Raw genomic sequence first — 71,159 nt, 5'->3', positions numbered from 1 at the left:
CTTTTTTTATCACTCTCTGTCCCTGTCTCTCTCTCTTTCTTAGTCCTCTCTCTCTCTCTCTCTCTCTCTCTCTCTCTCTCTCTCCTGTCCCTCCATCAATCTTAAACTATCTCTCCCACTCTATAGCATACAGCTGAAGTCGGAAGTTTACATACACTTAGGTTGGAGTCATTAAAACTCATTTTTCAACCACTCCACAAATTTATTTTTAAGAAACTATAGTTTTGCCATCTACTTTGTGCATGACACAAGTAATTTTTCCAACAATTGTTTACTGACAGATTATTTGACTTATAATTCACTGTATCACAATTCCAGTGGGTCAGAAGTTTACATACACTAAGTTGACTGTGCCTTTAAACAGCTTGGAAAATTCCAGAAAATTATGTCATGGCTTTAGAAGCTTCTGATAGGCTAATTGACATCATTTGAGTCAATTGGAGGTGTACCTGTGGATGTATTTCAAGGCCTACCTTCAAACTCAGTGCCTCTTTGCTTGACATCATGGGGAAATCAAAATAAATCAGCCAAGACCTGGTTCATTTTTGGGAGCAATTACCAAACACCTGAAGGTACCACGTTCATCTGTACAAACAATAGTACGCAAGTATAAACACCATGGGACCACGCAGCCGTCATACCGCTCAGGAAGGAGACGCATTCTGTCTCCTAGAGATGAACGTACTTTGGTGCGAAAGGTGCTAATCAATCCCAGAACAACAGCAAAGAACCTTGTAAAGATACTGGAGGAAACAGGTACAAAAGCATCTATATCCACAGTAAAACGAGTCCTATATTGACATAACCTGAAAGGCCGCTCAGCAAGGAGAAGCTATTGCTCCAAAATCGCCATAAAAAAGCCAGACTACGGTTTGCAACTGCACATGGGGGCAAAGATCGTACTTCTTTGAGAAATGTCCTCTGGTCTGATGAAACAAAAATAGAACTGTTTGGCCATAATAACCATTGTTATGTTTGGAGGAAAAAGGGGGAGGCTTGCAAGCTGAAGAACACCATCCCAACCAATAAAAGCTGAAATAAATCATTCTCTCTACTATTATTCTGACATTTCACATTCTTACAATAAAGTGGTGATCCTAACTGACCTAAGACAGGGATTTTTTACTAGGATTAAATGTCAGGAATTGTGAAAAACTGAGTTTAAATGTATTTGGCTAAGGTGTATGTAAACATCCCACTTCAACTGTATCCTACATTTGCTCTAAAACAGAGTGAATGAAGTTGTACTGTATCCATGTAGGCTGCCAGCCTTTAGTCTCTCCCTCCCCTCCTCCCCTCTCCTCTAGTACGTCACCTGTGCCTATAAAGAGCTTGTGTCGTTAGTGTTTGCGACCATCAGCAGAACTGCAATGGGCTATTTATTATAGCTGCGCTGTGCAGAAGAGGAGCAATCGCATATTTCAACATCATAACAAACCTCAGTAAGACTGTTAAGCCGTGACAGAAAGTAAATTAAGAAATGAAACATGGAAACACAGATATTAATAACTCCTTATTACTCATACATTTCACTAACAAAAGTGCGGTTACAGAAGAGAACACTTTTGTGAATACAAAAACACACAGTCCCTTGGCTCATCACCAAAAGCTAGCTTGATGTGGGGAAATGTGACAGGCTTGACTTGATATTACCATATTCATATATCTGGGAATAAATGGACTTATGGAGTCAGGGAGGGACATACTGATTTTAGCAAACTGGAAATGTTGCTGCATGCACACGCAGTATACATGCACACACGGATACTCTAACATTATCAGACGTGCTGGCGTTTTTGATTGACAGCTCGCCCTGAGGGAATGGAACAGGAGATGCCATTGGAGACTGCAGACATCACGCACACAGACTCTCAATCGATGAGGACTTTGTTGTAGTTACAGAGGAAGTGCTGATCTGATACAAGGGTTTGAGAAACCACTTGACTACAGAGAGGGAGAGACCGTCAAAGAGCGATGGCTCATCCAGATAGCTAGGAGGACTCTAACACAGGCAGGAGAAGAGCGCTGTGCTCATGTACTTACCGGTATGCAGACTGAATGTCTGCACTGTTACTCTACAGTAGGTTGCTGTAGGTTGAGGCTCAGAGACAGACTTGGATCGTGTCTGTTCTCCCATAAGAACAGCATGGCAGAATCACTTAGGGCCTGTGAGCTCTGACATCCATCACTGTAGGCTGTCTCTATGGAGAGACACATCTCTGATATCCTCTTCTACCTCTCCATCTCTTGCTCCTCCCATCATTACCACTACATAAGAGCTTCGCTCGCTCCTCAGATAGAAGAGGAGATAAAACGACAAGAAGTTAACTATCCAACGGGAAGGGGGAGACATGACAAGATTTTCTCTCTCTCTCTCTCTCTCTCTCTCTCTCTCTCTCTCTCTCTCTCTCTCTCTCTCTGTCACTCCGTTAATTATAGTTCTTGTTCTCCACCGAGAGAGATGGAGAGATGTTCTTTCACTTCATGAAGTTGTGCTCAGTGTGATCTAGGGCCTTTATTAGCCCTGCGAGGAGCAAAAGTGAAAATTCCACTTAACAAAGAGCTGGTGTTCACAGTGTCTCTCCCTCCCAGTCAGCTTTGATGTGATGTGGCATGACAATGGAGTAATGGAGATAAGACAAAGAAAAAGAGGGGGAGAAAAAAGATGATGGTGAGGAGGAGGGTGTCACTTTTTTCCCTCCGACTCGTTCATTATCAAGCATCAGTCGTTTGTTCAGTCACTCGCTCGGGCCTCTCAAACTAATTTGCGGAGAAGTGAAGTTGACATGTCGAGAGATAGAGAGGGAGGGAGATGGGAGACAGATGACATACAGACAGATACAGTAGAAAGACAGAGGGAACGTGCCTTGTTAAACTAGCTCAGTCCTGTCTCTCTGCTGTGTATAACTATAGCTCAGTCCTGTCTCTCTGCTGTGTATAACTATAGCTCAGTCCTGTCTCTCTGCTGTGTATAACTATAGCTCAGTCCTGTCTCTCTGCTGTGTATAACTATAGCTCAGTCCTGTCTCTCTGCTGTGTATAACTATAGCTCAGTCCTGTCTCTCTGCTGTGTATAACTATAGCTCAGTCCTGTCTCTCTGCTGTGTATAACTATAGCTCAGTCCTGTCTCTCTGCTGTGTATAACTATAGCTCAGTCCTGTCTCTCTGCTGTGTATAACTATAGCTCAGTCCTGTCTCTCTGCTATGTATAACTATAGCTCAGTCCTGTCTCTCTGCTGTGTATAACTATAGCTCAGTCCTGTCTCTCTGCTGTGTATAACTATAGCTCAGTCCTGTCTCTCTGCTGTGTATAACTATAGCTCAGTCCTGTCTCTCTGCTGTGTATAACTATAGCTCAGTCCTGTCTCTCTGCTGTGTATGGCTGTAGCTCAGTCCTGTCTCTCTGCTGTGTATGGCTGTAGCTCAGTCCTGTCTCTCTGCTGTGTATGGCTGTATCTCAGTCCTGTCTCTCTGCTGTGTATAACTATAGCTCAGTCCTGTCTCTCTGCTGTGTATAACTATAGCTCAGTCCTGTCTCTCTGCTGTGTATAACTATAGCTCAGTCCTGTCTCTCTGCTGTGTATAACTATAGCTCAGTCCTGTCTCTCTGCTGTGTATAACTATAGCTCAGTCCTGTCTCTCTGCTGTGTATGGCTGTAGCTCAGTCCTGTCTCTCTGCTGTGTATGGCTGTAGCTCAGTCCTGTCTCTCTGCTGTGTATGGGTCTAGCTCAGTCTTCGTCCAAGGTTCCTGAATACAAAGGAACCCCACCACAGCCTTCCAACTACTCTACTATAGAATGTAAACACACAGTACAGTACCTGTCCGTACCTGTGTTTAGGACAGGAACTCAGATAAAGACATAGAGTGCGTCTGAAATAGCACCCTATTTCCTATTGCGCACTAATTTTGGGCCCAGGGCCTTGACAAAAGTAGTGCGTTATGTAGGGATTATTATGCAGTTTTTAGATGCACAGTAGACTTCGACCATAACAGCAGTAGTAGTAATATCTCAGTGTTGCTGTTTCAGTGACTCATGACCATCAGTCTCTGATGACCTCTTAAAGGGAATGGGTTTTACTTAAAGGGTAATGGACTGTGACGTGAAACGGAACTATCATAACCCCACCGCATCTGCTCTCTGAGCTTTTTGTTTGACCATATTTCCCATCTCTGTGCTGTACTCCACATTATCTCTTCAATGGCTAATTGATCTTAACTGGCAGAACCTGTCTCACAGTTATATTTAGGTGTACAAAGCATGATTTGTTCACGTTTACTTAGATGCCATATACTGTATATGCGTGTCACTTGATAAATGGTTCATGGAGGGGTTCAAGCGCTAACACAAGGCTTTTAGTTTGGTTAAGTGCTGAGAGCATGGAGGTGGTCCCAGACAGGAGTTATTTTAGCAACCCTCCTCAAAGGCCTAGCCCTATTCTCTACTCTCTGGTATGGCATACAGCTGTGGCACTGACTGGCTGTCGTGCTGTGTGTGCACGTGCGTGTGTCTGAGAATGTGCAGCGACACAGGGCACGGTCTGATCGATTTAGAGTCCCCGGGGAAACAAGGGCATTCCCTGAAAGTGTTATTTAGGGTACAGAACAAAAACAATCACCAGCTCTAAGAAAACATTCCTGCTCTTTAGATCAAGAACAGCCCTCCGTCACTTCCTCCTCTCCCCTTTCCATTATTCCCTCCCTTCTTCCCCATCCTTCTTTCTGTACACTGAAATGTGTGGATCAAGTGAGCTACTGTTGAATGAAATGGGAACTATGCATATTGTATTAGTCAGCTCCCCATAGATCATCATTTGTATTCCAGAAGATTAATATATCTCCTTTTTTCTTCTTCTCTCTCTCTCTCTCTCTCTCTCGCTCCCCCAGTCGGAGTTCTCCAGTGCCGCCATCCTCCACCAGGGGAGGAGAGACCAGGTAGCAGAGTCATGTCGGGCCCAGAGTGCATCCAGCCGCAAGCGCCGGGTCCTGACCCCTGGTGACCTCAAACACCTGGTGGTGGATGAGGAGCATGAGCTCATCTACTGCTATGTCCCCAAGGTGGCCTGCACCAACTGGAAACGCGTCATGATGGTCCTCACGGGACGCGGAAAGTACAGGTCAGTAGCATAGGAAACTACTATTAAGATTTGAGATAACATGCAAGACACATTTTCTGAAAGGAACACAATAAATAAACGATTATTGATGTAAAAAGAAAAGCTGAATAGTGGATAATGTTTTATTTTATAATATTACTACTGATACGACTACGCTGTCACATAACATCCTAATATTGAGTTGCATCTCCCCCTTTTGCCCTCAGAACAGTTCATTGGGTCATGGACTCTACAAGGTGTCGAAAGTGTTCCACAGGGATTCTGGCCCATGTTGACTCTAATGTTTCCCACAGTTGTGTCAAGTTGGCTGAATGTCCTTCGGGTGGTGGACCATTCTTGATACACACGGGAAACTGTTGAGCGTGAAAAACCCAGCAGCGTTGCAGTTCTTGACACAAACTGGTGCTCCTGGCACGTACTATCATACCCTGTTCAAAGGCACTTAAATATTTTATCTTGCCCATTCACCCTCTGAATGACAAACAGACCCGATTCATGTCTCAATTGTCTTAAGGCTTAAAAATCCTTCTTTAACAAGTGACATCAATAAGGGATCATAGATTTCACCTGGATTCACCTGGTCAGTCTATGTCATGGAAAGAGCAGGTGTTCTTAATGTTTTGTATACTCAGTGTTTATAACTGCTGTTACTTTTACTACCACTCCTACTACTAGAATTGAGATACTTTTCATTGTTTGTGTTATTTTTATTCTGTTCCTCATGGTCTTTATTTCTCTCCATCCCAGTGACCCTATGGAGATCCCTTCCAACGAGGCCCACATCCCATCCAACCTGAAATATCTGAACCAGTACAGCATCGCTGAGATCAACCACCGCCTCAAGAGCTACCTCAAATTCCTGTTCGTCCGGGAGCCCTTCGAGAGGCTCGTCTCCGCTTACCGCAACAAGTTCACCCTCAAGTACAACTCCTCCTTCCACCGCCGCTTCGGCACCAAGATCGTCCGCCGCTACCGCAAGAACGCCACGCAGGAGGCGCTGCTCAACGGCGCCGACGTCAAGTTCCGGGAGTTCGCCGAGTATCTTGTCGACCCGGCCACGCAACGCGACGGCCCGCTCAACGAGCACTGGCAGACGGTGTACCAGCTGTGCCACCCCTGTCACATCCACTATGACCTGGTGGGCAAGTACGAAACCCTGGAGGAAGACGCCAACTACGTTCTGCGGCTGGCGGGGGTGGGCGAGTCGCTGCGCTTCCCGACCTACGCCAAGTCCACCCGCACCACAGACAGCATGACGGCCCAGTTCTTCAGCAACATCAGCTCCCAGCAGCACGGCCAGCTCTTCCAGCTGTATAAACTGGACTTCCTCATGTTCAACTACTCCACGCCAAACTATCTGCGACTGGACTAACGACTAGCGGACCAGGACATGACTAGCCAGCTGGGACTCTGGGCACGATCCACTTTTAATAAGAGAAGAAAAAAATAACTGAGAGAGAGGAGAATGGATATTTTTGCGAAAGCTTTATTCAAAAACTGTCGTCACTGTTTCTGGGGGTGAATAGGAAGGGCTGAGGTGAATGGGAGGGACAGAGATTGAGGAAAGGTGCTGGATCCGATTTGATGTGAAAGAATCTTTGTTATCCAATCAGCGTTGTCCTGAAGGTAATAAAGGAGGAAGTGGAGATCCTATACCATGAGAATGCAGGGTTCGGGTGGAGCTGATGTCAGAGGTTTTCTAAGAGGGGAAATAGAGGAGAGAAGCAGGACTCTTGGAGAGTGATCGATGTGTGTTCTGTATGTAAATGAGGTGGGACTCTTGACCAATTAGGCTGCTTTGGATTCTGCACAGCAAATGGTGGCCTCGCATGCACGCGCCCTGGCCCCAAAGCATCATGGGAGCTGAGCTTATTTTATAACGAACAATAACGAAACTCCGTCAAATTGTAAAACACATCCATGTCCTTCAGTGTGCTGTATCCTGGGTGTGTTTGATAGCACCCACCAATTATACGTTTGATAAGTATACTGGCTCTTGGCTCCACCTCAAGCCCTCCTCATTATAGCTGTCTATTGACTTTGCTCTAAAGACCTCTAGAACCATCAGGTGTAAACAGTGGAGCTACAATTTACAGCCAACTGCTCTAAAGTAGTAGCTATGCTGTCAAGATCGCCATCGCCATAGGTGAAAAGAAGGTTTGCCAGGTGAGGCCTCAGACTCCCACAGCAGGATCTGAAACGGCGGCCATTTTAGAAAGACGCTGAGCACCCTCAAGGCTTTAAGCCACAGGAAGTGGTCAGAAGGAGAAAGGAAGTGCCGTTATGAATGGGTGCACTGTATGTGATTGACAGGTGTTAGGGGCCTCCCACTGACCCAGAGAGGAACTGAAGAAGAGATGGCCGTGTGGCTGTGAAAGGGTTTAAGGGACAGGATCTTATAACCCTGCCCACGCCACGCCCTTAAACCAGGGAGGGCCATAACCCCGCCCGCGGGTCATAACCCCCCCCCCCCCCGCTTCGACGACCAATCATGTATTTTAGTAAATTAAGTCTATTTTTTTTTGTCTTGGTTTTATTGTCTTATGAAAACATTGCTGCGAGCAGCAATAAAAAAAATTGTATTTAAATTACTTTTACTGTCGGGGAGTGGGTGGGGGGGAGAGGAAGATTTTAATATTTGTTTTCTTGGCAGATGAACGTTTTAGTAGATTTTTAAAGATAAAATTGTTTTTATGAGTTTTGTTTTTCATGTTTTTTGTCCTGAGTTGCCTCCGGTACACTGTTAATGATAACATTTAAATTTTCTTCCTTTTTCCGAAGGGCGTACAATATAGTGAAGTCCGTGGCTTTGGTTTCTCTGTGCGTGAGAGCTGGGACATCCCATGGGATTTAGAGTTATTCCCTCTCTCCCCCTTAGTCAACTGAGTCTGGTGCCAAACGGTTGGAACACTGCCAATGACAGAAAGGGACAGAGTCAACTAAACTCTTATCAGTACTTTTCGGTACATTCAATTATTTACAAAACATTTACAATCCTGTGATTGAAAACATAAACTATTGCCTGAGAAAAGTATTCCACATACATATCTACATCGCAGGCTACTACTCAGAATCAGAAACAAGAGCAGTGGTTGCCTTGATAATGATCGATAATGGAACCGTCTGCCTTTGAGTCTGGCGGTGAAAGTCAGGTCTGTGTTCGCCCTCAGGTGAAAGTGCAGTGTCTAATCATTACTCTGTGTAGTCTATGGGATCACAGAGAGTCATATAGACAGTGCAGGAGTGGGCGACGGAGGGCGACGGAGGGAGAGAGAAGACAACTTATTTAGCCAAGCTGGGAGGGAGGGAGTCCTCTTTATTCTTTACACCCCTTTGTCATTCTTCCTCCATTCAGACTTCAAAGAGAGAGGGACGTTTATTGGGAAAGTTGTGTATTTTTATATTGCTAGGTCTGAGCAGAAGTAACAGCTGCACAGAAATGATTCACTTCTATATTCATCTGTCCCTCTGACTGTTAGTTTAGACAGGCGTGGTGACTAATAACAAGCTCACCTCATTCTGTCATAGCTTCTAAAATATTGGTGTCAGTTGTCTGTTTGCATGTGTGTGTCGTTATAATTAGCAACTGGTTTGGAGGAACAAGGCCCTCCACATCTGGCTCTGATAAAGAGGAAGGCTGCTGGTTTGGAGGAACAAGGCCCTCCACATCTGGCTCTGATAAAGAGGAAGGCTGCTGGTTTGGAGGAACAAGGCCCTCCACATCTGGCTCTGATAAAGAGGAAGGCTGCTGGTTTGGAGGAACAAGGCCCTCCACATCTGGCTCTGATAAAGAGGAAGGCTGCTGGTTTGGAGGAACAAGGCCCTCCACATCTGGCTCTGATAAAGAGGAAGGCTGCTGGTTTGGAGGAACAAGGCCCTCCACATCTGGCTCTGATAAAGAGGAAGGCTGCTGGTTTGGAGGAACAAGGCCCTCCACATCTGGCTCTGATAAAGAGGAAGGCTGCTGGTTTGGAGGAACAAGGCCCTCCACATCTGGCTCTGATAAAGAGGAAGGCTGCTGGTTTGGAGGAACAAGGCCCTCCACATCTGGCTCTGATAAAGAGGAAGGCTGCTGGTTTGGAGGAACAAGGCCCTCCACATCTGGCTCTGATAAAGAGGAAGGCTGCTGGTTTGGAGGAACAAGGCCCTCCACATCTGGCTCTGATAAAGAGGAAGGCTGCTGGTTTGGCCTACATCTCCGACCCCATCCACTTACAGAAACAATGGGAGCATTCTGAGCTCTCCCTCCTCACACACACACACACACACACACACACACACACACACACACACACACACACACACACACACACACACACACACACACACACACACACACACACACACACACACACACACACACACACACACACACACACACACACACACACACACACACACACACACACACACACACAGCCTCTTACTCAGCAGCTGTACTCTAGTGAGGGTTGGTAAGTGAGGTATGGGGGGGAGAGGGGGGTTTGGTTGGGTATGGACACATTTAAAACACCACACACTCAGCTTATCTCTAACTGCCTATTTAGCCTCCAAAATGAGACACTTTACCCAAAGGCTTCACAACTGCAAACAAACTGTTATGGAGTCCTCTCCTATGCTCTCCTCTTGACTCCAACCTCTCTCCCAAAACAGCCCCATATAAAAACAGAAGTGGGTTTTTGGACAGTGTCAGTGATCCCTACCCTCCCAACAGGAAAAGGGCTGGCTTATACAAACAGAGCTGTTAAAATCCCACAGAGGCCCAGCCTAACGATCCCTGTGGAAATACTGACCGGATTCAAACCTTTTTTATTCTCCATTCTTATTCCATATCCTAGCTCACTCTACCTATAAATCCACCGAATCCAATTCTGACATGTCCATTTAGTGTTCTTGTGCTGTAAGTATTTATTGACCAGTGTACGGGTATATTTATGTTGTTGGAGAACGACGTCTATTGTTGGACTGAATTACATATTTACTGTGTTGCTAAATGCAGAAGCACAGGAAGTGCACGCTCCTCTGCACATAGGTAAACATATCCACTCTGGGGCCGGGGGTTTCTAGCCAGAGATAAGCATGGATGGGGCAGTTATCTGTCAGTGTTTTTTTTGTGAATAGTTTATCTTTCTGTCTGAGATATTCTTATTCCATCAGTATCTGTGCAACAGTAAAAACATCCCCATAATGCCCATGGAACTCCCTTTGTGTTACACATAAAAGGGTCCCCATGATGTTTCCTGCTGTTACGAATTAGCCCTTTGGTACCAACTCTCAGACCATGAGGCTTTTCAGAAATGTTCAAAATATTGCCAACTGTTGAAATCACTGGAAGGTGTTTAGAGCAGATCTCCCACTCAACTGCACAGAAACCAAAGCCTGGAATGGTAATAGAGCTCGTTTATTTACCTTTTCCCTGTCTTAATTATGTCTTTCTATGTTGTTCTGTTGTATCCCTCTGTCAGCAACACTCCACAGCAGCTTCCACACTTTTCATTGACCTCATAGAAATATAACATATAGATAGAACACAGTTTATGATTATGTCCAATCCATTCTATGGTTGCCTCCTGCATAGCCTACAGTACATGACCACAGGGCACTTCAGTCACCACAGGCAGTACCTTTTATAGGGTCACCACATTTCAGTCAATGGGTGCTGAAATGATCTGTGCCTTTTCATTCCTCTCATTGGAGCACCTTACTGTCATCTGATTGTCAGTCCACACACACACACACACACTCTCTCTCCCTCTTCAACTGTCAGATTAAAGTTGTATTTCAAAACAGCATCCCACACACTAACACAGTCGGATCACCTGTAGAGAGACTCATGTGACCACATCAAGAGGCTTTGCAAACTCTGCTGTCAGATACCATGTCATCGGCCAGTGTGTGTGTCGGAGAGGTCACAATGTGCTGTACCAACGAGTGTGTATCTGAGCTGTGTGTGTGTGTGTGTATTGGAAAGGTCGCTCTGTACTGTACCTGCGCTGCCTTAGAGTAACTCATTCCAACAGGCTACGTTGTATTTATTCATTCATTCACCACCGACTACTCATAACATTCCTCCTGGTGGTCTCCATGGCAACACACCTGGACTTTTCTCACGGGACAGACTGTCGGTTCATCATCAAGGCCCTCTCACCAAAAACATGAATAATTGAATATATCGACTGCAGGTAGTGGGAGAAGAGTTGTGATTCCCCCAGCAGTGTTCCATGGTTCATTCTGTCTGATGTTTTCACAATAAAATGCCTCAGAAACTCAAACCCAGATGCCCCGGACTAATGTGTTTTTTCACTGTCTGCATACAAGCATGCGCATGCAAACAGACACAACAAACACACAACATTCTATATAGCAAACGCTAATCACGCATACATATTTGTCACATTATCACTCACTGCCCAGTGGTTCCATGGGTATTCTCTGGTTGGCATGGATATTGTCTCGTCAACCCATGGGCACCCCATGCCAGCTGATGATTCCAAGCTTGGCATTCCAAAACATGCCATCTGTTTTGTTTGTGAAAAGCCTGCACATGCCGGTCTGCCAAAACTATTTCCCGGGTTACCATGGTTACTGAGCCATTCTTGTGCTCCTTGATGGATGAATATTCATGTGGTATGTATAACGTACAAGCTATCATGTGTGGTCCACATTGGTAGCTGCTGCTATCTGCTAGCTGTGGTGGAACTGAAGTGGAGATGAACACAAAAGATCAATCTCCTGTACAGAGAATGAGCATACATGTGAAGCAGATGGTGGTCCAATGGTAAGTCCCTGACTCAAAACCAAGAGGTTGTGGGTTCAAACCTAATTTCTTGTATGTTTCTGCAACTCTCAATGTCAAATATACAAAGAGAACGGTAAGAAGTGTGAAGGAGTCGTGTCTCTCTGGCGTGAGGATTTTGAGCCATAAATCAATTCACATTTTATTTGTCACATGCACCAAATACAACAGATGTAGACCATACAGAGAAATGCTTACTTACAAGCCCGTAACCAACAATGCAGTGAAGAAGTTAAGAAAAAAAGTGTTAAGTAAAAAAATAGAAAATAAAAGTAACAAATAATTAAACAGCAGCAGTAAAATAACAATAGCGAGGCTACAGTATATACAGGGGGTACCGGTACAGAGTCAATGTGCGGGGGCACCGGTTAGTTGAGGTAATATGTACATGTAGGTGTAGTTAAAGTGACTATGCATAGATAATAAACAGAGAGTAGCAGCAGCGTAAAAGAGGGGTCTGGGTAGCCCTTTGATTAGCTGTTCAGGAGTCTTATGGCTTGGGGGTAGAAGCTGTTAAGCCTTTTGGACCTAAACTTGGCACTCCGGTACCGCTTGCTGTGCTGTAGCAGAGAAAACAGTCCATGACCAGGGTGGCTGGAGTCTGACAATTTTTAGGGCCTTCCTCTGACACCGCCTGGTATAGAGGTCCTGGATTGCTAGAAGCTTGGCCCCAGTGATGTACTGGGTCGTACGCACTACCCTCTGTAGTGCCTTGCGGACAGAGGTTGAGCAGTTGCCATGCCAGACAGTGATGCAACCAGTCAGGATGTTCTCGATGGTGCAGCTGTAGGATCTGAGGATCCATGCCAAATCTTTCAGTCTCCTGAGGGGGAATAGGATTTGTTGTGCCCTCTCCATCCACATCGACAGGATAGTTGTGGAGAAGGTGAAAAGTTTCAAGTTCCTTGGCATACACATCACGGACAAACTGAAATGGTCCACCCACACAAACAGCATGGTGAAGAAGGCGCAACAGTGCCTCTTCAACCTCAGGAGGCTGAAGAAATACGTCAACTGCAATGCCCTTAACTGCAAGGCTCTCCAGAGTGTGGTGCGGACTGCACAACGCATCACCGGGGGCAAACTACCTGCCCTCCAGGACACCTACAGCACCTGATGTCACAGGAAGGCCAAAAAGATCATCAAGGACAACAACCACCCCAGCCACTGCCTGTTCACCCTGCTATCATCCAGAAGGCGAGGTCAGTACAGGTGCATCAAAGCTGGGACCGAGAGACTGAAAAACAGCTTCTGTCTCAAGGCCATCAGACTGTTAAACAGCCATCATTAACATAGAGAGGCTGCTGCCAACATACTGACTCAAATCTCTGGCCACTTAAATAAATTGACTTAATAAAGGTATCACTAGTCACTTTAAATAACACCACTTTAATAATGTTTACATATCCTACATTACTCATATGTATATACTGTATTCTATACCATCTACTGCATCTTGCCTATGCCGCACGGCCATCGCTCATCCATATATTTATATGTACATATTCTTATTTATTCCTTTACATGTGTGAATAAGTTAGTTGTTGTGAATTTGTTAGATTCGTTTTTAGATATTACTGCATTGTTGGAACTAGAAGCACAAGCATTTCGCTACACTCGCATTAACATCTGCTAACCATGTGTATGTGACCAATAAAATTTGATTTGATTTACGAGTGCCTTAGTGTGTTTTGACCATGATAGTTTGTTGGTGATGTGGACACCAAGGAACTTGAAGCTCTCAACCTGTTCCACTACACCCCCGTCGATGAGAATGGGGGCGTGCTTGGTCCTCATCTCCTTTGTCTTGATGACGTTGAGGGAGAGGTTGTTGTCCTGGCACCACACGGCCAGCTCTCTGACCTCCCTATAGGCCGTCTCACCAATGTTGTTGTGTCATCGGCAAACTTGGCGTTGGAGTCGGAGTTGTAGGTTTAAACCCAGGTGCTGTGTGGTTGCCTTCTGAGGAGTTACGGCCACTTGAGGAAGTGGGTGATTTGAAGGCAGTATACATTCCTGGGGTGCAATTCCAGAACAGCAAAGAGCAACAGTCATGGATAAAATCTCCTGGAAAAAGTGGACAGTTCGTTTTTCCAGGAGATTTCATCCACGACTGCTGCTTTTTCCAGGAGAGGGAACCCCAGGTATTTACCCCATGATATCTACCAGCCTTCCCCCATTACTGAGTGACAACACAACTACACTCAGGAGCTGAGCCTGGGATTGAACCTACAGCCCTGTGTACTAGAGGAGCGATCGTTACCTGGAGAACCAGTGGCTCTTTCACAATCAGAACAACTATCTCTGTAAATTTGTCATGAAGAAATAGAAACTAGCTAGGGATCTAATGACAGACATTTGACGAACTGTGAAAGCACAGTTATAACTGGTGTAAAGTTGCTGCTATGCTGATGAATCAACCAAATGCTGAGTCACTGAGGCATCTGCTATTTATTGCACCCTGTAGTTCACATAGGGGACTTTCTCAATGTCAACAGCTTGGTTTGAATCCACCCCAATATGGCCACTTGTTCCAGTGCATGCATACAGCCTGCTCTCTGTGGAAATGTCCTGATCTCTCTCATTATACAGACATTGTGGTCAGCACAGTGGTTCCTTTCAAGTGGGCACCTTTGAAGAAATGGCCAGGGCCACGAAATCTATTTAAAAAAAACGAGTTGGAAGGTTCTCATCCCTCTCTCGCCATAGATCAGTCTTTCATTAATAAAAGCACAGTACTGTCTCCTACCACCTTTCTAAACTGCATATCAATCCCAAATATAAGCAGAAATAACCTACCCACCCAGAGAACTACAACGCAATACAACGTTATGCATGAAACTTACTGCCACTGTAAATTCCACCACATGCTTTTTCCAAGACATAGGAAATAAGTTAACATTCCCATTCTAAAACATCCAGCATCTCTCCACATACAGAGGCATTTCTCCACTCCTGTCAGAAATACATCCAGCATCTCTCCACATACAGAGGCATTTCTCCACTCCTGTCAGAAATACATCCAGCATCTCTCCACATACAGAGGCATTCCTCCACTCCTGTCAGAAATACATCCAGCATCTCTCCACATACAGAGGCATTCCTCCACTCCTGTCAGAAATACATCCAGCATCTCTCCACATACAGAGGCATTCCTCCACTCCTGCCAGAAATACATCCAGCATCTCTCCACATACAGAGGCATTCCTCTACTCCTGTCAGAAATACATCCAGCATCTCTCCACATACAGAGGCATTTCTCCACTCCTGTCAGAAATACAGCCTTCTCATTGGCTATAACCTCTGTCATTAGAGGGAGGCTGCTGACAGTGGCACATCAGAGGAGTGTGTGTGTTCACGTGTAGGGAAGGGAAGTTTACATTTACGTCATTTAGCAGACGCTCTTATCCAGAGCGACTTACAAATTGGTGCATTCACCTTATGATAAACAGTGGAACAACCACTTTAGAAGGATTACTTTATCCTATCCCAGGTATTCCTTAAAGAGGGGGGTTTCAGGTGTCTACGGAAGGTGGTGATTGACTCCGCTGTCTCCGCTGTTAACAGCTGCTGTGTCCATGTGAGCTGTGTCACTGTGGGTATCTGTGGTTTGGGGGAATGCATGTAATCAGTTGGGGCTTTATTTATGCTTAAAAGGCAAATACAACACCTGACAAAGCGTTGCATCACCGCAGGTCTCCAAAACAATTCTCTCTCTCTCTCGGTCTATTTATGCTGTTCTCTGTCACTCTGTGTATCTCATGGCTGTGTCCCCCTCAGGCTTTCATACGTTGCCACACACGCAGATGTGTGATTCCCACCTCAAATGAATGTTCACCACCCACCTGGCGGCTACCACTTTCTCCTTCTTTCTGGGTTTCTTGCCAAATGAGATCGGTTGGGGTCTAAGTAAAGAAGAATCGATTGGTGTTTCACTTCCTCAGTAGAGCGAATGTACTATGCTGAGGTATCGGGCCCTGCTCACAGCGTCATTGATTCCTCCCAGTCCCCCTCAGTGACATAGCCAGTATAAAACCTACTGTAGACCTAAGGTTCAGAGGTGATAAAGACACGGCTAGATTATGAACCAGGCCGACTGTAGACAAGAAATACCAGATCTGTTCTTATTTGAACTCTTGGCAACAGCACAGTTCAGGTCAGAAGGCTAACCCTGGCATCTGACGCCACTCCATCAGTCACCAAGGAATCTCACCCCTGGGTGGCAGGAATCTCTCAGTTTACTTCCCTTCCTCCATGTCTCCTTCCTACTAGTTATTTCCCCTCTCCAACCCCTCCCTCTCTCTCTCCAGTCATAGTAGTAAAACATAACAACGATGATTGTCATTTTAATAACCCTCATTAGGTTTACCCTGACAGTCATGATTATCTCTCACAGCAACACTGGGCCGATTTAGTTTCCATAGAGGCACACTCTGAACACCCCATCACTAGAGAAAATAATCATGGGGGAAAATGATCTGTTTCCTATTAGCTTCCAGTGTGAATCAGCTATTGTTATCCCTTCAGTTAGGGCAGTAAGCCCGGGGGCCACATAGGTCCGCTGGGACTACTGGAGGGGCCAAAGAGGACCCCTGGATTAGGTTTCAATTTCATGGTCCCCCTGGTGCAGACTGTACCCCTATCCCAAGCCATAGTCAAACCTGTCAACTCAACCCCCCCCCCGCACCCCTCTCTGTCCCCCTGCCCCAATGCAAGGTTCAGCACCCCTTGTTAACACCAGAGCGTCTAGACATCAACAGAGGCACATTGTTACATGCCCACAGAATACTGTACATACTACTCATAGAAACACAGAACAAACATACAGAGGCTGCTTACTTCTTACATTCTCAGACTGTAGTAAGAGTGATGCAGTCCTCTCTGATTCCTCTCTGTAGCCAGGCAGAGACATGGGCCAACATTGGAGACATGCCACCTCATAAAAACCACCTACTGTAATAAATGTCTAACATCTTAACTCAACAGTAACACAGTGGGAGTTCATTCTCTCAACCATCTGGTGTTCACTTTTTGCAACTCCTCATCTTTTCCTAATGCAGACATTTTGTTTTAACCCTATGCTGTCACAATAACATTATCTATGCTCAACAACTACAGTATCTACTGAATGGTAAGGAGGCAGAGAAAGCCCATAACACACTTTAAGAATGACATCATTTAATACCACACTCCCAAGTGTCTTTTCCCCCATGCCGTCAGTGATTTCGGAATTTCAGTAAGTATCTACTGAGGACAGTACAGTAAAAGAAAAAACAAGCAAGTCAGTAGTCTAGATAGATCACATCCTGATTCCCAACTCTCTCCTATACAGTATAGACAGGAGGTGAAGAGACAGCCAAGAGTAATTCAGTGTTCTGGTTATGGGGTCTCAGGAGGTCCCGCTCTGGTCGTTAAGCCACACGGTACTGACACTTCAGAGACTCTCCTCTACAACCATGAAAATCTGCTCTTTAACGGGGCAGACAGACAAGCACGCAACACAACCATGAAATACACAAGCAGCAAATCTGCTCTTTAACTACTTAGTCATGCCCTTCCGACTTCACTGAGAAGGAACAAAAACACAGAAAAATGAAGGCGTATTAAGGTACATGGGTTAACGTAGCATGGTATCAGTACTGTCAAATATGAAAAGATAATAGAAATCCATTGGATATACTTAGTCCTAGGGTGGCAAAGGGTCGGAAACCTTCTGGTAAATTTCCCAAAAATTGTGGGAAATTTTCCATGGGAAGGAAGTTAAACCCTGGAATTTGGGGAATTTTGCTTCAATTTATCAAAAAAGTTAGCTTATAACAGTGAACCTTTTTTGAGGGATACACATAAGGCAATTCTAGGTCTTGTGGCATATTTTGGTTAAACTATTCCCAATTCAATGGAATTGCAACACTCTGAATGCACAGTGCATTCTTCCATCACATGTACAGCTGATTCTCAAGATCTTGCACACTAATGAGATGCTATTGAGCCCACACTACTATACTGTCTGAGCCAAGGACTACATGCTTTCTGGTAGGTTTTGATTACCATACTGGGTGGGGTGAATATATTTTATATGACATACATGATTGTTTGTTAACTAGTAAATAGTAGCTTACAGGAAAGTGTGTTTAAATAATTTAGAACTTGTTAACAATTTCTGCTAGTTAGTTTTTGCTACCATGTGGGTTTTTAATTAACCCGTTTCCCATACGTTTCATTTAAAAAAATTATCTTACAAAGGAGTTGTTTAATCTAATTGTATATGCTGTTATATGCTGTTTTTTTTTTACAATTTATTTTCTAATATTTACAGGAAAATGCCATGGTGCACATAGCCAGTGTAAATATTAGAAAATAAATTGTAAAAAAAAGAATTTGCAAATACAATTCCATGTACAGATAAATAGTTAAGCAGTTAGATTAAACAACTCCTTTGTAAGATACTGCAGCTAATATAGAAGGAAAAGCTGTGTACATTTGCAAATACTGTGCCAAATCATATGTGAAGAATGCAACAAAGATACAGAATCATCTGGCCTAGTGCATAAAGTTCCCTCAGCGCTCACAACAAGCAACCTCTGACAAAAGTCCCTCTACTTCTATTCGAGGTGAAAATGATGAATCAGACAGCTTATCGATAGCAACAGCTCATGGTCCTCCTGCTGATGAATGTCTTGCTCGAGCTGTGTATGCAACTGGTTCACCTCTGATGCTCCGAGGCAATGTGTATTGGAAGAGATTTCTGAATGTTCTTCGCCCAGCATACACCCCTCCAACCAGACATGCTTTATCTACTCATTTGCTGGATGCAGAGTTCAACAGAGTTCAAGTGAAGGTCAAGCAAATCATAGAGAAAGCAGACTGTATTGCAATCATCTCTGATGGGTGGTCGAATGTTCATGGGCAAGGAATAATTAATTACATCTTCTCCACCCCTCAACCAGTATTCTACAAGAGCACAGACACATCGGTCTCTACATTGCAGATGAGCTGAAGGCAGTCATCAATGACCTTGGACCACAGAAGGTATTTGCACTGGTGACAAACAATGCTGCGAACATGAAGGCTGCTTGGTCTAAAGTGGAGGAGTCCTACCCTCACATCACACCCGTTGGCTGTGCTGCTCATGCATTGAATCTGCTCCTCAAGTACATCAAGGCACTGAAAACAATGGATACAGAGCCAAGGATAGGTATGTGAAGGGTCATCAAGTTACAGCAGCAATCTACTTCACCAAATAAAGTGAGAAGAATAAGAGCACCACATTGAAGCTGCCCAGCAATACCTGTTGGGGTGGTGTTGTCATCATGTTTGACAGTCTCATGGAGTGGACGGAGTCTCTCCATGAAATGGCCATATCACAGTCTGCCGATATGGACAGCCCCATCAAGAGGATCCTCCTGGATGATGCTTTTTGGGAGAGAGTGGTAAGCAGCCTGCAACCTTTAGTAGTAGCCATTGCACGGATTGAGGGAGACAATGCCATCCTGTCTGATGTTCAGACTCTGCTTGCAGATGTAAGAGAAGAAAAACGTACTGCCCTGCCCACTTCACTGTTGCTCCAAGCAGAGGAAACTGCAGTTCTGAAATACATCAAAAAGCGTGAAGACGTGTGCCTGAAGCCCATACACGCTGCAGTGTACATGTTGGACCCCCAAGTATGCTGGCAAGAGCATCCTGTCTGGTGCAGAGATCAACAAGGTCTATGGTGTCATCACTACCGTGTCTCGCCATCTTGGCCTGGATGAGGGCAAGGTTCTTGGCAGTCTGGCGAAGTACACTTCCAAGTAAGGGCCTTGGGATGGGGATGCAAAATGGCAGCCGTGCCAACATATCTCATCAGCCACTTGGAGGAAGTGACTTTGTGGATCTGAGGCTCTTTCCCCTGTTGCCTCCATCATCCTCCAAATCCCACCAACATCAGCTGCCTCAGAGCGCAACTGGTCCTTGTTTGGGAACACACACACCAAAGCACGCAACAGGCTGACCAATCAAGGGATGAAAAATTGGTGGCCATCTATGCAAATTTGAGTTTTTTTGAGCCTGACAACGAGCCATCCTCAACAAGGTTGGAAAGTGACAGTGAAGATGAGGCCTCAGAGTGATGTTCAAGAGGTGGACATTGAGGATGTCCAGGGAAAAGACATGGAAGCCTGAGAGGAAGACAACCAAAGCTTTAGTTTCTAGACTATCATTTTACAGATGTATGTTGAAAACGTTTTTGGGCGATACGATGGATCATTCAATATTCCCTTTTGTTGTTCAGTGAAATCATCCCATGTGAAGAGTCAACTCATTTAATTCAAGTTCAATTCGTAACTAAATTGTTTTTTTTTTTTACATTTCTATTGGAAGGATTTAATAATTTGCAATTGTGTACTTATGATAAGGTAAAATATTTATGTTTCTGTCTCCATATGATATATCCAATGCAAAAAACATCTACATTTAAATGGTATTAATATTTGTTTGCATATATTTCCGTTAATTCCCATAAAATCCCATTAATTCCCACGGAAAGTTTCCACCTCTGAATATTCCCCAAAATGTGCAACCGTACTTAGGCCTAGTTGGAACTAAAAGGTAGAGGTGGTTGGAACGCTTCTCACGATCAGATCTACTAAGTATTGGTCAGACAACAGACTGTGATGCATTCAGAAACAAGCATTAAAGGTTCATGTTCTGATCTTTCCCAGGAGAGGGTTAAGGAATACTGCTCAAGCTCATCTTTGATGTCCAGAACCAGATAATATATATTTATTTTGCCATGCGACTCCATTTGCAAGGCGTCAGAATGTAGAGAGATACTATAATGTATAAAACTATTTCACCACTATCGGACTGAGTCCATACTCTGTTATTCAAATGCTTTTCTCTTTCCAACTCTATGCCAAGTAAAACTTCAGCAATTACAGTAAACCCTTCTTCACACTTTGAATTAACAATAATCTTAATCTGACGCGACACCTTTCAAACTAAATCACCTAACATGTATAACGCCCTCACTGAGACAGATCGGCCTGTAGGTGACATAGCCAAGCTATCATAACCTCACACACCAGTTGATATGATATGGCATTTTTTATATTAGTGTCCACCCAAAGGAGCATGTAATGTCAACATGTCTCTGTGGGTGCTGTTCCCACCTCTCAGGTCTCACATCTGAAAGAGAAAGCTCTGAGAAATAAAGAATGGTTAGAGAGCGAGAGTAAGGGAATGAGAGAAGTAGTGAGGGAATGAGAAGACATAATGAGATGGAAGCAGTGACAGGAAGAGGGAAGAAAGACAGGAGCGCGTGTGTGTAGGCATGTTCATCGAGTGGAGGTCATGAAAGGTGAAATACCACACTGGTGTTACCATGGAGACTGGGGGAGATAGAGACAGTGATTGTCCAGTGATCTCCTGAAGGCATCCAAAGAGCACACAATACATTTCTACCACAGTGTGGTAGACTTCAATCATAACATTGCTTTACTGCAGAGAAGGGTCGGTATACACGGATTTGTCTCAATTGGAGCTGATCTTGTCCTTCCCTGTCTACAGGCATTTCCTCCTAAACCTCTTTAGACAAGAGCTTTGACTGAACAACCACTAATACTACAACATCCAATTAACCTCTCTGAGGGACCGGCAAATCTTCACTCAGTATAATCACACATTTGTAAGCAGCTTATTCATGCTGGACGTTTATTTATTTATTAAACGTTTAGATGAGTCACAAAAAGGTCATTCGTGGTCCGTTTCCGAGAACAGATTGCGAATATGAAAACAACAAACCCTTTTAACAGCACATTAATAGAGGTTAGAAAACAACAACAGATTCAACAGAAAACTAAAGGAATATGGCATCAGAAAGAATAACATCTCATCACCCTGTGAATCTCCGCAGGCACATTTCATTGGAATATTAACGGCAGAGAGCCACCGTAGTGAACATATACGTACATACGTGTAAACAGAGTGCGTGGCCAAAACCACATGATCGTGCGGGACCTGACTGTATAACGCCACAATAGTACCTACTCTGTGTGACTGGACCACCATTATTTATATATATATATATATATATATATATATATATAAAGAGAGAGAGAGACAGAGAGAGAGACAGAGAGAGAGAGAGAGAGAGAGAGAGAGAGAGAGAGAGAAAGAATCAAGTCCCTCGAGAGGTATAAAAATAGCAGGTATCCAATACATTTCTTTGAGTATCATTAACTGTCACGATCAGGCTGCTGTCCCCAATTCTATTTGTCCTTCCTTGTGATCATGCAAAACAAAACTAAAAAGGTACAGATGGCCACATGAAACCCCACACAGATAAACAACTGAGATTCAATCTGTGACTGACCTTAATGAGAGACTTTATGAAGTGTATCCACAGAGAGTGAGATGCATATCGTCTGGGCTGAGAGTAGACTCAGTGCTCTAGTATAGACTATATAAAGCTTTGGACCAGGGGAAGGCAATACTAGTCTGTAACAACAGCATAGTGTGCAGGCTTTTGTTCCATCCCAGCTCTAAAACAGCTGATCCAGCGACTAACCCTGCAAACCCTGGCCCTAGCTGTCCAGGGCCAGAGCTGTGTACCTCCTGTAACCTGGCCTTTCTCCACCCTGTCTGTCCATGTATCTCCCCTCTGTCAGGACTTAACACTGCAGCCCGTTGATCTCACTAACTGAAGGCTTCCAGCTAAATTTGCAGTGTCCATCGGATATAACTGACTTGTTGCAACGAAATAACGGTCAAATCTCTTAATAAATTGCACTGTAAGAAGCATATGATTTTTAGAATGCAGTGTCATTGGTTGAATGGAAAAAAGGAACCAGATGCAGAGAAATGTCTTTACAAATAATATCATTTTTTTCTTCCAAATGAACATCTGTAACTCCTCATTGGCTCAATCAGCATAGTGTTAAGTGCTACTCTGCCCAATAGGAGAGGCAGAGGAATGTTCCAGCGACCAATAGCTGAGTGAGGCAAACCGCCTAAATGGCAACAACCCCACAAGGCGTAAGAGGAGGAGAAGGGGTAGGGGTTCTGGGTCGGGGTAGAGGCACGGGTGTGACCCCTCCACCAGGGATCAGGGGTCATCTCAGTCACCCACGTCGCTGTCCTGGTCGCCGATGTACCACAGGAATTGGAAGCTGAGGGCCAGGAGAGCGGTGCCCAGGAGGTCGCCCAGGGCAGTCAGGTAGGGGATGGAGAAACTGTCTGGGTCTTTACCACTACGCCACATAGAGTACACCATCCAGTCTGCTATACACAGCAACAGGAACACCTGAGAGAGAGAGAGAGAGTTTAATATACAGAATGAGTTTACTGTACATAATGTAAATCTGTACAAGAGAAACAAGTGAGAGAGAGCTGTTAGCTTAAAGACCTATCACACAGCAACACAATTACCATCACGTGTAAATCAATGTTAGCTATTCCTAATTGCAAAACCCCAATTGTTTGCTATGCAAGACATCACACCCCCAATATAAACAGATGCACACATACGCACGTGATTCACAAAACACAGTGGTGTCCCACCGAGAAGTTGAAGCGAGGGAGAGAAATTCACAGATATTTTCTAAGAAACACAAAGAAAACTGAGCTGAGCGAGAGCGAGAGAGAGAGCGAGAGAAATGCGAGAGAGAGAGAAGCGAGGGCATGGAGATGAGCTCCGGGCCATTGTGTTTTAGAGAAAAGTAACTGTCTGCCAGGGGTTAGTGTTGTTCCTGTTTCACTGTCCAAAAAACAAAGAGCTTGAAACGCTGCCCACTGCAATTAGCCCGACCAGAGACAGAGAGGCAGTATGACAGCTATACTATAAGGAATAAAACTAAGCATTCGACTGATAACCATGTGTAAAGGAAAACAAGGAGAAATCTAATGTTACCGGCAGCAAACGGATCATTTCAAACACCAAAATCACAAGAAGCATATACCAACCATGTCTTGGGATAAAGAGGGAATTATTTGTAACTGTGTGTGTTTCATAGGTGTGTCTGAATTCCTCGGTCCATCTAGGATTCTAAGAATGATGGCTTTGAGATGTCTATCTCTATGCAGAACGCGTTAAGTATGGAAACCCCCAAGGGTCACGCGACAAAGTCTATTTGCCTCGTCACACATAGTGAGTAGCGTGCAAAGTAGGTAGCCTGAAATAACACTGACTTTACTCCTTGTGACAGAGCAGTGAATCAAACACTTCCTCTTTCTCTTAAGGCCCTCTCTCCTTGTCTCAGTCTATCAAGGGCAATCTTCTTTCCCCTCTGTCCTTTTATTGAGTGTCACTGTCCACCAAATACCCCTTCGACACACCCACTCACTCACGACAGACAATAAAACAGAATAGTTTAAAAACTCTCCCCAAATCCAAATCGCGTTGTCTAAACGTTTTAAGAGACAAATCAACAGACAGACACAACCAGAGAACGACGTCAAACCTCCACTCCCCAGTATTAACTAGAGCTGTCTAATCAATGCAGAGAAGAGAGCGAAGGAGAAGACTCTCCAGAATGGAACCAGACACTGTTTGATGTCCTGCGGCTGGATGGGAGCCTGCATCAGCCCTTTGTCTCCATCTTTCTAATTAGAAAGATTTACACAGGAAACGCTTTGAATGTGTTTGGTCTAAAGTTAGTGTCTTTAAATGAGTTTGTTTTCAAGTGTGTGCTTTGAATACATTTGCTTTGAAAACTGATGTGAAATGCCAGAAGAATGAATAAGCAACAACAGAAACATACCTATCTAATACCTCTTTCTCCCTGCCATCCCTTTTCACACGAGCCAATTGTGGCTAGACAGTACTTTGTCCTTCCCGGAGCACATAAGTTGCAGGCTAAGGTTACATCTAGGTTTTCTGTATCGTAGTCGCTCCCCCTTCACCCCATCTGACAAACTAACCTTGATTCAGATGAGCATCCTACCCATGCTAGATTACGGCGACGTAATATACAGATCGGCCAGTAACGGTGCTCGAGTGGCTAGGTGTTTTTTACCATTCGACCATCAGATTTGCCACAAATGCTCCTTACAGGACACATCACTGTGATATACACTCCACTGTTAACTGGCCATCTCTTCACACTCAATGCAAGATCCACTGGTTGATGCTCATTTATAAAAACCCCTCAGGCCTCACTCCCACTGTCTGAGATACCCTTTATCCTCTGCATACAACACCTTGTTTTCCAGTCACATTCTGTTAAAGGTCCCCAAAGCTAACACATCCCTGGGTCGCTCCTCTTTCCAGTTCGCTGCAGCTAGCGACTGGAACGAGCTGCAAAACACTTAAACTGGATAGTTTTGGGACACTCTTTGGACACTAGTTTTGGACAGTCACTGAGATTTGTAGCCGTTTTGTGTGATGTGCATTGTCTTTGCCTTTTCTGTACTTCGTGCTGTTGTCTGCCCTTAAGGTTTGTGGCAGGTTGTGTTGTTGCCATAGGTCTCTCTTCAAGTGTCTTCCATCTGTGTTCACGTCTTGTCTTACTTTCTTTTTTTTGTTTTATCCAGGCCCCTGCCCCACAGGAGGCCTCTTATCGGGCTGTCATTGTAAATAAGAATTTGTTCTTAATGAACCGGCCTGGTAGAATTAGCAGCACTTCTGGTACAGAACTTTGACCAGATTAGGACATGGCAAGAAATTAGGAGATGGGTCGACAGATATACAGTAGATTCTGACTCAAATGTATTTATTTATTTGACAGGGACAGTGTGCATGAATCAAGATTTCATGGTCAACATCAATTTAAAAGTACCAGAGTTAGCAACAAAGCCTATTTCCAACTGTAGTACTCCCTCAATATCAGCATGATCAAATTCAGGCCAATAAGAGGGCCTACCACAACAGGTCTCTCAGAATGACAATGGTGAAGGTCAAGATGCAACTCTGTCCCATCTCAATTACACACTAACATTTCAAATTCTGTGTTTAGCTAGTGTCGTGGAAATTACCAACAGGGACACCTGAAGTCAATCTTAGATGAATCATGCTTTATTAATCAGCAAGCTGAAGAGGTTCCAACAAACTTAACGCACCAAGTAGTACTTGGTCTGTCAGGAGCTCCGCCGGGGCAGTCCAGTTAGTTCTCTTATATACTGCTTACACAGACAAGTTACAGTGCATTTGGAAAGTATTCCCTAGAAAGTATACCCTTTTTAAATTACAGCCTTATTCCAAAATGTATTTCATTTTTTTGCCTATAAAATCTATACACAATACCCCATAAATGACAAAGCAAACACAGGTTGACATTTTCGCAAATTTATTACAAAAAAAAGAAATACCTTATTTACATAAGTATTCAGACCCTTTGCAATGAGACTCAATTGAGCTCAGGTTCATCCTGTTTCCATTGATCATCCTTGAGATGTTTCTGCAACTTGGAGTACACCTGTGGTAAATTCAATTGATTGGATGTGATTTGGAAAGGCACACACCTGTCTATATAAAAAGGTCCCACAGTTGACAGTGCATGTCAGGGCAAAAACCAAGCCATGAGGTCAAAGTAATTGTCCGTAGAGCTTCGAGACAGAATTATGTCAAGGCACAGTTCTGGGGAAGGCTATCAAATAATGTCTGCAGCATTGAAGGCCCCCAAGTACACAGTGCCGTCCATCATTCTTAAATCAATGAAGTTTTGGAACCACCAAGACTCTTACTAGAGTTGGCCGCCCACTCAAACTGAGCTATCGGGGGAGAAGGGGCATGGTCAGGGAGGCGACCAAGAACACGATGGTCACTGACATAGCTCTAGAGTTCCTCTGTGGAGATGGGAGAGTGGCCAGACCACCAATCAGGCCTTTATGGTAGTGGCCAGATGGAAGCCACTCCTCAGTAAAAGGCACGACAGCTAGCATGACGGCAGCATCATGCTGTGGGGATGGTTTTTTATGTTTTTTAATTTTTAATACATTTGCAAACATTTCTAAAAACCTGTTTTTGCTTTGTTATTATGGGATATTGTGTGTAGATTGATGAGGAAAAAGTCAAGGGGTCTGAATACTTGAATGGACTGTATATTTGCATGATTTAGCTTATTAGTTATTCATAATTAACGTTTGGTTCCTGCATGTGTCTGGCAACGTCTCCCATCTTAACTTATAGAACATATTCTGGGTGTTCTGCCAAAAGGTCTGAGGAGGGGGTCATGACCGTCTCCCCCTCATATCTCTACCCAGCACCTAGAGGAACCAATGATTGTATGAGACAAGATGCACAATTCAAGGCCATCTGTTCAGAAAACAAAATGTTCCTTCACTCTAGCGATCTACTTTGATCTAACAAATTGTGGAAGACATTGATGATCCTGGATGGGCCTCTCTGTACTGTTCGTGTCAGGCTTGAAAGGTGGGAAAGGCACAGCCGGAATTGCATGATGCCATCTCTGAAACCACTGAAGCCCCATTCAAAGAATCCTACCAAGGAAAGTGTGGGAAAGCAAGGGGAGTTCTCTAAAGTAGAGGGAGACAGGGATTGAGGTTGAATTCTCAGAGAGAACACACAGTTCTTAGTAGAGGGCAGAGTCGAGTGCAGCAGCTGAGGGTGTGAGTGTGTACTGGGGTTAGAGAGCGCGAGTGAGAGAGAGGTTGCTGACTGGGAGATAACACCCTGAGCAAACACAGCAGGGGGAACTTTCCACTCCTCAGAGAGAACAGCCTGAACAGGCACTGTACACTGGGACTGCTCACAAGCATAGGGCAACACGTCTATTTACATGGCCACAGAAACATTTATGCGATTTAGGACCAGCAGTTTAGTCGAAAGATTCCACCGTCCTCTCTGTTAGTGGGAGTGCAGAGATACATGTTCAGACAAACAGGGTATTTTTTTTTTACTTAATAGCAGGCATGGAGGGGGGGATAACTGCATCACATGTAAATAAAATAAATCCTACTTTATTTAAGATGAATTGAAACAACCTTTTCATGTGACAGAGAGATATTACCAGATATCCTTATTAAGGACCTTTAAAATAGTAATTTTTCACACTGCCTTCTCTTCACGACTGACAGTTATGACATTAAAAATCATATTGGGTGATTGAAAGGGGTGATGATCAGAGGGGCAGAGTTTTCACCACATATTATTACTCGGGCAGAAGTATGGATAGAGTTCCTCAGCTATCCTTACAGTCCCCACACACAGATCACTGATCTCGGCGCAGTCCTTGGTGGGTGGAGCTGTGCAGAGGGATGGAAAGCTCTGGAGGAGGTGGTCCTCAGTGTGTGACAGCTGCTCCAGCTCAGTGCTTCTCCTCTTTAGCTCAGTGATTTCCTGCTCCAGCTCTTTAATGAGCCCTTCAGCCTGCCTCTCTGCTCCCCCTCAATCACCTCAATGAGCTCCGTTTGTCTTCTCTCAATGGAGCGCACCAGAGGAGTGAAGACCTGTACACTGACATCTCTCTCTCGCTGAGCTCTACTGAGTATTTCACCACATTAACCTTCTGCAGTCTTTCCTGAATCATCTACTGAACCTCTGCCTCAGTCTTCCCCAACTGAGCCTTCCCCTCTCCAAACTCTTCCTCTAGAGGGACAGTGTCATGAGTCATGTGGTCTGCTTTCAAGCACATGACACAAAACACACGTCTGGTCAATTCTACAGAACAGCTCCAGGAGTCTGTCGTGCTTCTTACAGATCCTGTCTTCCAGGTTCTCCACAGGGTTGATCAGAGGTCTGACACCAGACGGGACTTCAGGGCCTTGAGCTTCTTCCCAATGCAGAAGTCACAGGACACTTCTCCTGGATTGGCAGGGGACTCATCTTTACCTCTGACCCTCATCTTCTAAAAATGCATCTACATTCTCTCTGAACATTGTTTTGACACAAAGCTCAGGTTCTCTATAGAACTTATCCTTACATAATTGACACTGGTACAGGCCATTGGTATCCCAGCATCCTCTGATACAGGCCTTGCAGAAGTTGTGTCCACATGGAATAGAGACCGGCTCAGTGAACACATCCAGAGAGACAGGGGAAAAATATAAACAAATCCTCTAAAGGTTGACCATTTCAGTTATAAAAAGGCTTTAACCAAATACACGTGTTCAAAATAAGAAAACAGGAGAAGCCATGTTCATAGCAAAGTTCACTTGATCTTGTAAAACATTGAGTGTATCTGTTGGTGTTGATGCTGTTCTTACTGCCCTTAGAGAACCACAGGAATAAAAGACACTGCGTAGTTGTAGAGCGATTTCTGAAGAACTGGAAAGTAAAGTTTTGTGTCTGATATAGAAGTATCTCCACTTTACTTTTACTTCAGCATAGTGACGTCAATAGCCCCCTCTTTGCCGGTCTGTCTGCGTATGGCTGCTCTCAAAAGGAACATGCAGGTAACTGCCAAAATAAAAGGAAACACTTGAGTAAATGAGGGATACAAAGTATATTGAAAGCAGGTGCATCCACACAGGTGTGGAATTAACATCACATCTGCATAGGGTCATGTATAAAAATGCTGGTCAGGCCCAGTTGCACATTATTTTGTCTACCATGGCTAGAAGAGATCGCAGTGACTTTGAAAGAGGGGTGATTGTTGGGGCACGTTTGGCAGGAGCGTCACTGACGAAGACTGCTCAACTTGCTGATGTTTCACGATATGCCAAGGCCTTCTCAGTCATCAGATCTCAATCCAATTCATCACTTACGGGAGATTCTGGAGTGGCGCCTAAAGGCAGTGTTTTCCACCACCACCAAATTATGGAATTTCTTGTGGAAGAATGGTTTCGCATCCCTCTAATAGAGTTCCAGACGCTTGTAGAATCCCTGCCAAAGTGCACTGAAGCCGTTCTGGCGGATCAACGCCCTATTAAGACACTATGTTGGCGTTTCCTTTATTTTGCCAGTTACCTGAAAGTAATCTTTACACAGAGTTAAACTGTCATTTGCCATTTTCTTTGCTCTAATCTACTGGAAAATTGATATTACATAGCCTCCTGTTCATACATCTCAGTGCTAGTAAGGTTAAACCTATCAGCAGTGGTCATAGTACACCTTTCATTGGTATAGTTGCAACACCCTCTTTTGGGAAGCATGCCTGTGTACTATTTCAAGTCCCCTCCAAGGACTACCAGGGCACAACTCAGACTATTGCACGACGGCACCATCCCATCTCTGACATCAGAGTTACAGGGTGAAGTAGTAAAGACATGGAAGACAACGCAAGAGATGTTTCATCCTGTCTTAGCACTAGCACAATAGGACACCAGACCATAGACTACAAGGGCTAAGTAAATAAAATTTAAAAAACAAAGCCTCTAAACATTTTATTTAGGAATGATTTAATCAAACTGTTCTTATTTAATTGACATTAAATTAATACTTGCTTTATTTTCCTAATAGGAATGAATTTGTGTCATTTCATTTAGCTTCCTGAAATGTATGACAATCGGAGTCTGAGGTTAAAGGGGGCTGAATATGGAACCCACTACCCTGGGTGTTGCAAGCACCATGCTCTACCAGCTGAGCCACATAGGCCCATTTAGCCTCGGTTTCAATTCTCCTCATTAGGAATGACGACTGAACGAGATGTGTTTTAGAGGCATGCTTTGGGTGTGTGTGTGTGTGTGTGCGCGCGCGCGTGTGTGCGTGCGCACGTTCAAACGTGGGAAGTGTTTTTACTTTCACAATGTCGAAACAGTACAAAGCTGTTTCAAAAACTCACTGTTTTAGATAGACTGTTTCAAGCTAACAAGGTCTTGTGTCTGGAAGTAGCCTAGACTGGCAAGCAAGCCAGCCAACTTCTTTCGCAGATTATAGTGCCTTGAGAAAGTATTCAAACCCCTTGACTTATTCCACATTTTGTTGTGTTACAGCCTGAATTCAAAATTGATTAAATATTTCTCTGACCCATCTACACACAATACCCCATAAAGACAAAGTGAAAACATGTTTTTAGAAAATGTAGCTAATTTATTGAAAATGAAATACAGAAATCTCATTTTTTTAAGTTTCACAACCCTTAATAAATACTTTGTAGAAGCACCTTTGGCTGCGATTACAGCTGTGAGTCTTTCGGGGTAAGTCTCTAAGAGCTTTGCCAACTGGATTGTACAATATTTGCCCATTATTCTTTGTAAAATTCTTCAAGCTCTGTCAAGTTGATTGTTGATCATTGCTAGACAGCCATTTTCAAGTCTTGCCATAGATTTGAGCCTATTTAAGTCAAAACTGTAACTAAGCCACTTAGGAACATTCAATGTCATCTTGGTAAGCAACCTGTGGATTTGGCCTTGTGTTTGAGGTCATTGTTCTGATGAAAGGTGAATGTCTCCCAGTGTCTGTTGGAAAGGTTTCCCTCTTGTGCTTATATTCTGTTGTTTATTTTTAACCTAAAACACTGCATAGTTATTGCCGATGACAAGCATACCCATAACGATGCAGCCACCACTATGCTTGAAAATATGAAGAGTAGTACTCAGTGATGTGTTGTGTTGGATTGGCCCCAAACATAACGTTTTGTATTCAGTACAAAAAGCAAATTCTTTTGCCACATTTTTTGCAGTTTTACTTTAGTGCCTTATTGTAAACAGGATGCATGTTTTGGAATATTTTTATTCTGTACAGGCTTCCTTTTCACTCTGTCATTTAGGTCAGTATTTTTGAGTAACTACAATGTTGATCCATCCTCAGTTCTCTCATATCACAACCATAAAACTCTATAACTGTTTTAAAACCACCATTGGTCCCATGGTGAAATCCCTGAGCAGTTTTCTTCCTCTTCGGCAACTGAGTTAGACAGGATGCCTGTATCTTTGTAATGATCAAAAGCTGTGTAAAATCACTGGGGAAGCCAAGACAGAAAAAAAGCCATATTAAAACTTGTGATAATTTTGTTGTTTTCTCTATAACCTGTTAGTTCATATGCCTTGCCGAGACAATAAGAACACACAGTGGCAGAATAAATTCAACCACACCTTTTTTCATCAAAACCAGAGAGCAATCTCTGTCCAGTGAAGTCCAAAATGTATATTGCATGTAACAAACAGTTAGTTACATGACCTACAGAATGCTCAAGCAAGTTAATGTTTCCAACATTTTCAGACCACTAAACAACTATTGATTTAGAACCACTGAGAGTTACCGCAAGTTGCAAAGAAAACAGGAGATGCCTCCACTATTCCAGCACCATTTCAACATAATCACCTATGCTTAGTCTAATACAGTGACAACTAAAATATACCAAAAACTATTTAGTCCAACGAAGCTGGATGTGGTTGTCCACGGTGTGGCTAAAAATGATGAGGATGTTCATGGTTCTGATCTCTGTATGTACGTACGCATGTATGCATGTACAGTTGAAGTCGGAAGTTTACATACACTTAGGTTGGAGTCATTAAAACTCGTCTGTCAACCACTCCACAAATTTGTTGTTAACAAACTATAGTTTTGGCAAGTTGGTTAGGACATCTACTTTGTGCATGACAAGTAATTTTTCCAACAATTGTTCACAGACAGATTATTTTACTTATAATTCACTGTATCAAAATTCCAGTGGGTCAGAAGTTTACATACACTAAGTTGACTGTGCCTTTAAACAACTTGGAAAATTCCAGAAAATGTTGTCATGGCTTTAGAAGCTTCTGATAGGCTAATTGACATAATTTCAGTCAATTGGAGGTGTACCTGTGGATGTATTTGACGTCCTACCTTCAAACTCAGTGCCTCTTTGCTTGACATCATGAGAAAATCAAAAGAAAATCAGCCAAGACTTCAGCAAAAAATTGTAGACCTCCACAAGTCTGGTTCATCCTTGGGAGCAATTTCCAAACGCCTGAAGGTACCACGTTCATCTGTATAAACAATAGTACGCAAGTATAAACACCATGGGACCACGCAGCCGTCATACCGCTCAAGGAGACGCGTTCTGTCTCCTAGAGATGAACGTACTTTGATTTTCACTTTTCGCATCAATCCCAGAACGACAGTAAAGGATCTTGTGAAGATGCTGGAGGAAACAGGTACAAAAGTATCTATATCCACAGTAAAACGAGTCCTATATCGACATAACCTGAAAGGCCGCTCAGCAAGGAAGAAGCCACTGCTCCAAAACCTCCATAAAAAGCCAGACTACGGTTTGCAACTGGACATGGGGACAAAGATTGTACTTTTTGGAGAAATGTCCTCTGGTCTGATGAAATAAAAATAGAACTGTTTGGCCATAATGACCATCATTATATCTGGAGGAAAAAGGGGGATGCTTGCAAGCCGAAGAACACCATCCCGACAGTGAAGCACGGTGGTGGCAGCATCATATTGTGGGGGTGCTTTGCTGCAGGAGGGACTGGTGCACTTCACAAAATAGAAATTATGTGGATATATTGAAGCATCATCTCAAGACATCAGTCAGGAAGTTATAAAGCTTGGTTGCAAATTGGTCTTCCAAATGGACAATGACCCCAAGCATACTTCCAAAGTTGTGGCAAAATGGCATAAGGACAATGTATTGGAGTGGTCATCACAAAGCCCTGACCTCAATCTCATAGAAAATTTGTGGGCAGAACTGGAAAAGCGTATGCGAGCAACGAGGCCTACAAACCTGACTCAGTTACACCAGCTCTGTCAGGAGGAATGGGCCAAAATTCACCCAATTTATTGTGGGAAGCTTGTGGAAGGCTACCATAAACGTTTGACCCAAGTTAAACAATTTAAAAGGCAATGTTACCAAATACTAATTGAGTGTAAACTTCTGACCCACTGGGAATGTGATCAAAGAAATAAAAGCTGAAATAAATAATTCTACTATTATTCTGACATTTCACATTCTTAAAATAAAAAAGAGGTGATCCTAACTGACCTAAAACAGGGAATTTTTACTAGGATTAAATGTCAGGAATTGTGAAAAACTGAGTTTAAAATGTATTTGGCTAAGGTGTATGTAAACTTCCGACTTCAACTCTATGTATGCATGTATGCTCGTGCAAGTAGAAAAAACATGTTGACTCACCCAACTTGTAGAAAAACCCATATTCTTCTCTTTCATGTTGACAGAAAGGTAACTATAACTGTCATACAGTACACACTTTCATTTTTTGTTGTCTTAGGCTACCTGGCTAAAATGCTTGCTTGCTAGCCTAACTTCCTTTCATGGTCAACGTTAACTAGTTAACATTAGCCTTCTACATCTAGCTACATACATGTAGGCAGTCATTGTAAATAAGAACTGACTTGCCTAGTTAAGTAAAGAAAAATAAAGAAAAAAATAAACACATTCATCTTCCATCCTCGCCGGCCAGGGGCACAATGTATGAATTTATGGTTGGATTAGAATCGTTTTTTATAATTATTGGCCAGTACGGAGAATAAAACTAAAAGGACAAGTCCAAATCCCTATCCATAGCCAATTTAGAAAAGGGGCAATTTTAGCTAGCTAGCCACTGGAGGACAACAAGACAACTAGCTGCACAATGAGTTTCGGTCAATGACCTATGCCCTCGATGTGATTGGAGTGAAGCCAAATCGAAAACTGCCTTCCCCTTTTCTTGGTGCTACAGGACCATTCACAGTTGAGCTCACTCAGTTTAGCTCAACTCTGATTGGCTATTATTGTTATTTATTTATATCATCAAGGGAGGCCAAATTCTCGCTGGCTTCCCTTGCATTCAATGCAGCAACAATGTCATACTCTTTTGGACCTGACAGTATCAGATAGATGACCTACACATACAGAGACAGAGGGGCACTGTTTTGCTCACTCAGATGCTTTCTCTGGTGAGATACATTCAGCCTCTTGCAAACTGAAGAAAAAATATGCAACACAGAGAAAATGTACCAATATAAAATTATTGGGGGAAGCCTGACTTCCCTTGGTTTCCATGAACACACGCCACTGGTAGAGAAAGGAATTCAGCATCTGATTATTTTTTTCCCCCTTCCTGTATGGTCCTTCTTTGCGAAGCATTGAAAAACACCCCAGGTCTTTGTGGTTGAATCTGCACTTGAAATTCACTGCTCGATTGAGGGACCATACAGATAATTGTATGTGTGGGGTACAGAGACGGGGTAGTCACAAAAAAAAAAAATCATGTTAACCACTATTATTGAACACGGAATGAGTCCATGCAACTTATTATACAATTTGTTACGCACATTTTACTCCTGAATTTATTTAGACTTGCCATAACAAAAGGGTTGAATTCCAATTTGACATTATGGGGTAGTGTGTGTGGGCCAGTGACAACATCTCCATTTTAAATTCAGGCTTTAACACAAAATGTGGAAAAAGTCATGGGGGGAAAAGTCAATACTTTCTGAAGGAACTGTATATAAAAAAAATTATTATTAGGCCTACAAGCACATTGACATTATTTGCAGTTGTCACTATGACAATGAACACACCCTGAAAGCACCGAATGGGCTTGTGTTACCACCGTATTAATATGCAGCACGCAGTAGGATGCATTGATCAGTTGATTGACAGGTGTAGGACTGTAGAACGATAAACTTTCATCTAGTGTGGATGGTCACCAACGTTTTAAAACGGTGCCATTGGAAAGTATTCAGACCCCTTGACTTTTTCCACATTTTGATACGTTACAGCCCTATTTGAAAATTGATTAAATAAAACATTTTCCTCAGCAATCTACACACAAAACCCCATAATGACAAAGCAAAAACAGGTTTAGAAATTTTAGCAAATCTATTACAAATAAAAAACAGAAATACCTTATTTACAAAAGTATTCAGACCCTTTGCTATGAGACTCGAAATTGAGCTCAGGTGCATCCTCTTTCCATTGATCATCCTTGAGATGTTTCTACAACTTGATTGGAGTCCACCTATGGTAAACTCAATTGATTGGACATAGTTTGGAAAGGCACACACCTGTCTAAATAAGGTCCCACAGTTGACAGTGCATGTCAAAAACAAAGCCATGAGGTTGAGGGAATTGTCCGTAGATCTCCGAGACAGGATTGTGTCAGGGCACAGATCTGAGTAAGGGTACCAAAAAATGTCTGCTGAATTGAAGGTCCACAAGAACACAGTACTCTCCATCATTCTTCAGTGGAAAAAGTTTGGAACCACCAAGACTCTTCCTAGAGATGGCCTCCCGGCCAAACTGAACAATCAGTAGAGTCACTCTGACAGAGCTCTAGAGTTCCTCTATGGAGATGGGAGAACCTTCCAGAATACAACCATTTCTGCAGCACTCCACCAAGCAGGCCTTTATGGTAGATTGGCCAGACGGAAGCCACTCTTCAGTAACAGGCACATGACAGCCTGCTTGGAGTTTGCCAAAAGACACCTAAAGACTCTCAGACCATGAGAAACAAGATTCTCTGGTCTGACGAAACCAAGATTGAACTCTTTGGCCTGAATGCCAAGCGTCACGTCTGGAAGAAACCTGTCACCATCCCTACGGTGAAGCATGGTGGTGGCAGCATCATGCTGTGGGGATGTTTTTCAGTGGCAGGGACTGGGAGACTAGTTAGGGTCGAGGGAAAGATGAACGTAGCAAAGTAGAGAGATCCTTGATGAAAACCTGCTCCAGAGTGCTCAGGACCTCAGACTGGGGCCAGGGTTCACCTTCCAACAGGACAACGACCCTAAGCACACAGCCAAGACAACACAAGAGTGGCTTCGGGACAAGTCTCTGAATGTCATTGAGTGGCCCAGCCAGAGCTCAGACTTGAACCCGATCAAACATCTCTGGAGAGACCTAAAAATAGCTGTGCAGTGACGCTCCCCATCCAACCTGACAGAGCTTGGGAGGATCTGCAGAGAAGACTAGGAGAAACTCCCCAAATACAGGTGTGCCAAGCTTGGAGCGTCATACTCAAGAAGACTCGAGGCTGTAATCGCTGCCAAAGGTGCTTCAACGAAGTACTGAGTAAAGGGTCTGAATACTTATGTAAATGTGATATTTCAGTTTATGGGGTATTGTGTGTAGATTGATGAGGGGAAAAAATGATTTAATCCATTTAGGAATAAGGCTGTAATGTAACAAAATGTGAAAAAAAAGGGGTTTGAATACTTTCCGAATGCACTGTAGGTGTAGCCTACATTTATCATTATTGGCTTAGTTGATGGCCCTTAACTTTGACACAACTAACGTTATCATAACAGAACTAGTAGGCCTAGCTAATTTTAGCGAACTTGAATGAAATAAATATGACATTACACTTATACTCGTTTAGGCTTACTTGACTTTTATGCTCTAAATTGACTCCTTAAAATAATTTACTCTGGCAAGAGTCACCCACAGAGGTTGCCACTGCTGCGCTGCAGTGGGGAAGTAAAGCAGAAGTCAAATGTATCACTTCCGCTGTTTGGCTGTGCCCATAGCAATGTTTGAAAATGAGGTGGATAGTTGCAACACCCTCCTTTGGGAAGCATGCCTATGCACCTTCTTTCAAGTTCTCTCCGAGGACTACCACGGCAAACCTATCCCTTTTGAAACAAAGGCACTATCCCATCTCTGACACTAGTTACTGGATGAAGTAGTAAAGACATGGAAAGCAATGCGAGGACTTACCACTAGCCCAATGGGAGACCACAACCCCAGACTAAGGATCAAGTTCCCCTGATTCAAGCTACTTTAAAGGAGAAGGATATAATTCCTATAAATAGCATTGAGAGAAAGAATTCCTCATTGTCCCATGTGAAAGAGAGAGTGGCTATGGCATTACATGTAAATATGGAAAATAAATGCCCTAGAAACCCCTTTCTATAAGCATTTTATTAAGGAATTATTTATTATACCTTTTTAGGAGTGGGGATACATGTACTGCTTTGATTTTTCATAATAACAATGAGAGAGAGAGAGAGAGAGAGAGAGAGAGCGACACACGAGATATCATTAAAGGAGTATAAGGACATAAAACAACCATGTGTGACATTCATATGACACTGCAGTCTCCTCCAAAGAATGCCCATCAACTATACTTTAAGGTTAAACTCTGTGTCATTGACAGGAGCGATGATCAGAGGGGTAGAGTTTTCACCATCATCATTAAGACAGGGGCAGAAAAATGGATAGAGTTTATCAGTGAAGGTACAGCCAGTGAAAGAGTAGATAAGAGACCTGGCCTCCACATTATAAAAGGAGACCTGACCCTCCTCATAATCAACAAACACCCCCAAACACCCCACCTTCTGGGGCTTTTCTCTCAGGGAGAGGGGGACACTGGGTTTAGCAAGAGCCTCATATTCTCCATTCCTCAGGCACAGAGTCCAGTACCCATTCTCAGCACTCAGTGTGATATCCCCCTTCCTGTTGATGGACTCTGGCCACTCCTAAATCCCACTTAGTCTTTCCTTTAACCATCACCTCATAGTAAAATCTCCTTGAGGACAAGCCCTCCTTTCCCAATACATAGACAACAAGATTGAACCTCTCTGGGTTGTCAGAGAGATCCTGTTTTGCATCTCCATGTTTCACTTGTTTGCCATCCTCAGACATGAGGTAAGGATGTGCTGTATCAGGATCCAGAGTCGCATCCACTGCATACTGCTGTATCCTCTTCAGTTTGACTTCAGGCAGCTTCTCCATCTCTTTATTCAGTGTCTCCTCTAGTTGAAATACAGCTCTCCTAACAGTTCCCACACACAGATCACTGTGAACACTGATGTCAGACCAGTCTCTGGTGTCTGGAGGGGTGCACAGGGATGGAAAGCTCTGGAGGTGGAGGAGGTGGTCCTCAGTGTGTGAGAGCTGCTCCAGCTCAGTGCTTCTCCTCTTTAGCTCAGCGATTTCCTGCTCCAGCTCTTTAAATGAGCCCTTCAGCCTGCCTCTATGCTGCTTCCTGCTTCTCCTCAATGAGCTCAGTCTGGCTTCTCTCAATGGAGCGCACCAGAGCAGTGAAGACCTGTACACTGTCTGATCTCTCTCTCTGTGTGCATGTTTCTGACTGAGATCTACTGAGCGTTTGATCTTCTGAACCTTCTTCAGTCTCTCCTGGATCATCTGCTGCACTTCTGCCTCAGTCTTCCCCAGTTTAGCCTTCCTCTCTCCATACTCTTCCTCTAGCGGGACAGTGTCATGAGTCTTGTGGTCTGTCTCAGTGCAGAATTGACACACACAAGTCTGGTCACTCCTACATAACAGCTCTAGAGGTCTGCCGTGCTTCTTAGACATCCTGTCTTCCAGGTTCTCCACAGGGTTGATCAGCTTGTGTCTCTTCAAGGCTGGGACTCTCTGATGAGGCTCCAGGTGAGTCTCACAGTAAGAGGTCTGACACCCCAGACAGGAATTCAGGGCCTTGAGCTTCTTCCCAGTGCAGAAGTCACAGGACACTTCTCCAGGCTTGGCAGGGGACTCATCTTTACCTCCGACTCTCATCTTCTTAAAATTCTCTACAACCTCGCTGAACGTTGTGTTGACACAAAGCTCAGGTTTTCTGTAGAAAATCTCCTTACATAATGGACACTGGCACAGGTCATTGGTATCCCAGTATCCACTGATACAGGCCTTGCAGAAGTTGTGTCCACATGGAATGGTGACCGGCTCAGTGAACACATCCAGACAGAAAGGAGACTGCTGGAGGTGGCCATATCTAGACAGACACCAAAGGTGAAACCATAAAGCATTTCCTGGACTCAGTTGGCTCTCTATATTAAAAATAACCAACTCAATAAAGGATTCAGAGTTGTCAAGCAAGCCAGACATGATTCTAACCAATCTTTTGTATTTAAATATTTGAAAGGTACCAACCCGTTTTACTACTTAACTGTGAAAAAGACCATGTTTAACAAGTGATCATGCTACGGTATGAAGTTTGTTATGACTTGTCCAGGTAAACTTTTTTTTATAACTCACCTGTGTTGATGTTGACCTAGATTAATAAGACGCTCACAGAGATCGAATGCAGCGTAGTTGCGTAGCAAGACTTCGGACAAGGAGTAGGGTTTCTGTGCCTGATACAAGTCTCTTCACTTTACTTTCACTTCAGCAAAGTGTGGTTTGCTTATTGCTTCTCTTAAAAAAAGGTACAGAGCTAACATATTCACATGCCGCTGAACACCAAAACAGTGGTTTCCAACCTGTTTTGGTTACTGTACCACCAACCTAATTTTGCTCTGCCCAGAGTACCTCTGAAGTACCACATGTGCATTTTACCAGTTGGCCTATGGTGTCATGAATATTCTCAACTACCCCCTGTGGATAGGCCAAGTACCCCCAGGGGTCCTAGAACCCCTGGTTGGGAACCACTGCTCTAAAACAACTACGGCTCTTCTCGATTATCTCTTCTCAATCTGTTAATACTGCAATAATGTTATAGGCTGTAACACATTCGGCCGTCATTGGGAGTCCCATAGGGTGGCGCACAACTGGCCCAGCGTCGTCGGGGTTTGGCCGGGGTAGGCCGTCAAGGGCGGCAGGTAGCCTAGTGGTTAGAATGTTGGACTAGTAACCGAAAGGTTGCAAGATCGAATCCCCGAGCTGACAAGGTAAAAAAAATCAGTCATTCTGCCCCTGAACAAGGCAGTTAACCCACTGATCCTAGGCCATCATTGAAAATAAGAATTTGTTCTTAACTGACTTGCCTAGTTAAATAAAAAGGTTAAAAAAAATATAATTGTAAATAAGAATGTTAACTTGCCTAGTTAAAAAAATATATATCCTCCTGCTCATAGTATCTTAGTGTTTAAAGGCTCACTAGTGAAATTGAAGAGAAATGGCAACTAACATATGTCTTCCTTCCTATAACGACCAGTTGTAGTGAGTAAGCTTTGATAGTCCGGGGTCAATGTTAAGTTCCATGGAATCAAGACTTCCAGGATGGCAGTTAGGCCTTGCTGTGTACAACAAACCACTTTAAAGAAGATAGAGGCGGAGAGCAAACGCACACCTAGAAAATACCACACATTCCAGACAGTCGTAGCATGCCATGGCACACCTATAGTAAAAGCACCAATTCACATTACGAGCCTTTGCTTCCATAAATTGATCCTAATGCCATCAAAGCGGTAAAACACACAAGTCAGACTTCTTCAGGGATAAAACCACAGAGCTCTAGGAATGCTTAGGATACACACATTTCTACATTTACAATTTAGTCATTTAGCAAACGCTCTTATCCAGAGCGATCTACAGGAGCAATTAGGGTTAAGTACCTTGCTCAAGAGCACGTTGACAGATTTTTCACCTAGTCGGGCTTGGGGATTCAAACCAGCGACCTTTCTAGTCACTGGCCCAACGTTCTTAACCGCTAGGCTTCCTGTCGCACCTGATTTTCCTTCAAATGTCACTTAGGAAGGAGCACTCATCTCAAGTTGACATTCATTATGTGTGTGGTTCATTTATGTTGAAGCGTTTTGAAAGCCGAGTGAAAGAGGGTCTCATAACGCAGCTCGCTTGTGATAGCGTCACAATAATAGCGGTGTCTCGCAAAATAACAGCTTTAAATAGAAAGTAATGTCAGCCAGTGAAATTTCAAGCTCAGATGAAGGTCACAGTTGGAAAAGGAACTTGCAGACTATGGATAGTTCGCAAAGGAACTACCCCTACCACCCCATCGCACACACACACGCACACCACTGACCTGTAAGAGGGCGGCAGCCAGGTAGACGGTCATGAAGATAGGCGTCAGGGTGGTGTGGCCGCTTTTCATCAGGTGGATGGTGTACAAGAAGATCAGGTGACCCGGGAGCACCAATAGGAGCAGCACCTGGGCCGAACGGTGATTGGCTCCTGAGAGAGAGGAGACGAGAGGAGTTGGAACTGTGCAACTGAGTCTAACAATAGAACAGATGCTAAGACGGTTCCTAACCTGTGTATCTGTCAGCCTAAACACTGACTGGAGATAATTATGGGGTAGTGACTTAACATAGTACCTTCTGCAGCACCTACTGTACAATTTGTGTCTTAAAATCACAGCGAGAGGGACGAGAAATCTCTCTATGCTAAGCAATCTGTCCTTTAGGATGCCCTGTTTAAAACAGATCGCATTTCCACAGTTTAAGTGAGTATTGGTTAGGTGCTTTACCTGTGCCACAGAAGGTGCGGCAGGGGTAGTAGCAGCCTTTGGCTTCCTCTGGTACCTCCCCAGGAGCACTGTGGAAATGCAGGTGAGTGGAGATACGACTAGACTGGATGGCTACCAGGTTCCCCCCAATACCTGCAGAACAGACAGAACAGGCTGGCTTAGGGCTGGCGCTGACTGGAGGCAGCCGAGTATAGAACAGAAGCGAGGGTTAGAGAGAAATGCGAGGACCCAGATTTGTATCCTTCCCTAAACAGTTGATGCCTTCCAGTCAGATCTGAGGTAACCCAACCTCTCCCTCCAAAGAGCAGGGATGTACTGTAGTCTCTGTCATATTACTTTCATATATCAAGTCCTTCCAGATCCATTAGGACAGAGGGAAGGGTGTGAGTTTTGGTTTGGAATGCAGCCTTCTCAACCAGAAGGAGCATGAGACAGCAGTGATGCATCGCCACAGTCAGAGACATAATTAATACATATTACGGTGTGGGAAAACTGCATTACGGAGAGAGAGAGAGAGAGAGAGAGAGGAGGGGAAAACGAGAGAGGTGGGGATAGACAAAGACAGGGAAAGTAAGGGGAAAGAGAAAAGGAGAAAGGGGGGAGAAAGAGGAAAAAAAAAGACTGACAGCGTGCCCCATCTAATACTGCTCAGCTTCCTCATATAGATTGTAATTTGTATCAAGCAGAGGAACATTGCTCATGAGAACAGCCGGACAAGGCAATTTAGATCCACACACACACACACGCACACACAGGTGACTCAGAGTAGTCTAGCCACGCAGCACAGCTCATGTAGAAACACTCACAGCTTCCAGGTGGGCAGACCAGACAACCACTCCAACCCAAAATAGTGTATGAGAGACAACACTGACAGAAAGTAGAGGAGAGAGGATGTGGTCAGTGAGACAGAAAGGGACAAAACATATTTGGGCATTCCAAAGAGTACCCAAAGAGGCACAGTACCAAAAGGGTTGTGTTTTGGAGAAGGGTATATTTTGTGGTAGCTGGGCTCATCTCCCTTCCTGTGCTTGTTATCCTGATCAGGCAGGCCTAAATGAGAACAGACACCTTTGCTGCCCGGAGATTATGGCCACTTAATCCAATCTTTGCTGCCTCTCCACTGACATTTAACTACTCCATGGTGCGGCTAAATAGAATTGCCCCCCCCCCCCATGTTATTCCTTTCCCCCTTCCTTTCATCCCTCACACTCCTCCCTGCCTAATCACCCCCCCACCCCTTCTCATTCCGCAATATCCCTCACTTTCATTGCACTGCTCATCCATCTCCAGTCCACCACTCAATCCCTCTTCTCCTTCAGAGGTCTGGGGAGTATGGTGGTTCCACCTCAGCAGGGGGGCTAGCTGCTGTAATATGGGTCACTGGGTCTGACAGAGGGAGAGGGGGGTGGGGTGAGGGTAGACCACAGGGGGGGTCCCGTCTCCCACCCCATCGGAGTAGCTCTGGGACAACAAACTGTCTGCATGCCTCTCTTCGTCTCATCTCACTATTTTAATTTCTCCCATTCCAGTCTCCTTTCTCTCTCCCATCCTTCCATTCCCCCAATTCCTCTCCTTTACCAGCTTCACTCATCTCCTCTTATATTCCGTCTCTAGTTTTGAAGAGAGGAACTGTGCATGTTCAGAGTGAAAGGCTCAGTCTAATCATCTCCTCCCTATACGATAGTAACCACCTCTATGTGGTGTAAATCACAGATAGTTACAGGGTTGGTGAGGAAACCTCCCTTTTCCAGCCCCAGAGTCATTTGTCTGTGTGGTCCACACACACACACACACACACACACACACACACACACACACACACACACACACACACACACACACTTCCTGATTTGTAGACATCTCAGCAGTAACATAGATTAGAGGCACACAGTCTCCTTCCATCGAGTTAAATGTCTCTCATTAACAATGTTTAATTAAAAGCTGATCTCTGGTTGTCAAAATGCCAGCAACAGCCTTGGCAACGGTCCCCCGGTAAGGATGGGAGGAGGTTGACAGTAGCAGTGATACAGAGACAGACGTTTGTGTTTAGTCCATTACTCATTATTTTTCTAACTACGAAGTTTCAATGTAAATTTATTCAAATTGGTGCACATTGTCAGTCACATTGTAAACCCACAGTGTCAGTCACATTGTAAACCCACACAGTGTCAGTCACATTGTAAACCCACACAGTGTGTCAGTCACATTGTAAACCCACACAGTGTATCAGTCACATTGTAAACCCACACAGTGTGTCAGTCACATTGTAAACCCACACAGTGTGTCAGTCACATTGTAAACCCACACAGTGTGTCAGTCACATTGGGGACCAGTACGGAAGAAAATGTATGAAATGTATGCATTCACTACTGTAAGTCGCTCTGGATAAGAGCGTCTGCTAAATGACTAAAATGTGAATCCACACAGAGTGTCTAATCAGTCAGTGATATTGCGTCTCACCGTTAATGACAGGGGTGTACACCACGATGCCAGCCAGGTTCGGGTCAGACACTGTTTTGTCCAAGATGAGTCCTCCGATACTGCAGAGCACAGAATATTCACACACTAAAAATGTGGTATTATTCTCATCATGTGAATGTACAATAGTCTGTTGCTATTTCTCTATGACAGTGAGTGAGTGCATCCACACACACCTGCTGATGACCATGGCAGTGATGACAGGCTCCCAGCCGGAGTAGAGCAGGGTGCGGCTGGCCGGGTGTTTGGAGGAGATCACCATCCACACTGGAGTCAGAGACAGGAAGAAGGCACACACCAGGGACGACACGTACGGGTGAGAGTCTACACACAGAGAGAAACAGAGAGCGAGAGAACGACAAATCAAATTGTATTTATCACATGTGCTGAATACAACTGGTTCAGACTTTACAGTGAAAAGCTTGCTTAAGAACATTTCCCAATGACGCAGAATGTTAAACTAACACAAAAGGAATAAAATGCCTGGGACAAGATCAAAATTGGGGAGTAAAAGGGGGTACATTTAAAAAAAATAATAATACACAAGCATATATACAGGGAATAGCAGTACCAGATCAATGTGCAGAGGTAGATATGTACATTAAAGGAGACAGAGAGAGACAGAGAGAGAGAGAGAGAGACACACAGAGGAAAAGGGAGAATTCAAAACAGATGTAATCCCCAAAGAGTGAACCTTCTGGTGAGAGTTACAACAACAAAACAACAAACACCATTTATCAGCTTCAGCTGCATGAGGATTGACAGAGCAGGGGGGAAGATACTGTCCCTCCTCTCCCCAGGAAAGACAGCGTGACACAGAGCAGGGAGCAAGAAAACAACAGAGATTCATAACAAACCAAAGTGCTGTATTTGTGACTCAGTACAGTAGCTACAGAACAGGACATATCTAACTCATCACTCACTATCAAGACCCTATCCTTGGAGGGATCTAGTTTATACAGAAATTTGCATGCGCACACACACTTCCTCTTTGGCCAAACTCTAATGATTATTACAGAACTAAATCAGAGTCATGTTGGAGAATAGAGAAGGGGAAACACCTGCTTAGTGCCTAGTAGTGAGATATGTAACTCCATCATCCCCCTCTCCTTACCAGATGTTCGTCTCACCATGATCCCATTCCACACACTTAATGGCCCGCATCATCAACCCCCTGAAGACATAGATATAAAACCCAGAGAAGGGAGTTCTATGTAGTCAGAGTGGGTAGAATTGGGTAATAGTCCCAGTCATGATGACACAGGTATACCCACCAGTCCCTGGGTTTAGGCTTGACTCTGGGTGTCACTGTGGTTCACCATTCCCGTGCCACGTTTCAGCTTTAGGTCTTAAAATAAATGTTTGCAGTAGTCAACCGTGGCACGTGGCCTTGGGTATATATACAGTCTCCTGGATATCTCTGTACACCATCAGGCTAAAATGACTAACTTTAGCTGTGAGTAAACTGCCAATTAGTCCAATTAGGCAGAACACTGCGGACGGGACGGACACGGCTGGCCCTTACAACAGAGACACTGTCCTCTGTGGCAACATCCCAAATGGCACCCTATTCTCTATGTAGTGCACTACTTTTGATCAGGGCCCATAGGAAATAGAGTGCCGTTTGGAACACAGCCTGTCCTACACCACCAGGCAAGGCCAGACAGATTTACTGAGCTGGTATGAAAATATGAACAACTCTTCTACTAAATTATCTCAGAGGTTTTACTGTAGCCTTTCATAGATTTTGAGTCTCTGGTCTAGTGATGAATGCTTGTTTCATAGGGCTCTGACATGTAAAGGTTAGTAAAATACACTTTCCAAAGGAAATGCTTGCTGGTCCACTCTGTGTTGAGTAATGTAACACGAGGAAGCGTATGTGAGGCTGGGCATGGCACATATTAAATATGGACTATGGAGTGTGAGAAGGAGAGGGAGAAGAGAGAGAGGGAAAGAGAGAGAAAGATATGGTCTGTTCTGATGAATTACCAGTAAAGACAAAAAATAACAGTGTAAGAGTGCCATCTAGTGGTTGAAAGATGCAGTCTGATTCCAAATGGATCATTTCTTTACACTGTTGGACAGATTTACTGAGCATTTTCACCTTTTTTCAAGAGGAAATGAAACACAAACAGAGGAAGGATGAAGTGAAGGATTGTGAACTCAATATAAAGGGTAAAAAAAATTGACTGGTTTTGTGTCTTATTTCCATCTGGAAGTATCCAGTCCAAACCCTCCTCCTCTCACCCAGGCAGTTGTAGAGTCCCTGGCTGATCCAGGCCAGGATGGCCAGGGTGATGAGATCACCAAAGCTGGCGGCAATGGGCGTAGCCACGTTGTCGGGGTTGATGCCCGTCTTCTTGGAGCCCACAATCACCCCCACCATGATGAAGCCTGGGGTTCAGACAGTACAGAGGTCAGGGCGACATGCCTGCACATACCTCAACCTTCCATGTGTGTGTTTGCTACTAATATATAGCATGAGACCCATCAGCAGTAGGTGATAATATGTGGGGCTTTGACTGACTGACTGTGCCTATTCCATATCAGAGTACATATGTGTGTCCTTATCTATCTGTGTGTGTGTGTCTGTACCCTGCAGCATAGAGGCTATGAAGGCAGTGGCAACGCTGGCAGAGCAGAGCAGCACGGCATGACTCATCTGGAACTTTCCCTCTGGGATCCAACCCAGAACCACTGCCGCCACTGCTGCCAGGAAGCCTACTACTGTAGCCTGTACCTACAAAGGGAGGGGGGGGCAGAGAGAGAGAGGATGACAAAGGGAGAAGGAATATAGGGAATGAGAGAAAGGGAGAGGTGTGGGGGCAGTGTTAACAGGAATAACATAAACCTGTTTTTCTAACAATGTTTTCCTATTATATGATACACTATCAACATTGAAGACACTTCCTCAAGGGGCCATTAAACACTGTGAGCTTGAACACTATCAGTCACTCAGTCAATAATTACCATAAGTACTAACCAGAAGTACACATACTACGCAGATAGGGAGATAAGGGCACAAATCCAACACTGCTCGCCAATGTTCCCTCTAAGATGAACACGGGCGTGCAGCTCCCCCGGCACGAATATTAGCTTACAGAGAGAAGCATGAGATTACTCTAGAAAGTTGAGTGAAATTCAGTGTTCACCAAGGCATTCCTAGTTGATCGCCAAAGATTTCTGTAAAAAAAAACAACAACGATAAAGCCTTGTGTTCCTAATTTTATAAATGTTTCGTCTCGGGGCTGTTTGGCAGTAGGTGCACCTGATTCAGCTGCCTTGCGCGCCGGGTAGGTGAACTGTTGCCATTTTGAACCAATTCATCTGTCTGGCGGGCGCAGAGAGCAAATCAAGTGCACTATATGCCTACTGCTGGCCAATCGGATTGCTCAGATTACCGTGTCTGCAGTAACGTAGCAGGCATAAAAGAAAGCTACAGCAAAATTGATACTGTGATATTTCAAAACCAGGACTAGAGAGACTCAACGAATACAGCAAAGAGCTGCTGTTTTTATGAGTGAGTTGATGTTTAAGTTCTTACTCAGCACTGTCAACACTTTGTATTCAACACTTTTATAAGCCATAAAATGTGCGTTCTTCCTATTGCCACTCAGCGCTAGAAAAATCCCTGTAGCAGTAATGAATGAGTTGGAAAGTGTATCTATAGGTTTGCACTGTTATTATTAGCGGCTTGGGTCTTTTTTAATATCCAGGAATATTTAACTTTCTCTGTTCATAGGAGTAACAACATGAATGTGTGCATGTGGCAGAAATAATGCGGTGCGACTCGAGTTTTGCTATGAGCTGGAAGACGTTCCCCTTTTTGGTCAGGATCAGTGGAGGAAAGGGAAAGCGGAGGGATGTTTGGCCCGAACAATGCATTAGCAGGGCAATTCAAGTAAAGCCAATATGCGGTGATAATGTATTGGGCCTATAGCTTACTGCACAAACCTCATTGCTACAATACTGTTTTTAATTGGTTCATGTTGCATAGGCTTACTTAAAAATCTGAGCGGTAGATCTCGGTTTGCATTTTGACTTTTTTTGTCTTAAAAGGGCAGTGTTGTATTTTGAGACAGGCTTCAATAAGCTAAGTAGCCAATAGGCAGAGGGTAGCATCATTTGTCTGATTCTCTGTAATAAATGGTATGGGAATAATAATACATTTTAATTTTTTTGATGCAAGAAACCACTTTACAACACAACATTTTCAGTCACCTCCCTTTTAGACAGACAAGTGGATAAACAGTTTAATGTCAAGCCCTGCATGTTTTTTCGAAAGTATCATGGAATGTAGGCCTACATTGAACACCACACATTGCCTGCTACTGCAGGCTGAATGATAGAACAGCTATTTCCATTATAAATTGTTATGGGATGCATTTTCTCCATTGTTGTCTATGGTAAGCCACTCTAAAGCGGGTACAGCCTCAGGTGTTTACAGTAAACACGCGCTGGAAGTTGCACAACAATGTTCAAGTTCACGCTGAAATTTGCTCGGTGGCAAAAAAACTAATTCAGGGAACATTGCTGCTCTCTATGAAGCTGACAGTGGGTGTGTGTTTACCTGTTTTAGCGCCAGGTTTCCTATGATCAGATTCCACTTCTCTATGGGAGAGTCCATCTTCCCCACATTCACCTGCACAGTGAGACCACAACCAGCAACTCATTCAATATTCACTTTAATCTCCTACTCAAATAGCCTGCCCAAAAAACAGATTAATAACTACTTTGAACAGTTTGCAGGAACCGCTAATCAGATTACAAACTAATATGATTAAACTAAACTAAACACAATGTTCAATTGAGTGCATTGTTTCAGATGGGAAGGTTTGTGACTGTTCTTGTTTTCTTAGCAAAGGTATGCAGAGCTTCGCAGTTTTGAGTTTAGTGAACAGGGAGTGAGCTGAGGGAACAAGTGAAACACAACACTGAGTTTCTCTGTGTGAGGCCGAACAGAATGATGTGAATGTGTATCTGTGAGAAAAGAGGCAGGGGAGGAACGGGCCAAACTGAACAAAGAGACAATTCTGTCCCATCACCTCATCAACTTCTCCGACCCCACATAATTTCAATAGGGGGAGAAAGGGAGGGAGGAAAAAAGTGAGGAGGCAAGATGGGAGAACCAGTGTGTAATGGTGTGTGAGAGAGTGTAGAGATGGGAGAGAGAGAGAGAAATAGAAAGAGGGAGAAAGTGAGATGTGTTAGAGATTAAATATGGTGAAGTGAGGTTGTTTTCTTTGCAATTATATGACAAGTGAACCAAAGGCCAGAATCTAAAAAACTATTGCTGGACAGAACAGTCTACCAATCTACTATTGCCTTCATGACAATAGTTATTTTCTATAAATCCCTCTAAACCCTCTCCCCTCCCTCTCAGTCTTTTGCCCTCTTCCTTCAAATCTCTCTCGCTCTGAGCTTGTTTGCGCGCTAAGATCGAGGTGGAGTGTCAAATTTGCCATCAAACTGCCTGTTCACTGTTGTCTGCAGCCCATCCCTTTAATGGAAACACCACCTCCCTTCTTTCTGCAGGGAAAGGAGGTAGGGTCTGGGAAACCATGACATGGGGAACTAAACAAACCGCTACCTCAGCAGATTTCTCTCATAAATCACTTTTCACAATCCCTTAGACTTAGATCCTGGGGTGAGAGGCTACTCTACAGCAGTGGACATGACTCCACAGACTAATAGCTTAACTTATAACCATATCTTAACATGGTAAAGAAGCATGGAAGTTTCAAAGGGGCACAAGGCAAAATAGATTATATAAGATAGTAAAGATTAGCATTTTCCTTAGGGGGGGGGGTTAGCCTACTAAGGAAGTTGTGTCTATGTAAGGTACACCCTGTTCCCTACCATCTCCTTTCACCTGATATATGGCCTACCAGACATGGCCTATGGAGGATCACAACAAAAGCCTATAAAGACAAGCCCAGGCATGACAACAGCAAGCATGATACATCACTTTAGTCTGCAGGGCCTCAGGTAAAACTAGACATTACCACTATGTATAACCAACGTCATCCACATAACCATAACTACATGTTACACATCTACTATGTCTGATGGCCTTTAATCCTCAAACTAATGACGTCATAACTCCTAAACCAGGAAGCCATCTTGATATACATCTCAAACAGGTTTTGTAAGAGAAGCGGAGGCTCTCAAACAGCTATGGTGCAGTAGAGCAAGCGGAAGAGCATGTGTGAGTGTGTTGTATCCAGAATGTGCAAATACTTATTCATGGTGTCTGTGTGCAGAAGTGTGTTTGACAGTATTTAAAAAGACGGCGAGTGTGTGTTTTACCGCGGTGGATAGTCTGGATGCGAGGGTCATCTCCAGGTTGCCCTTCAGACCCAGCAGAGCCGGAACCAGGATGAAAATCTCTGTAATGTACTTAAAGGCATCCCAGTGCTGGGGGGGGGGGGGGGGGGGGGGGGAGAGGATGAGGGGGAGAGAGGGAGAGAGAAAAAGAGGAGACAGAAATAGTAGACATGTCATTGTTGTTAATAGTTTATTGTTGGCTACCGGCTAGTATAGAGCAGATGGGAGCTTACATTTGTTCATTGTCAGCTTGTCTGAATTAGAAAGTTGTCCCCATTCAAATATTCACATTCAAATTCAAATTCAAACGTTCTATCAAGAAGTAGATAAGACAAACTGACATAGCTTCCAGTCGTAGGTTCCTTCCTAGTAGCCCATCTCTAATAGTATTTGCTGAGTGGCTATGAGAATCCCTTTAACAATTTAATATCAATAGACAGATATTCCTTTATCACCTCCCTTGAAAGCTCTTAGAGCCATTTACTCTGGACTACACAGGAAATGGAGTCAAAAGTAAACAGTACAAACTAACTGAATTAAACTGTGCCAAATCCATCTCCTCTACCTAATTGAACTTCACATGCACTAGTCCACACCCCAGTCTCAACAGGACCTATGCTCTACCATCCCCCATCCCAGTCTCACCTGTACTATGTCCAGCACCATCCCTGCTGACACCGTGCCGAACCCAGCCAGCAGGAAAGGCACCACAATCTGCAGCGCCATGGCCAGGGGCGACTCCTTGGGCATGTTCCGTGTGGGGGGCCTCTGACTCTCCTCTTCCTCCTTCTCCTCTGCATTGCCCTCCTCCCCTGAGAGCGTCCCCTCAGGGAGCATGGGCTCAGTCTCAGAGTACCGCACATCCCCACTGTCTGACAGGCTAACGGACGTCCTTGCTACCCGGTCCGAGTGCCGGCGCACCTCCAGGTGAGGGGGGTCAGGCCGGTAGCCGTTCCCATCAGGTTTGGGCCCCAGGTCAGCCATGGCCAGACCACGCTCCTCCTGGAGCTTGGTGTATCCCGTAGGGACCATGGTTTGGAACAGAGAGGGGATCCACCCGGTAGGCACTGGCTTCAGAGAGAGACTGCTCCAGCCACCGGCGGCTCCGCTCATACGCACCGCAAGGCTAGGGCCCAGAGAATCGCCCAGTGTGTGGATGTTCATGCTAAGCACTGCTGCTGATGGATCCACAATGTCTCATCTCCATTCATCCAGGCTGGGGCACTGTGAAAGAGGGCAGGCTGGGCTGGTTAAATAGGAAGAGGGGCATCCATGTCCACTACGATCAGCCCTGTGGAGACAAGCCAAGGAGAAAGACTTGACACACTGTTCTCTCCAGCTCATGCAAGCAACACAAACACAAATGATAGGCTAGCTATTCTCCCCGGGGCAAAGGCAAACCACATTTCATTTCAACCATTAGCCTACATTGCTTGTTTTGGTGCTGTTATGTTCAGAACGACCCTGAGTCTAAGGAGGGGAGGAGCTGTCTACACAATGCATGCTGAGTAATAACCCACTATCTGGTTGCTTTCAGGTTGGCCTATTGTATGTCTGTTTGAATGTCTCTAAAAACCTGCACAGATATGATATCAAAGTGCATATGTGCTGTCTATGATTTTATTTATTTTAAATGATATAGCATAAACTCTGCTTATAACCAAGTCTTGAAACAGTGAAATATAGTGAAATACATAAGCATCAGTGAATAGTAGGCTGCTGGTTGCTTCTCTGGCCAATGTAATTCAATACAACCTTTCTCCTCAGATAAATTGACATTTTGGAAAATGTAGCAAGCTATGCCATTTGGATAGTTCCATAATATAGTATTGTTGTTACATTGGCTAGGCCCATATGGCATCAGCAAAGGCAACAGACGGTTGAGGTGTTGGAAAGCCGTATATCTGTCAGTCTAGTCAGAACCAGGCTAAAAGCTCTCACTAAGTTACTCTAAGTCTTGTGTCTTGGTGGATAGATATTTTCTAACAACTTTTAACAACAATTGAATGGGTAGCAAACTGGAAAGCGAAATTGATAAGGAAGTGAAGAATAACTGCGTTATCCCGCTTTTAAATATTTGACATATATTTTATTTTGCCGTTATCACGTTTATGTCAAAATTGTCTTCTGGCAAGGCAATCTAGCTACATAAGCATATTGGATGCTAGCGCGAGCTAACATAGCTGGCTAGTACCTCCAAGCTAGCTAAACCATCAGGGGAAAAAAAAAAAAAAACCTTACCTATACAGGGGAAATGCGCTGAAATGAATTACATGTATCAGGAAGTTGATACTAATTTAGTCTGTTTTATTCTCCTTTTTTTGTTCGTGTCCGTGTTTCGGATTTTTCAGAAGGAAGCCCGTTTTCTTCTTGACAGCAAGCCCGTCGCGTCACAGCAAAAGTACCACACAGACTACTAATACGCAGGCGCAGAGCACACCTGGTAGGCTACAACTGTGTTAACCAGGAATTTCTTGAGCAGGGGCCATTAGTTGTATCCTTACATAATAAATGTATAACATTTACGTCTAGGACATCAAATAGGCGCTGAATCCTATGGTTAGGACCAAGAAATGTGAAATATGAATTCACAAATTTTGATAGTTTGTGATTTTGCATTGATGCGCTTTTTACAAAACAGCTATTCTGAAATTGTATTGTGTTATGACATAATACACGCAGAAGTTGCAGTCAATATACAGTTAATCAATTCATTATCCATTATCCCAGAGGGAAGTATGACAATGTTTCCGTTTTGAGTTTTGTCACCCCGAAACAGTAGAAGGCGCTATACACCAATGTTGGTGTTCATCCTATGGACCCAAATGTTGACGCAAGGACAGTCAAAACATGGCTCGAAATTTGTTTTACCGTGCTGCTAATATTGTCCAACTCAGCAGGTTTACACTTCTAGTTGGGTCAAAGTCACTTTGCACGCAAATTCCAGCGGAGCCACTGACTGTCAGACAGCAAAACAATGGAATAAGGTATGCAAGTTGTCAGCAAACAAACAAAGCTAGTTAGCTAGCTTGACCACTGTCGGTGTTTGATTCCTGTGGTCAAAGAACTTCTGCATTTGTCAGGCGCCTCTTCTCAAAATGTGTGCCCATGTCGCGCGAATTGTATAGAAGCTGTCCAGTTTGGGCACGCGCTTCCATCTCTTTAATGCAAAACTGATCACCTGATACATTAATTGGTGTATCTCGCTAACTAACGTTAGTAAGCAGTTAGTCCTATAAAAATTGCACTATTACGCTTCAGGTACACAGTGCATTGATCGGTACTGTGCATTGATTTTTGTTCCCCTTCAAGTTATTCTTGCTACTGTAACAGTGTAATTCCATGTGCAGGAGTATAACCCTAAACAACCCGAAGAAGAGGAATGCCCTGTCTCTGTCCATGCTGGAATCACTGAGAGGCAACATCCTGGCAGACATCGACAGCGACGACCTCAGAGTCATCGTCATATCAGGTAAGAAACCACCAGAGTGCTGATCCATGATCAGATGTGCCCCCCTTGGTCCCCCCTTCATAAACACTGTTGTATTGTGTTATGTGTGTTTCAGCTAAGGGACCAGTGTTCTCCTCTGGGCATGACCTGAAGGAGCTGACATCAGCGCAGGGCAGAGATTACCACTTCAAGGTGTTTCAGGCCTGCTCAGAGGTGTGGTTCACTATTGTACTGTATACAAATATACTGTACACACACATCATCATCATCATTATTGGCAATGAGTCAAATATGATTGTCCTCTGTAGAGTCTGGCTGTGTATCATTCATCTTGTTGTTATTGAAGGTTATGACCCTGATACAAGACATTCCTGTGCCTGTGATTGCCATGGTGAATGGGGTTGCCACAGCAGCAGGATGCCAGCTTGTTGCCAGTTGTGACATTGCCGTGGTGACGGAGAAGTCCACCTTCGCCACGCCAGGGGTCAACGTGGGTCTGTTCTGCTCAACACCAGCCGTGGCAATAGGAAGAGCTGTCCCCAAGAAGGTAAACACACACACACACAAACACACTCTGTGTAACACTGATATATTCTGATATTTTACAGGTTGCCATGGAGATGCTGTTCACAGGAAGCCCGATCTCGGCTCAGGATGCTTTGCTGCACGGGCTGGTCAGTAAGGTGGTTCCTGAGGAACGTCTAGAGCATGAGACGTTAGCCATCGCACGGCGGGTCTGTCAGGCCAGCCGGCCCGTTGTAGCCCTTGGCAAGGCCACCTTCCACAGGTGTGTGTGTCTCTCACTCCACAGATGTTTTACCACACTGTAGCACTCAACCCTTCTGCCTACCATGTATTCATTCCCTGTTTGCTATGTTTCAATGTTTTTGTTGATTTGAGTGGATATCCACTGATATACTTGCATGTGAGGTGTGTGTTTCTCAAACTAGACATTCTAATGTACTTGTCCTCTTGCTCAGTTGTGCACCGGGGCCTCCCACTCCTCTTTCTATTCTGGTTAGAGCCAGTTTGCGCTGTTCTGTGAAGGGAGTAGTGCACAGTGTTGTACGAGATCTTCAGTTTCTTGGCAATTTCTCGCATGGAATAGCCTTAGTTTCTCAGAACAAGAATAGACTGACGAGTTTTGGAAGAATGTTCTTTGTTTCTGTCCATTTTGAGCCTGTAATCGAACCCACAAATACTGATGCTCCAGATATTCAACTAGTCTAAAGAAGGACAGTTTTATTGCTTCTTTAATTTTTCAGCTGTGCTAACATAATTGCAAAAGGGTTTTCTAATGATCAGTTAGCCTTTTAAAATGATAAACTTGAATTAGCTAACACAACGTGTGTCATAAGCGTCGTAAGGGACAGACCAAGGCGCAGCGGGTATAGTGCTCATCTTCCTTCTTTATTTAGAGAGAACACTCAAACAAAATAAACAAACGACGAAACAGTTCCCGTAAGGCACACAGGCTATACAGAAAACAACTACCCACAAACCCAAAGGAAAAAAGGGCTGCCTAAGTATGGCTTCCAATCAGAGACAACGAAAGACACCTGCCTCTGATTGGAAACCATACTCTGCCACACATAGAAAACTAACCTAGAAAATGAAAACTAGAACAAATCCCCTAAATAAACCAACCCCAAAACACACAAAAACAACACCCCCTGCCACTCCCTGACTATATACTACAATGACAAATGACCCCTTTACTGGTCAGGACGTGACAACGTGCCATTGGAACACAGGAGTGATGGTTGCTGATAATGGGCCTCTGTACGCCTATGTAGATATATTCCATAAAAAAAAAATCTGTTTCCAGCTACAAAAGTAATTTACAACATTAACAATGTCTACACTGTATTTCTAATCAGTTTGATGTTATTTTAAAATGGACAAAAAAAATTGCTTTTCTTCCAAAAACAAGGACATTTCTAAGTGACCCCAAACTTTTGAACGGTTGTGTACATGTGTAGTTTTATACATAATTGAATCATTTAATTGAATTCCTCTCCCAGACAGATGGCCCAGGGGCGGGATGCGGCCTACGCTATAGCCTCTCGTGTCATGGTGGATAACCTGGCTCTCAGAGACGGACAGGAGGGGATACGGGCCTTCATAGAGAAACGGAAGCCCGTATGGACAAACAAAGCAGAGAAGGCCCATGATGAGTGATGTCTGCTGGGCTGGCCTACTGTGGCCTGTGAGGGGGCAGCAGCCTATGGACTGGAGAGGGAGCCTGTGGATGGTTGAGGTGTTAAACTTGCCCCCAGTTGGACCTGAACCCATCACAACACACAAGTGCTCGAGGAGGACATTTTGAAATTAAATCCCTGTTGATTATTGTTGTGATCTGATGAAGGGATACTGCAGGGCTGTCTTCATGTATGCCCTTAGGAGGGGGTGAGGTGAAGGTTTTAGGAAAGGTAGATACTTTAGATGCACCCATATTCAAGGGACTCACACAGGACATAGATATGGCACTTCTTGTGAGACAGAATGTAAATGTTTAAAGGGGCAATCTGCAGTTGAAACAATTACAAAGTGGCCACTGATTTGGTAAAAAGCTGATGGATGGGACTGGAGAAATGTAACTACTCTAAAATTCATAGACAGAGCTATGGATGCAAGGACTGACCATCCATGAGATAGAAATGATATGTTTTGAGGCTATACATTGTTTACAAAGGTGTAAAACAAGCTTATATTTGTGTTTCTGATGGGGGTAATAAGTCATTAGAACTAAGCTCATGAGGAATGTATTAAGTTTTATTCTTCAAAAATCAATGGGTATATAAAGTGCATTCAGAAAGTAGTCAGACTCCTTGACTTTTTCCAAATTTTGTTATGTTACAGCCTTATTCTAAAATGGATTTAAAAAAAAGCCTTACCCCTCATCAATCTACACACAATACCACATAATGACAAAGAAACAGGTTATAATATTTTGCAAATGTAAAAAAAAAACATGACATTTACATAAGTATTCAGACCCTTTACTCAGAACTTTATTGAAGCACCATTAGCAGCGATTACAGTCTCAAGTCTTCTTGGGTATGACGCTACAAGCTTAGCACACTTGTATTTGGGGAGTTTCTCTGGAGCAGGCTTTCATCAAGGATCTCACTACTTTGCTCCGTTCAGCTTTCCCACGATCCTGACTAGTCTCCCAGTCCATGCCACTGAAAAACATCCCCACACATTGATGCTGCCGTAGGGATGGTGCCAGGTTTCCTCCAGATGTGACACTTGGACTTCAGGCCAAAGAGTTCAATCTTGGTTTCATCAGACCAGAGAAACTTGTTTCTCATGGTCAGAGTCCTTTAGGTGCCTTTTGGTAAACTCCAAGCAGACTGTCATGTGCCTTTTACTGAGGAGTGGCTTCCGTCTGGCCACTACCATAAAGGCCTGATTGGTGGAGTGCTGCAGAGATGGTTGTCCTTCTGGAGGGTTCTCCCATCTCCACAGAAGAAATCTGGAGCTCTGTTAGAGTGACCATCGAGTTCTTGGCCACCTCCCTGACCAAGGCCCTTCTCCCCCGATTTCTCAGTTTAGCTTCCTAGGAAGAATCTTGGTAGTTCATCATTCGGGAGCCCACTGTGTTCTCGGGGACCTTCAACGCTGCAGACATTCTTTTGGTACCCTTCCCCAGATCTGTGCCTCGACACAATCCTGTCTCAGAGCTCTACAGACAAGTCCTTCGACCTCATGGCTTGGTTTTTGTTCTGACATACGCTGTGTGATCTTATAGACAGGTGTGTGCCTTTCCAAATGTCAAATCAATTGAATTTACCACAGGGGGAGTCCAATCAAGTTGTACAGTAGAAACATCTCAAGGATGATCAATGGAAACAGGATGTACCTGAGCTCAATTTCAAGTCTCATAGCAAAGGGTCTGAATACCTGTGTAAATAAGGTATTTAAAACATGTATATGTTTGCAAACATTTCTGAACCTTTTTTTACATCATTATGGGGTATTGTGTGTGGATTGATTTGAATCATTTTTAGAATAAGGCTGTAACGTAACAAAGTGGAAAAAGTGAAGGGGTCTGAATACTTTGAATGTACTGTATATTTCTGAATTTAAGTTAAAAAAATGTAGCATTCAAATTACCTGTGTTAAACAAAAATAAAATACATTTACTAAAGACCTGATGAGGCCAATCTGCTGATTATTTATATTTAGACGCATTGAATTGGAAACAGGAGGTATTGTATAATAGATCCTGTGTTTAGTTGAGCCTGCACTGGATAATGAAAGACAACAGGTATGTGAGAGGTTACCTGGTGGCTGTGGGATTGAGGCGTCCATTAAATGTTTAACAGTGGCTGTACTACCACCAAAGAAAGACAGCGCTACTATAGTACAGCAATGTTCCATGTTCTATGCATTAGCACTGTACCACCACATGATGGCACCATTGTATCCCTTGAGCAGCAAAGGTCTGATGAAAGGCCAATTGAGTGGAGTTCAGAATTGAACTTTTTAAATGATCCTATTGCATGACCAAATTCCTAGTTTGGCCCACATAAAAATATTTTGCTCTCAATAAATAAATAGACAAGACACAATGTGCTAAGTGACACATATCATGCAACACTCCTTTAAAGCACGTGGGGGGGTCCTAGAAAAATGGTCTGTATAATCCTTCAAGAAAAAAAGGTCTGCAAAATTAAGCTGAGGGTGTTGGCAGCTGCATAGGGTTGGAAGAGGGTGCAATTAGTTTCTCCACTAGAGGGTAGTATTTCCTCATATCAGCAGATGAAATGTTGGCACTTTGTTATCCTCTTTTCCAGGGACATAAATCACTAGGCAGTATCCTGCGTGAGCTTTGTGGCCCATGCATGTAGAATATGTATGAAGACACTTCACTGATGTATGAAGGGAATAGCAATAACATTCTTACAGAAATAAATCCACACACAAATATACAGACACATGATCAGAAATGCACACCCCAATTTGTTTTATTAAGTAAAGAAAAGTCTCTGAAGAATGACCTGATAAGCCATGTTTGCAATTAATTATTTAGCAAAAAAAGGAATGACTTATTTGCATGTTCAAATAATAACAGTATAATTATAACCGTTTGAGAACGATAAGCATTGTATCAAAAAGTACATAGTTGAGAATCAGCAATAAAAGGGTAGGTGTTTGAGTATGAATTCAAATGTGTGACGTCACACTACAAAGTAGTATGTATACGTCAGTAAGTATTGATGTGTGTATATGGAATGATTTAATATGTAAGTGCTGGTAACTGAACAGCAGTGAATATGACTGCTGAAAATACAAGACATGAGTTGGCAATTAAAGCATATTGCGGCTTAGTAAGTACTTCAATACCAGTACACATTCACCCTCTATAGAAACCTCTTGCAGCTAGCTGACACCTACTCTGTGGTGATGAAAATACTGTACTGTTAATATGCAATTAATGTTCATGTAAACTTTTCAGAGGGAAGTAAATCGTACATTACTTCAGGGGAGAAAAGGGGTGTTTTCTCTACGGACGACAAAACAGTTCACTGTTGATAGAGTTTACAGTCTCAATATGGGGTATAAAGCAGACACTGGCCTCGATATCCAAACATACTGTACACACTATTTGGGTTACAGAAATGCTTTGCAATGACTACAAATTACAGTGGTCGCTAAACTGAGCGACAACAGAATAATCTCAATGAAAAAATAAAGTTTTAAAAACCGTCGTTATACAGTAGAGGTGCTTCAAAATTGAAATGATATATTTTCAACAATGATTTTAATTGTCACTGTTCCGTAATTCTATTATTTGACATAGCTTTGTTTCTTCTCTCTGAAAAATAAGATATTCACAAGCATATAGAGTAAATTGACCTCTAAAGTAGATATTTTGGAAGTAACTCGAAAAAAAAATGAAGATGGAAAAGAAAAATCGAATCACTGAGTTTGTCTCGCCAGGAGAATTGTCCCCTGCTACTCATAACGGTTCAATAACCCAGTATATAAACAAAACATCATTTACTGTACATTTTCAACTCTAAAAGATAGATATACATATATACTTTTAACTCCTGTCATTAATGATTTAACATCCAAAAAATAAAAGAATCAATCTTCAGTGGGTTTTTAAAAGGGATCCATAAAAACATCAGAAGCTGGTATACTGCAGCATTCACGATGCAGTATGACTTTTAAAAAGGTCAGTACATCACATATAAACAAACAAACCAAACTAAAACTCCTTAACTCTAGTAGGACTACCGCTTGTCTCTGCAGCCACAGTGTCAGTGACTACACCTCAGTGTCTTTCTATTCCTCTCTCTCTCCTCTCACAGCAACATAGACTCCTGCATGGTGAACGCCTCTGGTGCGTGCCTGTAGTGTGGTCCTCCGAACAGCGGGGGGAGCTGCTGCCTCATGGTGGGCTGTTGCTGCTGCTCGTGGAACTGTGTCCTGTAGTGAGCCAGGCCGTCAGGGAAGGTGAACTCCTGCACGGGGGACATCTGGGCCCTCTGGAAGCTGGGGGAGCGGGGTACACCTCCAGGGGCACGTGCCATGTCACCACCTTCCTGCTGCCCCCACGGCTGCACCTCCGCTGCCCCTCCCCGGCCTGGCCCCTCAGGCAGGTAGGGCGGGGTCTGCTCCCCTCTCCTGCGTCCCTCGTACCTGTTGTAGTCAACAGGAGGGTACACCGGATAGGCAGCTGCAGCGGAGGTGAGCCGTGTGGGCTGACGCAAGTATGTGGAGGCGTTACTACCAGAGCTGTCCAGCTGCTGTACGCTGCGGGGGGCCAGCGGGCCTACAATGGTCCGGGGGGGCTGGGCTGAGCTGGGAGGCTGCCTGTGGGTGGTGGCATAGGAGTTGTTCATGAGGGCCTTCTCCGGAGAGTGGCTGGGCCGCTGGGTGGTGCCGTACGCCCTCTCACCATACATCAGACCCATAGGTGGGGTGCCTCGGGAGGGCGGGGGGCCGTAGTGCCTGTCCTCTCCCAGTCCCCTCTGCTCAAGGCTCACACTGTACGGAGGGTAGTGGAGTGGCACCATAGCAGGCCGGCCGGGGGAGTACTGCTGGGGGGGCGTGTGGTACTGGCTCTGGCCGTTGGGGTGGACATAGGGTTTACCCCCCGCAGGGCTGTTGAGGGACAGGGCAGCGGGGGTGAGGTGTTTGGCCTGCCTAGCCACTGGTCCTATGGAGACCATGCTCCCTTGCAGGCTGGGGGTGTGAGTGGGGGGTAGGGACGGTGTCTCGCTGCGCCTCATCTGCGATGGTGGCCTCTCCAGCTCCAGGACCTCCACAAAGTCCTGCTCTGCCCCCCCGGGCACGTTGTCGTACTGAGAGGCGTTGGAGCCGCGGTTGGAGCCTGGGATCAAGCCCCTGGAGCGGGGCCGGCGGTTGAGCAGCAGGGTGTCGTCAGGGCTGGAGGGGGCCGGGGAACCACCGCAGCTCAGCTGGATCTCCCTAGCCGCCGCTGCCTTGGCCGCCTCCAGCTTAGTCTCTGAGGGCTTGACCCAGCGTGGGGCGATGTCTTTACGGGAGCTGCTGGAAGCGGCATTGGAGTTGTGGTTGGCCGTGGCGTGGTTCTGAGGCTTCCCTCCATCCACCACTTTTGTAGGAGGAGGGTTGGGGTGTGGCGAGGGAGAGGGCGCCGGGGACGGTGTAGGTGTGAACCCTCTCTCTGGGGTAGCGAGGGTGGGGACGGAGGGCTGTTTGCAGTGGGGGTCGATGTGGACGGAGTTCTCTCCAGACCCCCGTGATCTGGCCTCCCTCTTCTCAGCCTTGTGCTGCCGGACCAGCTTCTCCAGGGAGTCCCTGCGCGCCCGGCTGGGGGGTCGGCTGTCCCGCTGGCGCTCGGGGGAGGGGCTGGGCGCTTTTGGGGGCTCGGCCGGCTGGGCGTGGCTCTGACCATTCGCCACGTGGTTCTGGTTCACCGCCGGCTCTGGGGGAAGCTGCCCAAGAAGCTTCTTGGGATACTCGTCCTCTTTACCTGCACAGATACAACAGACAGACGGGTTAAAGCACCTGGAGGGAGAACACAAAATGGAAAAGGCATGTTTTCAAACGATGAATATTAAAAAAAGGGCAATATGGATTCATGCAACATCACTGCCGACGGGGGGTGAAAATAAAGAGAGAATTACATTCACCACAACACTGAATAATCACGTCTCCACAGGCGAGAAGCCAACCAAGGACAAAACACAACATCTGAAATATATATCTGATATTCAATTACCCACAGTGCGAGCCAGAGGCGTCCAATTAGGAAGTGCCATTCAAAAGTGTAGACTGAAATAAGATGTTTTCACTCAGTTCCATTAAAATGTACTTAGCTGCAGCAGCAGGCCGACTTCAAAAGGTCAGAGTGAAATGAGCTAACGGTCTGTCCTTAAAGACTTTAGAGGCACTTGTAAGGGGGTAAGGTAGGAAACATGGCTGAGTTAGCACTTAAGGACAAAACCATAAATATATCAACTCCATGCAGTTTTAAACTCTATTACTTGATGAGTATATTATTATTATTACTACTACTACTACTACTACTACTACTACTACTACTACTACATAATCGTATCTACCAGTGTCATGAAAAGAAAGTACAGTACAGGTGACACAGATATACAGAGAAACAGACAGTGAAGGTGTGACACTGGATGTGTTGGGCTCTGGTAGGAACAGTGTGTCCACAATCACCATAGAAACCAGGAGACACGAGCTAGAGAAGAGGAAGTGATGTGACCGGACCGGGAAGTGTGGTGAGTTTGAACCAGGAAGTGCTGTCACTGACCGATATTGAATCCACAAACTAAAGTGGCTCTCCATTGTGTAAGAAAGTGTCCCATTTCCCTGTCCGTAGACTGAATGGGTGAAAACAATATGGAGAAACTCTGCCTGTAAGTCACAGCATCCATCACTCCTACACAGCTTCCTGTCCTTCTCTACTATCACTTAGAACCACTGATCTGAAAAGCCTGGACGAGGGAAAAAATGGCGCTTTGGTTAGGGATAAAGGAAAGGAGACAAGAAGCGGAAGCCATTCAAATGTATTGGGATACAGCCGAGATCAGTGCTTTATTGCTCTCACCCATCCAGTCTTCTCAGTTTGGACTCAGGAGAGGAAGCCACTTGAGAGTATTGAGGATTCACCCAGGAAATATGTTCACTGACACAGGTGCTTTAGGGTTTCCAAGTTAATGGTAGGATGCAGTCTCCACCCCACATTCAAACGTAAAACACAGAAAATAACCTATTCAAGCCTTTGTTTAGCTTCTCATTAAAAACCTCATCCAACAATTTAACTGTCAAAGTGGGAAGAGTTTTGGCTTCTGAATCTTCATTTCTCAACATGACGTGTGGTTGGTTCACTAGTAGCAGATGGGTTGAAGATGAGCTCCGAGTGCTGCAGTCGAACAAAAAGCCTCCGCTGTTGGATGATACTTATTATCCTGTCACCAGGAAGAGAAAATAGCTCTCTCACTGTGTGTGTGTACACACACCCAGGGTGGTAGGATGCCACACTACATTAGGACATTCGGAGGTTAAGCCATTATGTAGCCTTCAATGTTGAGCGGTGACCAGTCAAAGCTTCAGGCGAGATGTATCTTACTAACTGAAAGTATTGACTCAAAAGTATGTTATTATCTAAAGTGGGAGCTTAAATGGTTACTCCTGTACTGATAATGACTATCTGCAGTACCTCGCTAAAAGCAGTCAGTGACAAAGAGGGTGGTAGTAATAGAGAAGGACAATCCCTCCACTACAAGACTCCAAGGTAGCTTTACCAATAGTAGCCTGGCCTGAGTTGCAGTAGCTACTGCACAAGGTTGCGGTAACATTGGGAGAATGTTCTGTAAGAGAAGCCCAGGGCTGCTGGACAGACAGGCGACAGACAGACAGACGGAAAACGGAGGGAGGGACGGATGGACAGATGATGAAACAGGGGAACACCAGTCAGGATAGCCCACCGGTTACTGTCGTAGGAGGGGATGTGGCCCCCACTCCCACCCACACTTTTGTAGGCTGGGCCGAACCATTGGGAGAAGAGGGAGAAGAGGCAGATTAAGCAAGAGACAGAAAGCAAGATGAGACAGACTGCTATCACTAATTACAACTACCACTGGTAATACTACTACACAGTAGCCAGCAGGAGAGCTGTGTGTGTGTGTGTGTGTGTGTGTGTGTTGAGTGAATGAGTGTATGTTGAGGGTGAATGTAAGTGAAGTAACATATGCAGGGTGATACATCCGTGTGTGTGTGTGTTGATATTTTGAGCTTGTGTGCGGCAGTTGTATGATCTGTGTGTGTGGGACAAATTGTAGCCTACTGTAATCTGTGTGTGTATAAGATGTGTTGGTGGGCAGAAGGCTACCTGGTGCGGCCAGCTCCAGTTTGGACCTCCTTAGCTCCACCATGTTGTTCTGCAGCTGCTCAATCACAAAGTCATCCTCAAAGAAGAAGTCCTTGGCCAGAGTCACCTGCAGAAACTCAACCAGGTCCTCCATAGACAGCTTCAACAGGTGCTCTGCAAACCAACACACACAGTGTGAGAACACTTTCTCCTGTGCAGTTTGAGGACAGTCACAGATCTTAAGAGATTAGCGGAGGTGGTTCAGTGAACATGATGAGCAACTTTGCCTGAGACCTGAAGCTGGGGCTTTAGTTCAGCGGGCTAAAACAGTGGTCACAATAGCACAGTCCTACTGTTCTGGTCTTACTCTTGTGCAGTTTGAGGACCGTGTAGGACATGGCGGTCAGAACTCTCTCTCCCTCCAGGATATAGATGTCCCAGATCCGCAGGGTCAGAGTGAAGGGGGTCTGAGGGAGAGAGAGGGAGAGAGACAGAGAGGAAGAAAGATAATGAAGGAGAGAGAAAGGGAGAGCCAGAAAGGAGAAAATATATTTATTTTCAGAATATAATTAAACACTTTCTAAAGCCCAACACCCGCAGTAGGCATGGTGTGATAATGACTGATGCTTTACAAAGACATATTTAGAAAAGCTGCAGGCCTAAAGGATAGAGGGAATGGGATGTGATTCAGCCACTCACCCTATCTAACATTCTGATACAGAGGGAATGGGATGTGATTCAGCCACTCACCCTGTCTAACATTCTGATACAGAGGGAAGGGGATGTGATTCAGCCACTCACCCTGTCTAACATTCTGATACAGAGGGAAGGGGATGTGATTCAGTCACTCACCCTGTCTAACATTCTGATACAGAGGGAAGGGGATGTGATTCAGCCACTCACCCTGTCTAACATTCTGATACAGAGGGAAGGGTATGTGATTCAGCCACTCACCCTGTCTAACATTCTGATAGAGGGAAGGGGATGTGATTCAGCCACTCACCCTGTCTAACATTCTGATACAGAGGGAAGGGGATGTGATTCAGCCACTCACCCTGTCTAACATTCTGATACAGAGGGAAGGGGATGTGATTCAGCCACTCACCCTGTCTAACATTCTGATACAGAGGGAAGGGGATGTGATTCAGCCACTCACCCTGTCTAACATTCTGATACAGAGGGAAGGGGATGTGATTCAGCCACTCACCCTGTCTAACATTCTGATACAGAGGGAATAGGATGTGATTCAGCCACTCACCCTGTCTAACATTCTGATACAGAGGGAAGGGGATGTGATTCAGTCACTCACCCTGTCTAACATTCTGATACAGAGGGAATGGGATGTGATTCAGTCACTCACCCTGTCTAACATTCTGATACAGAGGGAATGGGATGTGATTCAGCCACTCACCCTGTCTAACATTCTGATACAGAGGGAAGGGGATGTGATCCAGCCACTCGCCCTGTCTAACATTCTGATACAGAGGGAAGGGGATGTGATTCAGCCACTCGCCCTGTCTAACATTCTGATACAGAGGGAAGGGGATGTGATTCAGCCACTCACCCTGTCTAACATTCTGATACAGAAGGAAGGGGATGTGATTCAGCCACTCACCCTGTCTAACATTCTGATACAGAGGGAAGGGGATGTGATTCAGCCACTCACCCTGTCTAACATTCTGATACAGAGGGAAGGGGATGTGATTCAGCCACTCACCCTGTCTAACATTCTGATACAGAGGGAAGGGGATGTGATTCAGCCACTCACCCTGTCTAACATTCTGATACAGAGGGAAGGGGATGTGATTCAGCCACTCACCCGGTCCAGGAAACACTGGAAGAACCACTTCATAGTGTACAGGCTGGTGAACACCTCCTGTGTGTCCTGAAACAAAGGTCAATGAGCCATTACCACTCCGTGTGTGTGTGTGTGTGTGTGTGTGTGTGTGTGTGTGTGTGTGTGTGTGTGTGTGTGTGTGTGTGTGTGCGTGTGCGTGTGCGTATTTAAACAGTGGCCTTGGTTTAACAGCAGTGGTGAATCCGCCAATGTGCCCAAGGCCCCATATTAAAAGCAGAATAAAAGCCATTCCTGTGTGTGCATGGTGGTGTGTGTAGACATGGCATCTCTCTCTCATTCCGCCACCCTTTAATCTCAACACATCAAAGGCTGCTGCTGTGGCACTCAACTCAGTCCCCCATACCAGCAGGCTTAGGGCTGTCATTTATATACCACTACCCCCTCCCCCAGGCTGTGTGTGTGTGTGTGTGTGTGTGTGTGTGTGTGTGTGTGCGCTCCGCGGGCCTCACCAGGTGTGACTTCAGTTTGGGCATCATCTTCTTGAGGATGCGGTCATGGTGCTCCTGGAAGCGCATCAGCTTGGGGAAGCCGGGGATAAAAAACCCTAGAGGGGAGGAGGGACGGAGATCACAGAGCATTTCATCAAATGGAGGAAATGAGTCTGGTGGTTCTCGTTGTGTGTGTGGGTCTGAATGGAAGGGACGTGAGATTGGGTGAGCTCTATAGATATCTGGTAAGAAGTTGTAAGGGAGGGTTCTCTAGAAATATGTTTCCTCACATTTTTATGGGGCCCAGAAGAGACAGCCTAAGTCCTTGAAAGGTATGTGAGAGTGTGTGTGTGTATACAGTGTGTGAGTGTGTGTTTATATTCTATCCATTTGGCACGTTCCTGTGTCAGTGGGGTCATGTTGGCCTTAAGGAATGTTTGGAGTAAAAGACCAGAGCTAACTATCCTATGTGGTCTAGGGCGTGGCTGTTCATGCCTACTTAGTGTCTGGTCTAGTATGCTACCCCTGAATTGACTTGTATCCTATATGGTGCACATATATGACATGGCTTAGGCGTGGGCTATTGCATGACGGTCTAAAGCTTCTATAGGATGTTACACAGTGTGTAGTGTGTGTGTTTACCATGCATGGCGTGTTTCTGTCCAGACAGCAGTTTGACCAGAGCCCAGAAGGCATCCTCTTCATTCATATAGATGAGCAACAGAGCAGTGATCTGACTCATGCCCTGGCAGTACCCCACCTCCTACACACACACACAGTTTTATAATGTATAGACAAACACGCATGCAAAACTGCACACAAACTCACTTCTCTATATCTACACAGGAACAGAAGAGGTCGGTGGATGGAGAGAACAGGGGAGGGTGATCAGGAGGAGCTGGATGAGGGGGTAAAAGAAGGACGAGGCTGTAGAAAACAGTTGATTGGGGAAAGGAGAGGTAGGGTAAAGAAAAGAGAAAGCGTTGAGGTGTCGGGGGATTCGTTCTGGAATGTGTGTAGTGTGACTCACCGTGTTGTACACGGAGTAGGCTGTTAGGACGTGGAACAGAGCCTGCTGCCTGAAAACAACAACAAACAGTCAACCTACTAACGACTAGACATCATCTGATGGAAGTGCAGGTTAACTAACAGGAACAGGAGCTTCCCAACTGATCCCAGAAAGGTGTTGAATTCAGGTTGCTTTTTTATTTAACCAGGTTAGTCTCCTTGAGATAAATTATATTTTTCAAGAGAGATCTGGTTTTCTCTCATCATTCAAATGCTCTAATAGTCGTATTGTCTTCTAAATGCATTAATGATGCATTAATCATTTTTACTTCCTATATTTGGCAACCTTTGTGTTTGAGGTAGTTGGAAGTTTTATGCTTTCATGGTATAGCTGTGTTTGAGGTAGTTGGTAGTTGTATTGTGCCCTGGTCAGTATCGAGGCAATGTGTTTAGTTCCTGTGAGGCTGTGCCTGCCAGGTCCGTGCTGCTCTCTGACTCTGCAGGCCACAGAGTTTATTTCCCAGGGGCTCCTGGTTCTGGCTCTCTCCATGACGTCGTCAAGCAGAAGTAAAAACACAGAAAAGGGACGTGTGTCCTCTCACTTCCTTATAGGGAAATGTCAATGTCAGCCACCATTATGACAGAAAGAGGTATGGCCAGATAGATGTGCATCATGGCCCAGGCTACGACCAGGGTTTTCTTCTAGTCAGGGCACACGGTCAAGAAAAACTCCAGGCCCTAATTAAAGGTACTATTCTGTAGTGACTAAGTGTAGATGTTGTACTTCTCATCACCTGGAGTATGAGAAACTGACTTGATGTCATAGCGGTGCATGAACATGACATGGTCCCTGTGCGTGTGTGTGTGTGTGTGTGTGTGTGTGTGTGTGTGTATACAGTTGGAGGGAGATACTGACTTGACATCGTAGCGGGTCATGAACATGACGTGGTCCCTGTGCGTGTGTGTGTGTGTGTGTGTGTGTGTGTGTGTATACAGTTGGAGGGAGATACTGACTTGACATCGTAGCGGGTCATGAACATGACGTGGTCCCTGTGTGTGTGTGTGTGTGTGTGTGTGTGTGTGTGTGTGTGTGTGTGTGTGTGTGTGTGTGTGTGTGTGTGTGTGTGTATACAGTTGGAGGGAGATACTGACTTGACGTCGTAGCGGGTCATGAACATGACGTGGTCCCTGTAGGTTCGGTTCACATCCAGGTCAATCTGACGGACGTCAGGAGACAGACCTCGAGCCCTGAGCTTCAGCTTCTACACACAGGAAGCACAACAACACAGTCACTGAGGGAGTGTGTGTGAGAGTTTGTGAGAGTGAAATACAAAGGAATAAAACTACTCATCCATCCCGCAAATGTTTATTGAGTTATAATAAAGCTCAGTTGTGACTAGAAACTCAGTATTCCAGTGCTGACACACACACACACACACACACACCTCCCCCGTAATAATGGATGAAGCTCTGAAATCTAATAAGTCCAGGGTTTGCCGCCCTGGTTATGAATGTTAATGAGGCCTGGGCTATAATGAAGCTGGCTGAGTGGAGAGGGACAGTAGGAGAGTCAGTGTGAATGTGTATAGTTCCTACATGACTTTGCCCAGGGAGGAAGGATGTTAGTCCTACAGAGTACTATAATTCTCTGCTGTGAGCTTCTGGCTCGTGTTTCCATAACGTACCTCGTAGAAGTCTTTCTTCTCCTCCTTTATTTTGGGAACGTCGAGGAGCAGACACCACACCTCTCCTCGGAGCTGTAGGGGAATTCCCTTATAGATCCGCCTCACCAGCTGGAGGGAGACATGGATACGGGGAAAAGGACATTCTTAGTGCAACATCAAAGAGACCATGCTTCACCTTTCAACCACACCCCTTAGCCCTAACGCTCAAGATTCAAAATGCCTTTTTGCCTAATCAAATTTGAGCTACACAACTGAACAGTTTTCATGATGAATTGATAGTAATGAATAAATCGGACTCACATTCAGCATTAAGGGGGTACAATCAATCATCAAGAAAACATCAATCAAATGTTACTCAAGTGGATAGTATGAGAGGACAGGTAGGCGTGTGAAAGACAGGTATGCGTGTGAAAGACAGGTAGGCGTGTGAAAGACAGGTAGGCGTGTGAAAGACAGGTAGGCGTGTGAAAGACAGGTAGGCGTGTGAAAGACAGGTAGGCGTGTGAAAGACAGGTAGGCGTGTGAAAGACAGGTATGCGTGTGAAAGACAGGTATGCGTGTGAAAGACAGGTATGCGTGTGAAAGACAGGTATGCGTGTGAAGGACAGGTATGCGTGTGAAGGACAGGTATGCGTGTGAAGTACAGGTATGCGTGTGAAGTACAGGTATGCGTGTGAAGTACAGGTATGCGTGTGAAACACAGGTATGCGTGTGAAACACAGGTATGCGTGTGAAACACAGGTATGCGTGTGAAACACAGGTATGCGTGTGAAGGAAAGTATATACAACTATTATTCAAATCAAAATCTAAATGTATTTAGAAAGCCCTTCTTACATCAGCTGATTCTGGGTGATTGGAAAAGACGCTATAGGTGATGTGTGTCTGGACCTCTGGGTAGATGGAGAGGAGATTTAGAAGGGGAGACCTACCCATCTGACCAAGGAATCTGGTCATGCTCCGTGTGTGTGTGTGTGTGTGTGTGTGTGTGTGTGTGTGTGTGTGTGTGTAAAGGGGTAAAGTCATTCCATAGACAGAAGGAGAGGAAACATCTCCAGGACTCCAGGAGTGGAAAAGATCAAGTCTTAAAAGACAAACTTTATCGTTGTAGTGAAATCTCCTTTGACAGCTATTAAAATCGCGTTGGGCCAGTAACTGAAACTGAAACTACATGACCAAAAGTATGTGGACACCTGTTCTTCGAACATCTCATTCCAAAATCATGGCCATTAATATAGAGTTGGTCCCCCCTTTTCTGCTATAACAGCCTCCACTCTTCTGGGAAGGCTTTCCACTAGATGTTGGAACATTGCTGCAGGGACTTGCTTCCATTCAGCCATGAGCATTAGTGAGGTCGGGCACTGATGTTGGACGATTAGGCCTGGCTCGCAGTTGATGGGGTTGAGGTCAGGGATCTGTGCAGGCCAGTCAAGTTCTTCCACACCGATCTCAACAAAGCATTTCTGTATGGACCTCGCTTTGTGCTTGGGGGCATTCTGTGCACGGGGCGGCAGGTAGCCTAGTGGTTATAGCATTGGACTAGTAGCCGAAATGCACACATTTTGTGCTCTTGTAGGAAGCAATCACTCCCCTATTGCTGGCTACAAATGATCTATAACTGGGCTAATAACTTTTCAGAAGGAAGCCCGTTTTCTTCTTGACAGCAAGCCCGTCGCGTCACAGCAAAAGTACCACACAGACTACTAATACGCAGGCGCAGAGCACACCTGGTAGGCTACAACTGTGTTAACCAGG

At 44.5% G+C, this 71,159-nt stretch overlaps 4 protein-coding genes and 1 pseudogene across 6 annotated transcripts in view; 2 read left to right on the top strand and 3 right to left on the bottom strand.

The window, feature by feature from the left end:
* Positions 1–9,124, top strand: part of LOC115198867 (carbohydrate sulfotransferase 11) — an 84,080-nt gene extending 74,956 nt beyond the window's left edge. For both annotated transcript variants that reach the window (XM_029761250.1, XM_029761251.1), the window contains 2 exons: positions 4,888–5,117; positions 5,865–9,124. In XM_029761250.1, the coding sequence (XP_029617110.1) occupies positions 4,888–5,117; positions 5,865–6,489 (855 nt within the window). In that variant the 3' untranslated portion in view covers positions 6,490–9,124. The remainder of the gene's footprint in view (positions 1–4,887; positions 5,118–5,864) is intronic.
* Positions 9,125–21,580: 12,456 nt separating this feature from the next.
* LOC115198864 (solute carrier family 41 member 2) lies at positions 21,581–53,091 on the bottom strand. Its single transcript, XM_029761246.1, has 11 exons — positions 52,879–53,091; positions 51,283–51,928; positions 50,620–50,727; positions 48,881–48,952; positions 46,906–47,050; positions 46,558–46,704; positions 44,487–44,634; positions 44,293–44,372; positions 41,833–41,964; positions 41,389–41,537; positions 21,581–23,194 (listed from the first exon to the last, which is right to left on the bottom strand). The coding sequence occupies exons 2-11, from the start codon at positions 51,799–51,801 to the stop codon at positions 23,009–23,011; spliced, it is 1,686 nt and encodes a 561-aa protein (XP_029617106.1). The 5' UTR covers positions 51,802–51,928; positions 52,879–53,091; the 3' UTR covers positions 21,581–23,008.
* On the bottom strand, positions 37,569–39,591 carry LOC115198863 (zinc-binding protein A33-like; annotated as a pseudogene).
* A 337-nt stretch (positions 53,092–53,428) lies between the features above and the next one.
* On the top strand, positions 53,429–56,909 carry LOC115198865 (enoyl-CoA hydratase domain-containing protein 3, mitochondrial-like). 2 transcript variants are annotated; one of them, XM_029761248.1, is made up of 6 exons: positions 53,429–53,624; positions 53,988–54,109; positions 54,204–54,301; positions 54,435–54,635; positions 54,697–54,875; positions 56,117–56,909. In XM_029761248.1, exons 1-6 carry the CDS (start codon positions 53,488–53,490, stop codon positions 56,148–56,150), a joined length of 771 nt encoding a protein of 256 aa, XP_029617108.1. In that variant the 5' UTR covers positions 53,429–53,487; the 3' UTR covers positions 56,151–56,909. The 2 variants fall into 2 exon arrangements, with proteins under 2 accessions (XP_029617108.1, XP_029617107.1); XM_029761247.1 differs by having other exon boundaries at positions 56,113–56,909.
* Positions 56,910–59,039: 2,130 nt separating this feature from the next.
* LOC115197958 (USP6 N-terminal-like protein) lies at positions 59,040–70,361 on the bottom strand. The gene is made up of 10 exons (XM_029759624.1): positions 70,337–70,361; positions 69,407–69,549; positions 68,874–68,983; positions 67,744–67,792; positions 67,356–67,476; positions 66,735–66,829; positions 66,247–66,312; positions 64,795–64,894; positions 64,449–64,601; positions 59,040–62,066 (listed from the first exon to the last, which is right to left on the bottom strand). The coding sequence occupies exons 1-10, from the start codon at positions 70,359–70,361 to the stop codon at positions 60,412–60,414; spliced, it is 2,517 nt and encodes an 838-aa protein (XP_029615484.1). The 3' UTR covers positions 59,040–60,411.
* Between the last annotated feature and the right edge of the window lie 798 nt (positions 70,362–71,159).

This window comes from Salmo trutta, chromosome 8 (assembly GCF_901001165.1).
Source record: "Salmo trutta chromosome 8, fSalTru1.1, whole genome shotgun sequence".
NCBI classification, from domain to species: Eukaryota; Metazoa; Chordata; class Actinopteri; order Salmoniformes; family Salmonidae; genus Salmo; species Salmo trutta.
Note: the sequence above shows the minus strand (reverse complement) of the source record. Positions and strands in the feature narration are given on the sequence as shown.

What these genes read in the sequence shown, in the direction of transcription:
- LOC115198864 (XM_029761246.1), bottom strand. Translation starts at nt 51,801, where the DNA reads ATGAACATCCACACACTGGGCGATTCTCTGGGCCCTAGCCTTGCGGTG. An exon ending in ACTGCCATGGTCATCAGCAG is followed by an intron (nt 44,373 to 44,486) that starts GTGTGTGTGGAT and finishes TGTGCTCTGCAG; the next exon opens with TATCGGAGGACTCATCTTGG. An exon ending in CCGCACCTTCTGTGGCACAG is followed by an intron (nt 41,538 to 41,832) that starts GTAAAGCACCTA and finishes CCTCTCTCTCAG; the next exon opens with GAGCCAATCACCGTTCGGCC.
- LOC115198865 (XM_029761247.1), top strand. Translation starts at nt 53,488, where the DNA reads ATGGCTCGAAATTTGTTTTACCGTGCTGCTAATATTGTCCAACTCAGC. An exon ending in CAGCAAAACAATGGAATAAG is followed by an intron (nt 53,625 to 53,987) that starts GTATGCAAGTTG and finishes TTCCATGTGCAG; the next exon opens with GAGTATAACCCTAAACAACC. An exon ending in TGTTTCAGGCCTGCTCAGAG is followed by an intron (nt 54,302 to 54,434) that starts GTGTGGTTCACT and finishes TTGTTATTGAAG; the next exon opens with GTTATGACCCTGATACAAGA.
- LOC115197958 (XM_029759624.1), bottom strand. Translation starts at nt 70,361, where the DNA reads ATGACCAGATTCCTTGGTCAGATGG. An exon ending in CAGATTCCTTGGTCAGATGG is followed by an intron (nt 69,550 to 70,336) that starts GTAGGTCTCCCC and finishes TGTTGCACTAAG; the next exon opens with AATGTCCTTTTCCCCGTATC. An exon ending in CCTACTCCGTGTACAACACG is followed by an intron (nt 67,477 to 67,743) that starts GTGAGTCACACT and finishes GTGTGTGTGTAG; the next exon opens with GAGGTGGGGTACTGCCAGGG.